This window comes from Lates calcarifer, linkage group LG8 (assembly GCF_001640805.2).
Source record: "Lates calcarifer isolate ASB-BC8 linkage group LG8, TLL_Latcal_v3, whole genome shotgun sequence".
Lineage (NCBI taxonomy): Eukaryota > Metazoa > Chordata > Actinopteri > Centropomidae > Lates > Lates calcarifer.
The window spans coordinates 25,660,406-25,731,458 of NC_066840.1; the positions used below are offsets into that span (position 1 = coordinate 25,660,406).

Here is a 71,053-nt window from a genome sequence, read left to right on the forward strand (position 1 = left end):
CCTATCCAGTTCTTTAATAACCACCAGCTCTGCCTGTTTTGTCCCATCTGGACCGACCGTCACATCCAGAGCGAAGTGTTGGTTGACAGATAGCGAGTAGGTCTGGAGGCTGTTGGGCCCCGCATCAGGATCCACCTGCCCTGTCCAGGGGGATTCGCATTCTGAGGCTGGCTGTCTCTGAGATCTCCACTTCATGTAGAGGACTGGGGAAGCTGGGACTGTGGTCGTTCAGGTCCATCACTTCCACACGAACCCTCAGGCAGTTCACAGCACCGCTTTTCCTGTAGAGGACGCTGAAGACCACCTCACAAAGGTCTGACCCCCGGCACAGCTCCTCCCTGTCCAGCCGGCCTTGGGTGGAGACGATCCCGTCTCGAGTGTTGACAGAGAAGGGAAGGGCTTTTCCATGTTCCACCACCTGGAAATCCTCCAGAGAACCACCTTCATCCCTCTGTCGGAGGTCGTCCACCAGCCGGCCAACCACGGTTCCTGGCAGCTGCTCCTCCCAAACCCGGTACTGGATAGTTATTGATGACGGCTCGGAGGAGCAAGCCTCAGAGGAGAGACTCAGAACCAGAAGCAGAGCCAGCAGCATAATGATGTGAAGTAAAAATAATCTCCTGTCTACTGGCTAAACTGACATTTCTAAAAGTCACTGCTCAGTACTATAAAGAAAAAGACAATTTTTAAACTTTAAAGATTAAGAATAACTTTTAAACTGTTTCTTTTGAAATCAAAATGAAAAATGTCAAGTCTGTTTGTTACAAACATCAGATAAAATGATGATCAAATCCAGTTTTTCTTCAAAATCATCTACAATTTCCTCTTACAAAACAAACAACCACAACCAAACTAGTGAAGAAAACTGTTTGTAAAGCAAATACCTAGAAGAAAAAAACCTAGAATTTGGTCAGGAGGCAATTATGGAAACCTACAATTAAGATATCATCCTCTCTCTCTTCATACTCTAGAAGCCTCTCTCTGCCTGTTGCTGTTACTCACTCATACAGCTGCTGGCGTCCTGCCTCTCACTTCATCCTCCTCTACTCAGGAAAGTTTTGCTCCGACTGAGAAAGTTTGGATGTGGGTTTCCACATGCTAGCGGAGCCCCAGCCAATCCGCAGGGAGGAGGAGGGCTGTATGCAAATAAATCCAGACTCAACACAAAGAAAATCCCTCCTGCCCTGAGGAAACTCTGTACAACTCTGGAGTGCTTTTAAAGAAATATGACACCACCTCTCTGTCACTGAAACCCCCCCCCTCCTCACACCCCTGATTTTGGACTGCATATACTCATCTTAACCTTCAGTCTGGGCCCTTAAATCGTTTGGAAAATTTGTGTTAAGTTAAATCCCAGTGGGACTAAAGGCCATGGCAAGACTGAACTCCATCTCAATGACGTACGGTCTGGGGTCCTGACAGCCACAACACAAACACAGATATGAAGATAAGCTGTCATCATAAATATGGCGTCAGCTTCAGAGCTGTCAGTCGTCAGTAACACTAAATTCTCTGTGTAAGCAGACAGACCTTTTGTTCAAAGTGCTGAAAGTAAATTATTACTGTGTGTTCTTTAAATCCAAAAGTCATCCAACACAATAACAGCTTTCCTCGCTTTGAACCGCCAGTTGTTTTTGTTGCGTGTCCTTGGAAATGAACGAGATGATACGGTTGTTTTTAGGAGGGAACAGCAATCCTTGAAGATTCAACCAGCTATGACGTGAATGCTGAAAATTCAGAAGCCTGTCCTTAATGTGACAAAACCCACATTCCAGCGTTTTCCCCCAAACATAATTATGAAGAGTTAGAGCATTCGTCTTCAACCACAGGCCACAGAGGTCAAAACATTCCCAGTGGATCACAGCAGGAGCTCATTTCAGTCATTTCCCTGCAGGATCTGTGAGGGATTTAAAATCAAGTTTATGGATTCTGAATTTATTTGCTTTAAAAATTTACTCAAAATGTAAAATACTGTCAAAGTTCTGATGAAGACCATGTGAAACAAATACTATGATACAGTATTTCAGGTGCACACGCTGTAAACTGTGTACAGTATTTCAGCCTCTGTTTAGACACCAAGTTAAAACCATTGAAACCAGTTGGCACTCACAGCTGCAGATTCACTGACGAAAGCTAAACGTTTTCCCAGCATGCACGGGCTTATTTTTCATGTGGTCCCCAGAATATCCCGCAGGCTGAGAGAGAATCAGGCCGGAGAAGGTTCAAGCGTATCACTTTCCTCTCAGCTCAGAGGGGGGGAGGTCGGTTTAAAGCATAAAGATATCAGCGCATTGTCACCTGCCACTGAAAGACTTCGATCGGACAGAGAGATGGACGACTGAAGAGAAAAGAGCTTTTACAGTTTGTGATGATAGCAAAACATTAAGCTTGTTCACATGCTTGTAATATTTTCACCATGTGTCATCAGCAAGAGATAATATGATTAAAAAAAAATTAACAGAAAAAATCGAATAAAAAAGCAAAAAACAAACAGGAATGCGTGCGACGATAAAACAGAAAACTGATGTGAAACAGTTTCCAGAGCTGAGACCTGCAAATCACACATTATAACAAAATAAACTGCCTGTCAGTGCATTGAAAATACACATAAAACATCACAACAAGACAAAGCTTAAAGTCATTAAAACACTAGAGCTCAGCGTTCACTTTGAATCCACTTTACTGTAAGTTTGAGATGAGATGAAACAGAACTGTGAGGATTAAACCTGAAGATAAAAAACAAATTAGAAATATTTAAAATGACCTTTTGACTTTCTGTGAGGTCTGCGTTCATCTGCTCTGACCGGAGTTCATCCAGGCGGAGCAGAGGTCAGCCAATCAGATAAGATTATCACCAAAACAAACACCATCAACCTCCTGTCTGCAGCCAATCAACTGCCACCCTGTGTGTGTGTGTGTGTGTGTGTACGTACATTCCCAGTTGATTAAGCTGCAGGAGGAAAATGCTTTCACAGACACACACACGTCTGTTTCCAATTAATTTACCACCTGTATGAGAGTGTGTGTGGTCAGTCCTCCTCTCTACCTCCAGACTCAGTTACAGCTTTTAAACATTAACTCTTTCAGCGCTCTGTGAACTGAGACTGGAAATGTCTAGATGAGACATCACAGTGTCTCTGGTTGGACGGTTTTGACAGGAAGGAAAAACTAGTGAATAAAGAACATCTGTAACAGCTGGAGTGGTTTTTCACAGTGTAACCTGTGAGTGTTTTAAACTTTCTCCTCCAGCATGGCTGATAAGCAGCCGTGCAGACGACAGATCACAGCATGCCAACATATCACACACACACACTCATCTGAGTCCTCTGATAACTTTCATGTAGAGTTTCTGTCAGTGGTTCAGTTTTAAATGTTGCTTCAGTTGTTGTTGTGTGTGTGTGTGTGTGTGTGAAGAAGATTTTACTCTGCATCAGATTCACAGCTTCACCTGATTATACGTGTGTTTGTGTGTGAGCCCATTAGCAGCCATTAGTGGTACAGATAACAGAAAATTCACCTTTTGTTTGGCCTGAAGCCTCTGTGTGTGTGTGTGTGTGTGTGTGTGTGTGTGTGTGTGTGTGTGTGTGTGTGTGTGATGTTAAAAGCAGGATGTAGCTGATCCGCTGACCCACATGTTAGCCAGATAAGGATCAGAGTGGAAGAAGACAAATACCACTCTCCTGTGTGTGTGTGTGTGTGTGTGTGTGTGTGTGTGTGTGTGAGAGAGAGAGAGAGAGGAGAGAGAGAGAGAGATTCCACTCATTTTCTACATTAGCTTCATGCTCTGTGACCTGAATGAATGTTTTCATCAAATCTAATTTACAGAGTTCACAGCTGAGTTTGTTACAGTCAAAAGAAACTTCAGAAGAAAATATTTTCCTCAGCCGCTCGTTTCAGACTGGAGCTAAAAGTCTGGAGATAATCTAATTTCTGTCTGTGTATTTAAAGCCAGCTATATCTTACTCCTCAGTGACGCCATCCTGCTTCTACTCCAACACCAAATGTGGATTAATCTGCCACTGAAAAGCAAATAAAAGCACTGGTTCCTCCAGTTTGAGTAACACCTCATAGAAACTACACAGTGCAGTTGTTTCAGGACTCTGCTGAGGCTTTATTAAATAAAAATGAAACCTGCAGAGAAGTCAGGAACAGGGACAGTGCTGCTGTGGCCCACACAACCCTGACAAACCTCCAGCATGTCAGAACTGTTTGTATTTTCCTGTCTAATGAGACGTCTCCTACGTTCGCTCATGTCGACCAATAAGATGACAGAGCTCTCTGCCGTAAACATGACGCTAAAGTCTACGTTACCCTGTTCTCTATCATATACCTGGAGAGATGTTCAGGACAGACGTGTTAGATTGTGATGCATATTAAAGAATGTGTTGGTAAAATTGATGAAAATTGATCAACTGCTGGACAGAGCATCAGTCATTAGGATTCATCTTCTTACTGACCAGATTTCATGAGAATCCACCTGATAGAAGTCAAGACTAAAAAACTATTTATACATGAGTAGAAATATAAAACCTTCACTACTGACCGTCAGAGCTGTCATTTGATTGGTCGATCCCTCATGACAACAGGTGATGACACGGGTCTGTTGACATCCAATCAGTGACCAAGCTGAACCCGTTCACCTCCACTTCTGTTGTCCCACTGAACTGCTGATTTGTTTGTTTACATGTCGACCTCTGACCTCGCTGCTCCTTCCTTCCCTCCTCCTCCTTCTCATCACCTCCTCTTTGTCTGCCTCCTCCACCCTTCTGTCTTTTCCTTAAACATTTCTGCAGACTTTCCTCCTCCTCACCTCCTCCTCTCCCTCCTGTCTCCTCCTCCCTCGCCTCCTCCTCTCCTCCATCTGGGAGCAAGTTTCCTGTCGCAGGAAACTTGCTGATGGTGGAGGCCAGAAACAGGATGTCCTGGAGAGGAGAGGAGAGGAGAGGAGAGGAGGACATGAGAGGAGGAAACAAGAGAGGAGAGGAGAGGAGAGGAGAGGAGAACAGAGAGGAGAGGAGAGGAGAGGAGAGGAGAGGAGAGGAGGACATGAGAGGAGGAAATAAGAAATATCCTGACCCTGGACTGGAAAGAGGATGAAGAGAAAATGAGATGAAATGCACCTTTACAATATGATATAATAATAATATAAAATCTCTGTGTTATTATTATCTCTCAGTCTGTTATTTCCTATGGGCAGTGAAGAGGTCATATTCTTCATTCACACACTTTGTTCATCCTGAGGTTTCTGACTGAACTGCTCATTGTTTGTGGCTCAGTGTCGTTCATCTGAATCTGATATTTCCAACAATGACAATAACACAAAAACAACTGGATGCAGAGCCACAACAGCAACTAATGACTTTGATGTTTCCTCACTTCAGCTCTCTTTTAAAAGAAATGGACACAACAATGAGATGATACACACTCACAGTATGTGTGTGTCTGTGATTGTTACATTAGTGGGCGATACACTGAACCACAAACAGAGGAAACACCAGCGTCATAACATGTGTATATCTGCAGGGTTAATTGTTTCTTCCTGTGATTGTGGATCTTCCTCCATCCTCGCCATGACCCACTGACCTCTGCACACACACACACAGAGCTTAACTTTACATAGATATACAGCACAGATAAACATAGATAAATTCATCTGTGTGAGCTGATGTACATCAGTAGAATATATGTATTTGTGGAGGAGGGTGTGAACATAAATCAGGATTTAAGATTCTGGTATTTCCCTGGAATTCCTGCCAAAATCTGCAGCCAGCAGTAAAAACCTCAGCTCCCACAGAGACAGTCACATGTATTAAAAGCGGCTGTAGGTGTGTATTTGTTACTATTACCAGAGATCCTTCACAAACTGTAACTGAAACTGTTACAGCTCGGCACCATGCAGCTGAAATAAATCAAAGCTAAATGCAAGTCATCATATGAAAATAACAGTAAATCTGCTTCATCTGCTCCTGTCTCCCTGTTCTAATTTAATTCTACTGTATCTTAATAAGCTGCACACATGGCTGTGAGTGAAGCATCCACATGAAACCAGTTTAAACTCTTCAAGCATCAGTGAACTCCAACACATTCAACTTTAATTCAATTCTGAAAATATGAAGAGGCTACAGAAAGAAACGAGTATGGAGCTGCAGTCGTATTAACACAGTGAGGTTCTTCCATGCAGACAGTGTGATGGTTTCATTACATGACATTTAATAAAAAGAGAAAATTACATTTACTACACTTCAAGTTTTCATCTCATGATCATGATTAATGTGTCGTTATTAGATTTACAAAGGAATTTCTCAGATCAGAGCAGTGTACCGCTAATATACTCAAATACTACTCAAATGTTACTCGATGCTCTCAGAGGTGCCTGAATTCAATGTGTTTTATTTTTTAGTGTTAGGCCTTGACTATTTAGAAAAGCTTTAAATCAGGTGCTGCCGTATTTACAGCAGAGATAAGCTTTGTCATTAGATTAATGAGCATTCAAACTGCTCAATAGAGGGCGCTATTAAAGTTTGTGAACTTGAAAGGTCACAGGTCATGAGGCCAATCCGCGCATGATCAGAGGTAACAGGTTCTCACAGGTAAACAAAGTGGAGGACTGCCGGGCACTGGAGCTGCTGGTCAACGGCCAAGAAAAGAGAAATGAGCAACAGAAGCAGATATTTGACATCGAGTTCTTCACGTTTTCACTTTTTCAAACAAACTATGGACGATGACTGACCATAACAACATGGCGGAGACTCGGTTAGCAGCTGAGCCGCCGGTGCTGCTGTCGGTGGGTGAGGAGGAGCGAACACTTCACCGACCGCTACAGAGATTAAAACTGATTCACGTGGACTCTAGCTGAGTTTGACCGCGTGCGATGGACTGTTTGAGATAAGATGTGCAGAGTGGTGCTTCCGGATCAGTTTCCATGGAGACGAAAAACGAAGGTGAGCGCCACAGTCTCTAGCTAAAGACGTTATAACTTAATCTTTTTGAAGTTGGTTTTGATCTAAAATGAATCGTTCATAAGAAACGTAAACATTGAGCCGAGTCGCAGCTAGCTAGCTAAAGACGCTAACGTTAGCTAAAGTTAGTTTTCAGTTGAAAATGCTAAAGTTGCCCGGCAGATGATCCTTACAGTTGGGACCAGGGCTACGGACATCAGGGGGACACCGGGTCAATTGTCCCGGGCCCTGGACAAGAGGCAAGGGGCAGAGAGAGAGAATTTGTCGAAAATATTTGTACGAACTTTAATGTGAGTCACATAAAAGCTTGTTATTTTTATCTTCCTAATCTCTCTTGACATAGTGGTCGAAAACAATTCTATTCCCCCCCATAATGTAAAAAAATGGTTTCGTCTGTCACGCAGTAGCGCGTCCATACATTTTTAGTTGGGACGTAAGATGTTGCCAGACCAGGGGTCAACTTCTCAAAAACATGAATCTCTGAATAGACGTTGTTCAAGTTGCTGAATCAGCCGATGGGAAAGTGGAGAGATCTGCTCTGGTGTTATTTAGTTTGAGGAGCTGATTATTGATTATTGATCATGTCTGTAAAGAATCTGGAATCTGTTTGGTGTCATATTTGTATATATGCACTCATGAAATGTCCGTTTATTGTCTCATACATGCTTTAGACTGTTTGCGTTATGTATGTTCACACCTTTGTGTGTTGTTGCTATAGTAACCTACATTAAAATGATGGCCGGGGCACCTTGTACCATTCCTCTGGTAAACTGAGCTTGTTTTGGTCTGCCAGTGGTCGACATGGCTGATTTCAGAGAACAAATAAGAACGACACATTTAAATAAAATGAGTCGGTGAATTTCCATTTATTTCCATGACTCTGATGTGTTTTTTTATTTTAGTGTGCGCTGCAGCTGCTCGCATACAGATCCATTTTTCTATGTTAATTCCTGGTTGTCGTTGTATTTGGAGATGACTTGGTTGCACTGGTAAATATTCCATCACTCTTTCTTCTGAGAAGATTATAAAGTGTTGTGAATATAAAGAGACCTGTTCAGAGGAGGCAGCGGGTCGTCATTCATCACAAGTCGTTGGTTCATCGCCTGCTTTGATTCACGCCAGCGTGGCCTTGAGCAGTGTGTTGAAACTCAAACTGTTTCTGATAAGACAGTTGGTGTATGTGTGTGTGTGTGTGTGTGTGTGTGTGTGAGACACTGGTTCAAACACAATCGTCCCTCTGCAAATAAACATGAAACTGTTCACTGTTTTCAGTGAATGCAGTGTGAAGTGTGTGGTTGTGTTCTCATTATGCGCAGTGAGTTCAGTCCTTGATGATGTCTCTAGTTTTCCAGTGATCTGATTGGTCAGTAGTTTCACATTTAAGAAGAATTTATTTAATTCTACTGAATCTTCATGAACTTCTCACAGAGCTGAGAGAGAAACATCCAGATCAAACCAGTTTAAAGCTGCTCGTGCTTTAAGAATTTTGGAAGTGAAATACTGTTATTCTTTCCCCTGGCCCCTAGTGGCCAAAGTGACACGCTGCAGGTATAAGGAATTAAAATGATCAAGTGTGGTCTTATTGTTAATGCAGCACATGTGTGTCTGGTGTGCACATGCTGTGGTCGCTCTGTAAGTGAAACCACGTTAAAACCACGTTAGCCTCTCTGTGCTGCACTTCCTGTCTGAAGTGAACAAGTGGTCTGCATCTGTCTCCTCACACACACACACATTAAGGTGCTTTGATGGGAGTTTTAACCACACACACATTGCAGTAATTGGGAGGAAACTCAGACACTGAGCTCTGATCCTCTGAAACACAACGAGTGAAGAAATAAAAATGTAAAAATGAGATGTAGCAGCAGTTCGTCTGTGACATGTCCGTCCTCCCTTTCTTTACCGTGTTCCTCCAGACATTTCTGAGCAGGTTTTGTGGTGTGGTGGGAGCTCTGTCCTGCTGGGGGAGGCCCCTGACATCAGGGAGTGTTGTTGCCAACATTCATTCACTTCACCTGTCAGTGGTTTTAATCAGTGTGTGTGTTGTTGAGTTGCGTTCTTACATTATCTGAAATGTTTGCAGCAGTTGTTGTCAGAAGTGTCATAACTGGTGTTTTTAAGATATAAACCTTTTAGATCCTTTGGTTTTTAACTGTTTTCAGCAGTTGAAGGATTTTATTCATGCAGATGTCTGGATCTGAAGTTATCAGAGAAACAAGCTGAGCAAACGTTAGCAGGTTGGAAACACTGATTTTTAACTGTTTTAATCACCTGGTCTGTTTGTTTTGGAGGAGGTGGTGACACAGGACCCCTCCCTTCGTGTTCATACAGTAGCTTTTATTTCAAATTATTATTATTTTTACTATATTTCCTTCCTCTTGCATGTACAGCTGTCATAACCAGGACTCATGATCTGAATTAAAAGCCACATGTTGCAGCTGCAGCTTCAGATTCTGGCTTTGTTACAGTTCGATGTCGATGTTGGAGGGAAAAGGTCGAGGTCATTAGTTTTTAAGATCTGTCAGTCGGAGACAGAAGCGATCAGCGGTTCATTCGCTCTGCTGTTCATCAGTCGCTCTTTCATCTCTGATGAAACCACAAAGAACCAGTTAATGAACGTTTCCAGACTCTGGAGCTGATTTTCATCAGCAGCAAACCGACTTCAAAGTCAGAGACACAGGAGGCTGAAAACACGTGGCAGCAGAGGTTGTTGTTTTTCTATCATCTGTGGAACCAAAGATCAGGATTCTGTAATTCATATTTCTGTGTTTCAGGACACATTTGTTCAGGTTATAAAGTTGTGTTCAGAGTCAGAATCATTAAATCAGGAGTTCTCACAGTCGATCAGCTGGAAACTCTCTTCAGTCTCATTGTGAGAGTTCACTTCATGTTGCCTTTGTTTTCTCCTTTATGGGTAATTCCTCTCTTTCCTCCTTTTGTTTCCTCTTTTCTTTGCTGCTTCCTGTTAATATTCACTGCTGTGACCTCCCAACACCTGACTTTACACTCGGCTGTCTTTGTCAGAATAAAGAAACCAGGGCATATTGTTTTTATCATTATTATTATTATCATTATTATATGGTCTCATGTAGTGTAGTAGTGATAGTACTTGTAGGTGCAGTAACAGCAGTAGAAGTATTCGTACTGTTACATGTCTCATGTTGTAAACTCTGAGCACCAGATCTGCATAGGGAATGCTGCCACCTTGTGGTGAAACAGAAAACTGCGCCTACACTGTGGTAAAGGCTGTTTCTGTTTCTGATCACATATTGATCACAGAATTAATGAACAGTCTGTTTATTATCAGATCTTAATGTTAAATAAATCTGTCAACACATTCTGACCTGACTTCTCTCAACATATAGTTAATATTACAGTATTTAAGTTCTGCTTCACTTCCTGTTTGTTTCTGTGTTTGTTGAAACACAAACTGCTGTTCTGAGGTCTGCTGACGGTTTCCATGTCTGTATATTACAGATCTTTGTATCAATAATTATTAATCAAACCAAACTGAATCATAGTTACTGGACACATCTGAACTGATCTGTATCTTAATCTAAAGTACAGAGTACTCTCCTTCATTCACTGACCTTAGTCACTAAATAAACACGTGTTAACTGAAGTTAGTAAAAAATAAAAACAGTTCATAGGATAAAGTTTATTACAAACTGTACACTGTGTGAAATCAATGACAAACCTGACTTCAGCATTTGTCTCGGTAGAAAACAGATTAAACCTTTCAGGCAAATTAAAATCAGACTTAATCAACATCAAACATCAGCTCTCTCTGTTTAATCTGTCGTTCATTTCACTGCACTTGTAAATATTTCTCTGATCAGGCACTCAGTAAAACATAACCAGAAAAAAATCACAATCAAATTCATCAAAGAAAAAGTAACAAAAATGATTAAGTAATAATTCCCAGCAAGAAAAACCCTTTTCCCATTAAAACAAATGTAATTGATCCAGTGATTGAGGCAAAGATACAAAACAACAAAATAACATATGAAGGCTGTTATTATATAAAAAACAATTAAAGGAGCATTTCATCACAAAATGACAGAAGATGCTACATTTGTTTTTCCATCAGATTAGATGGACAATAAAGTTTACAAATTTAAATTCTTTGACACGTGTGACGTCTGATCTGAAGCTTCATCAGGTTTATTCTGCCAATAATCTGAAACACTGAGACAGATATTAAGAGCAGAAGGCACTGCAGCAGCTCTGCCTCGTCTTACTGTTCAATATTTCAACTTAAAGGGAAGAAACCTTCAACAAAGACAAAAATAAACTGTTCAACAGGCAACGTGTGAAGGCTACTGGAGAACACACTTAAAATCTTTACATATAAATGTCCTGGAAATGTTTGATTGTGTATCTCAGCTGAATTAGACAGCAAGAAAAAAGAAAAGATGATGGAGCTGTTCACTGTGGAGAAGTAAAAAAAAATCTGTTTCAGATCTGAAGCTGCTCGACTCAGCATGTGAACAGCTCCTTCCTCTTTATTCTCTGCACCAGTTTCATTTTCTCTTTAGTTTTCTGAGCTGCTGATTGTTTTTAATCTTTAATATTTACTGAGTTTAATTCTAGTTTTAGAAGAAAGAATAATCAAAACAAATACGTACCAGGCATTCGTGAGATTTGGGTCCAACAGGCTCCCATACCTCTTCAGAAACTAAATTAAGACTAGAAAGTTGTCAGATAAAATCTGTGGTCTAAAGATGTTTAAAAAAAATAAGTAAACCAAACAGGAAACTGTTTCAGGGCTTTCGCTTCTTCTTGGTTGTTAACGTTTTAAAAAAATATCCAAATCATACCTGGATAATACTCAAATCAGGCTGCATATATTAAAGTGTACGTACTGTACAGTCAGAAGTCTGAGAGGAGAGAAGACTCTCTCAGAAATATGAGATGTTTCCTGGAGAAATAAAATTAAACTAAGGTGCGGTAACTCCGGATCAATAACTATTTGTTTTGAAGCGTTTCTGTCAGACTTCTTATCAGACTGATTGTTGACGAACTCTGGAGTCTCTTATTCCTCATTAAAACTTTTCCCAGACCCCTGTGAGCTTTATCAGTCCCAGGACTTTGTGCAACTTCTGCTTTTGTTTCCCAATTTTCAATCATGTTTACGTGCAAATAAACAAAAAGCTGAAACCTCCTGACCGTTTAGTCGGAGTGAATGGACAGAGCCAGTTTGAGGCAGCCCAGCTCTTTGCCCTGGCCGCCCAGGACGCCCTGGACCCGGTAGTTCCCGTTAGTCAGCCAGTACGGCAGATCCATGTCGGGCAGGTAGAAGTCGGACTGAGGGAGAGAGTACGAGCCCTGAGGAGAGAGAGGAGGGTTCAGGTCAGACGGGAAATCACCGACACGACCGAGTCAGCAGTTTGGAAACAGACTCACAGCTTTGAAGGGGCAGTGGCAGGGCAGGCCGTAGGTGTGCAGCGGTTCAGGACAGTCCTGACCCGGCGGGATCAGCTGGTTCAGAATATCACAGGCGTCCCGATAGTGACAGCTGCCCAGCTCCTCCACACAGGGAACCTTCACCCAGAAACCTGCCACCTCCTTCTCCAGGGTCACGTTCACCTGTGGAGGAGAAACGACAGAGACACGGTCTGAGGTTCAGGTGGACGGATCAAGGAAACCTTCATCCTGCAACATCCAATCAGATTCATGAAGAAAGACACAACAGGAAGTATGTTTCACAGATCTGTGTGATGAATCCACATCCTGTTACTTCAGGTTTGCCTCAGTTAGGAAAGACAGGGTGACTAAAATCTAACCTACAGTCTCTGAAGAAGAGCAGTGAGTATCTCCTGCTCCACCTTAGAAAATAAAAACCAAGGTGCAGTAAACAGAAGTCAGCAGGACTGTAAACACAGTAAAATCCTCCTCCTCATGTGACTTCCTCAGAGTTTTACTGACGGTGGTTACAGCACTGATTAGTCTTCACACACCAGGTCCTGGTGATCAGGAAGCTTCAGTCTGACTTCACTGTTAAAACCATCAGACTGATTCAATCAGAGACTGAGAGGACGACTGTGTTTGTTCTCACACTCATCCACTCATTCAGTTTCTCATCAGTTTCATCCTTTAACTTGTCAAAAAGCAAAGTCTGCTGCTGTTTTTACAAAGTGTCTCACATGGCGAATGGAAAGTCAAACCACGAGTTCCTTCTCATTTTATCATCTCCATCATACGAGACGCTGAAGAGAAAGCATCTGTATCATTAGAGGGTGAAACAAGGTGTGTTACAGAACGTCTGAAGGCGTCACAGTGATCAGAGATCAGTGAGTTAAAGCCTCATCAGACCTGTTTGTATTTACAGCGTTTAAACATGTGACTGCAGTGAGCTGCTGTGTGTAGTCAGATAACAGACAGAGCTGTGTGCTGATCAGTTAATGTGTTATCTGGGTTCATCAGACATTAACTTTGTTATCTGTTGTCTCTGCAGGTCAGAGCAAAGAAACACAAGAGTGGAAGCCACACAGCATTATGTCAGACAAACAGTATCAGTGAGTGAAGGACTGAGACAGAGCTGCTCCGTCCATCTGTGGACGCCTCAATCATTTCAAATGACAATCATCTAAAACCCTGAACTCGCAGTAAATCATATTTCTGAAGCACCGTGAACACATCTGAATCTCTGGCAGTGGTGGAGCTGCATTGTGGGTAATGTAGGAGCCAGGTTTTGACAGAGAAGTAGACGACATCTTTGGTTGTACACTGATAAATCAGTGAAGACTCATAAAGTCAGCGCCCTGTTCACATGTCCGAGGCCTCAGAGGATTTATTTCCTTTTTGTTGTCATATGATTGAAAACCTGCTGAGTCCTGAAGTTTCTTATCCCTGCTGTTTCACACACATCATCCACTTACTGTGTCGAAAACCGATTCCTGCTCCCTTAAAAACCAGCTGTTGTTTCTGAGTGTCGTTGCTTTGTGCTCAGCTGTGGAGCAGAAAATAAACCTGATTTATCAGAGGACAGATTTCAACTCTGCCACACGAGATGAATGAGACGTCTAAAACTGAATCAAAGACATGAAGCTGTTTGTTAACTCAGTTTAGAAGGAGCTCTGGACAGGTCGAGACTTTCAGAGACGCTGTTTATTCACACTTATTTATTTTTGTCTTTTCTCTTACAGAACAGTTTGTCAGCCTGTGAGGTTGGACCAGGATCAGGATCAGGTCCAGACTCGCCCAGATTCACAGACGAGACGTTACACAAGACCGAAACTAGTCTTTGGTGGGAGTGTTTTTATCTGCAGTGAACAGACGGCGTGGTGTTGGTGTGTGTCGTACTCACAGACAGAGGGGCAGACAGCTCCACAGATGTGGATCCAGAGGCCGAGGCCGTCAGGTCTCCTGGGATGGCGATGGGGTCTGGAGACAGAGTCAGAGTTTTCAGCACAGCTGGAGCATCTGGCTTCCCACAGTTCTTCCAGTCAAAACCCAGAACCTGTAGCGAACACACAGCGAACAGGTCAGACTACACAACGAGACAGGACAGAGTTCAGATCAGTCCGGACTCTGGACCTGGACTCTGCAGTCAACAAAATAAAATAAAACCAGACGTGACGTTAAGTCTCTCTCTACAAGCTTTTTAAACACAAGTTGTCTTCATTTCATTTGAACTTGAACTTATTTCTTCCTGTAAATCATTTTAATCAGAGCTTTCGACCACATCTCACTGTCTTCTTCAGCAGATGAGTTAATAATGTCACTTTAACAGTAACTGGATTATAATGTAGCTTTAAAAACTAAGAATCAACTTATTGATCAGTTGATCGGCAGTTGCTGAAGGACTTCTTCCTCTTTAATTCTAACTGATATTTTTATTTACGCTGCTCTAAATCATTTTAAACACATTTATCATCTTACATCAACAGATTGTTCCGGTAATGTTCCGGGTTTATTCCGGGTTTATTGTGCTGTTGTCGGTGTGTTGACTCACCTGTGCCTTAGGTGACTCTCCTGCAGCTCACCTGAGTCACAGCAGCAGCGATGATCAGACCGATCGTTACCAACATGAACCGTGTATCCATGTTTCCTCTGTCCGCGCGGACACCGACTCAGACCGAAGGAGCGCGAACTGCGAGCCGTTAGAAACTGACAGTTAACGAAACCCGGAGAGGACAGACTGTTTCTTTCCGCTGCAGACACTTCCGTATTTACCACCTCACCGGCCCAGCCTGTCACGTGACTGCTGGGTCACATGTCTGACTGTCCTCAGTGTTTCCACTGTGGTTTCTATTCATTTATTTACAGTGGGTCTAAAAGCAGTCAGGGCTCAAACACGAGCACATTTCCATGTTCGAAATATGAAGAAATAAACCGACGAATCATTTACACCATTTTATTTAACATGAGTAGCATGTGGTTTCCTAAAGACCACTGTTGTTGTTGTTGTTGTTGTTATCATTTAAAATTAGCACCGTGTGGAAAATGGTTGAGTCTCCTGTAGTGTCAGATCAGGGCCTGTAGATGTCGCTGCAGTTCAGTTAAACTGTAGAATTAAACAGTTAAACTGACTGATGTTTAAATCAGGCTCTAATGTGTTTGTTGTTAGAATTCAAATGATGATGATGGGGGGATTAAAAGACAAACAAACAAACAAAAAACATAAACTGATCTAAAAAGAATAAGTTTATGACTGTGATTAGCTTCGTTACAACAAAACTGAACTTGAATGCAACACTCCGGCCGTAAAGCGCCAAAAACAGTTTAGTGACGTTATAATATCAGAACTGAAATCAGAACAGAGGAAAATGAATTGTTAAAATGTGGAGGAACGTTTTTCTCCAGCAGCAGAGTCACTGCTCAAATGGTTCAGTCCGACTCTGCCTGCAGCAGCGAGGGAGGGGGGAGGGTTCAGGGGAGCCAGATGATGCTGACAGTGAAAGGAGGAGGAGGAGCAGCGCACCGAGCCGCTCTCCATCCCATGTGTTCGGAAGAAGAAGAAGAAAAACCGATGATGGGCTCCGATCCAAACATGCGCTGCTGAATCCACAGCTTCTTTTCTTTAAAGTGCTTTTTAAAAAGAGGTGAAGATGCTTCCCTGCTCATCTTCGGCGCAGATGGAGGGATGTGAGGAGGAGAGGGACGCTCACATGCAAACAGAGGTAAACCGAAAAAAAAACCAGAAACCGCTCATCAGTTTGATCCTGATTCAGTTCATTGTGAATGTAAATCTCCGGTAGATGAGGAGGACAGGTAGCGTTCCTGCGGGTTTCCCGGTGCAGATGGGTCGTTTTGCAGGATAATGTGAGCCGCTGTAATTCGCCGGCCGGCTTCTCCTGGAGGTTATTGTAGACATGAAAGAGCCGGACCCCTCCCTAAATCTGTCCTCCTCTCGCCATTTCACCGGAGACACGAAAACGACTCAGTGATTTTACATCACAGCTGCATTTTCTGTCGCTCTCATGGTGAAGTTACAGGATTTCTGATTCTTTCGTTGTTTTTCCTTCTTTTTTGTTGGGGAGGGAGAGAAATGCGCTGAGTGTACAGAGGCTGTCATCTTTATTCTGGGCTGTGACTTCATGTTATCAGACAGAAAAAGCCTCGCCTCAGGTTTGAGCTGATATTTAACAGAAACAGTTTCCTGCTGCTTCATCCATCCATCCGACCTGAGTCCCACCCTCCTGCTTCACATCTGCCATTTCCTGGAGGGTTTTTACTCTGAACGCCTCATTACAAAGAGAGGACAGGGTGGGAAGTGAACCTCAGACCCCCTCCAGTAGCAGTGCCTTGCTTTAGTGAGTCTGGCTGCACAGGGCATTGAACGCACCATCCAGTCAGTGGCTCCACCCTTTGACCTCCAAAATCAAACCTCTACAACCTGCAGTCTGTAGTGCCTTGCTTCATTCCTTGGGTTCAGTGGGGAACTGAACCCTCAACCTTCACAGGGTTTGTTAGTGCCTTGCTTCCTCCATTGACCGACAGAGGGAATGGAACGTGCAACCCTGCCTTGCTCTACTTATGGGGTTAAATAGAGAGAAAACAAGTCAGTGTTGGTCTAGGCACATTGATACTGGGAGTTGAACCCCCAACCTTGGAGGTGTGTTAGTGCTTTGCTCCACCCACTGACCTACATTTACCAATATAGATTCTTTGCATTGGGAATTTAACTCCCAACCTTTTAATGCCTTGCTCCATTAATTTACACATTAAGTCGACTGGGGATTTGAACCCTCAACCATTACAGTGTTGTAGTGCCTTGCTCTCCTCATTGACCTACAAAGAGGGAATAGAACCAGCAACCCTGCCTCTCTCTCTTCATCTACCCACTGAGTTGCTAAGAATCAAACTCACAACCGTAGCAGTGTGTTAGTGCCTTGCTCTGCCCAGTGACTCTTGGGGAATTAAACCCCTAAGCTCTTAATGCCTGGCTCTAACCACTAAATATCATGGAATAATTCCTGTTTTGACCTTTGATGAACATTTAAGCAGCAACACTTGGCTTTCAACTACATTTCATGGTCTTCTCTCAGTAAATTGACCTGCCTCAGGTGGGGCGTCACATGACACCTGACACCTATTATCACATGATCAAAGGTCCAACACTGAAGTCAGGTGAGGAGACACCTGAGTCAATCCTTTTTTACAAAATGAAGACCATGAAGAGCAGTTGAAAGCTTGTAAGTGGACTTTTGTTCTGGACCAAACAGTTTGAAGTTATCACCACATGCTTTAGGAAACAGTTAATTCATTTATCTAGGACATTCTGTCAGATTTGTTAAAAATAGAAAAAGTAGCCATTTAGCCGCTAACGGCTAATGGAGTTTAAAATGGAGACGAGTCTTCAGCTCTCTGCATCCTGCCATGATGAGGGCACGTCCACGTCCCAGTGATTAAATAATTAAAATAATGTGCCTGCTCCAACATTTTTATTTAAAACGCAGCTGGTGTAAAAAAAATCACAAGAAAGGAAGAGAAAACTATTTAATCTAAACAGCTAGCATAAAACAGAGCAGCTAACCTAGCTTAAGCAAAAAATGCTGCCTGTTTTTTTTACCACTGTTGCTGACATTTTGTAACTCACATGCCAAAGTGTCAGTCATCATTTTGTTCTAAATCTTTTTCTGTATTTAAGTTCTATGTTGTTGTTGAACTGGCTGCAGAACAAAGAAGGAAAAGACGACCTGCTAGCTGTGTTAAAAAGCTGCTGAGCCGACCACACTTTAATTTTTCAGCAGCGTCTGCCTCGACAGGACAGGTCTGACGAGTTGGTGAGGAATTATGTTTTTTTTTTTATTTTATTTAAGAGAAATGTGTAACGCTGCCTCCTCGTACTCACTGAGCAGCACAGGGAATTGAACCGCCCACCCCGGTAGCGTCACTGCCTCGCTGTCCGCCGGTGACCCCCGCTGCCCTCGCTGCGTTCCTCAGGGAAATCTGAGCTGACAGTGTGTGAGACTGCAGGTAGAGCTGGGAGAAAGTGGGCCAAGTGCTTCCTGCTGCTGGAGGAGGGACAGAGCTGGATGCTGAGCGTCCTCTTTGTCCTTTTTATCTGTGAATATCCGCTCAGGCTTTGTCGCAGTTACGCCCTCTGAGAGACTCAAAGTTTAACCCTTAATATCGACGTCCCTGTCAGGTGGTAAAATAACGTCTTGTTCAGGCTGAGATTCTTTTAATTCTGATCTGAATTCATTGTTCAGCTTGGTCTGATGTCTTTACCAGCGACTGATGACCACCTGAACACCTGGTAAATACAGTTGGTCACTCTGGGATTTACAAAGGTCCCCTGAATGCATCATTAACCATCGACGGACCTGCATTGAGGGATACTTAAAGCCACAAAGGTCAGATCAGACACATGAGGCAAAACGCTGCATTGGGGTGGGATGGTCATGGTGAGGTTTGCACTGTTGCCTCACAGCAAGAAGGTTCTGGGTTTGAACCCTGGTTTGGCCAGGAGGGGTTTCCTCCCACATGCAGGTTGATTGGTGATTGGTCTCTATAGACTGGCGACCTGTTCAGAGTGTACCCACCTCAAAGGATTGGCAGTGTAGCGTCTTCCCTCTTTGTCCAAACTGGGTGGAGACACATGCATCAACTCTGCCTCAGAGTTTAAAAACACGTTGTTTATCCTGATAAATTACTGTAATTTACCAACCTAGGACACTGTAACAGAAAGTCCAACTATAAATCTTACATTTCTTAAATACCTCGCGAGAAGTAAAAGTCAATTTTGTCCAAAACTCGGAGTAATGGAGCGTTTTGTTGTTGTTTTCTCATATTTAACATCACTGCACTGACCTGATGGAAGAGACACAATCAAGATAAATATTTTAAACATTAAGAGACAGTGACTGATGCATTATCAGGCTGATTGTGATGAACCATCAGGTTGAAGCATCTTGTTACCAACTGGATCTTGGTCTGTATCGTTTACAGATGACTTTGCTTAGTTTTCTTCTCTGCATCACTCCAGAATAACTAAGATAACATGGAGATATTCATTCTATACGTAATGGCTGATGGTACATACTCTTGTCTGGAGCCAAAGGGACAGTTTCCTTCATCTGTTTACTGCTGTTCTGCTCCACAGGAGGTCACTGAATGCTTTACGAGTTCCAATTACCATTTTAAATGAAGTGTATGCAGACCACAGCAGTGCAGATAGATACTCCATTACTGACTGTGTCCACTCAGACGGACACTGCATCTCTGTCCCATAAAGAAAAGAGCAGTAACTTCAGGTCTGGTCTCGTTAACTTGAGAGTAGATGGGAGAGGAAAAGAGGACGACTGGGTTACGAAGGATTCACCAGAAAGAGTTACTCTGGTTCAGCGGAGAACGCAAATAATTTAATATTTTCTCTCTCTGAGAGTGAGCACAGACATGCAGTAAATTCGAGGGAATGTTGGGGATTAACTGAAAGATTAACGGCCCCTCAACAAAACATGAAGCTATGCAGCTTTTCTACTGACTGAAAACATACATTTAATATTTTTAGCCTTCAGGAAATAAGAGTCAGTGGTATGGTGATGTACCCACACCTTTTATCGACCTACTGATGTTTAGTTTTAGGCTTTGGGAGTAATAACAACATAGTTTACTCAGTCTGGATAGTCAAGACATATTTTTCACCAGCCTCAAAGTGCAGGAACTCAGCAGGTGAGGCTTTAAAGTGTAAAGATGGCCAAGTTTGTCTGACTGAGTTCTGAGCTGTGATTGGTGCATTGAGGGAAGACTTCTGTTGTAGTGGGCAAGTCGCCTTTCTGTCAGTCTGTGATGGGGATACCACTGATTCTTCTCCAGTTTCTCCAACTGACGAAGCTGTTTGTCTTCTATCCATACAGCTTGTTCCTCCTTTAGACTTATTGTGTTGGACAGTTAACCTTTGCTGTGATTTTCCCAGATTATCTTGCAACATTCATCTTTGGTTTGTCAAAATCCAAGATAGCGATATCTGAAAAACAATCAAACAAAAGCATTGCAAACAAGAAGTAACTGAACTTTGTTGAAGTAAAAATAAACTTCAAGGTCTCTGTGATGGATTTTTCCACTAAATGCACCATGGAGTCAGTCCAGAACCCTGGACACCCAAGATATAAACCTGGGTCACTGATTATGATGAAAGACGAAATGAAGTTCATGTTTTCAGGTGACCACCGCCTGATTTACTGTCCAGACTTTGATCCAAACTGTGTTCTTTCCTCCCAGAAAGAGTCAAAATGAAGTTTGTCCTTGACGGCTTTGCACTTGTTAACCTCAGTGACGTCTGCAGCTGCTGCTGTCACCCGAGTTTCATCCCTCCAACATCCAACCCAGGCTTCTCCACAGCTGCTCATCCTAAATATAGCACAACAAGGAATACTTACATCTCATCCTGTGGATGTGAAAATGAGTAGTTACGGCCTTTCTGTCGTTTTGTAGGGCAGCCGTCAAATCAGCAGAAGCAGAGAGAGTCGGTCTGTTATCAGAAGTGAAGGGCTGTCTGTGTTATTAGGAAGGCCAGGCAACATTTTGAGACGATGGAGAAGGGCAGGGCTGTTTCCAGGAGGGAGGGGCATCAGGCAGAGTGAATGTTGATCTGAAGAAGATGATGAACAGGAAATCCACTCGTACTGCACTTTGTCTGGTCTCCTGAGACACCTGTCTCCATCCTCCTGTCACTGGAGCATTTGAAGATGTCAGAGGAGACAGACAGAGGCTGCTTTCAGTGCAGATGCTCTGATGATGCATTCACAGCCTGCATGTTAATTTGAGCACTTGCGTTCTTCTACACTGTTAGGTTTGCTAAAAAAGCAAATTAAGACCCTGGGGAAAGTCTTTGTATTGTTGACCTTTTTGACCATTTTCTTCAGGTTGTGTAGTTGCACTGTGACATCACTGTGTGTTTACAGGTAATGGTCAGAGCTGAAACAGACTTTTAAGAGGGCAGTAAAACTTATCAGATCACATTTTTGAAGGCAGTCTACTGGATTTTCTAGCTTGTTGGTCATTACCATGAAAATCTGGGAACTCTTTATTTCAGCTTCAGCCAGTCAATGCCTTTCCACAGTTCAGTTTTCCAAATAAGCACATCGGCATTCAAACTGTGGTGGTGGAACCAAAGACAAACACTCAAATGAGTCTGTTTTGAATATGGAAGGAAACTGATGAGGATCCTCATGCTTGAAAAGAGAAGAGGAGCTAAATCTGGTGTGAACTGCTGCTCTGTTTCAGTAACATCTTCCTGTTCTTAGCTGGAATCCAGAAAAGATAAATTACTCCATGAAGATATGATCTCCAAGCTATTCTCACTCTGAGGAAACATCACTACTGCCCCGGCAGGTCATTCCTACGAGTTATTAATTCATACCACCGAGTTAATAATTCACTGTGGTGCCCGTCATCCACAAGGTTAAGTGTAGGGGTTTGTTGAAGGACAGGTGTTGGCAGACTGAAGTAGAGTCAGACTCTCATATTAACCAGACTCTGACAGATGCAGTTGTCTGTAGGTTTTTAAATATTGACCATTCTTGTCTCTCTGAGTTGTATTTATTTAAAGTTCTTTGGAACCTGTTGTCTGAACTCAGCCTGTGGTTGTGTGAGACTCCCTCCCTCTCAGTGTGTTGGTGTAACTGTACTCTGCTCATATCAGTGACCTGTATAATCAGCCTGTTGTGGAACGTGATCTAATGACCTGTTGTTGGCTCCTCGCAGTGCAACAGACTGACGGAGGAGAGAGACGAGGCCGAGAGACAACTCAAACACATCAAGAGAGGTGAGTCCTGCTTCCCTCCACCTCCTCACACCCCTCCATCATCACACACAGCAAACACAGCTTTATTTCAGAACACAGCCCAGACATCGACTTTACCCCGCAGCGATGAACTAAAAACAGCTCAATTAAACTTAGATAAGCCGTTTTATAAAGGTTACATAAAGTCATGTCTTTACATCTGAAGTATCAACATTTACCAGAATATTTTCTGCAGATATTCGTGGTTAGCAGAAAATGTGTCCTCTGAACTTTTCTACAAGCATCACTTTTAGAATTTTGGAGTAAAATGTCCCAACAACGTGCACTGTCCCCACAGAATGGACTGTAATATCTGGTGACCCTCTGACTTTTCATCTAGCGCCACCATCAGGTCAGATTTTAATTGGTTTCATGACCAAACACCTGGCAGAACTAACGGCATTCACATTCTGTGTTTAGTGAGCAAATGTTAGCATGCTAACATACAATGGTGGCCAGGATAAACAACTTTTAAATTTTAGGTTAGGTTAGGGCATGTTCACTTTGTCAGTGTGAGCATGTTAGCTTGCTGATGTTAGCATTTAGCTGAGAGGACCACTGTGCCTTTAAACAAACCTGTTTCCCTCACATGGTGTGAACACTGGCGATGAAACATCTAGCTGAGTAGATTTTAGAGGATGCTGTCAACAGCATCTACTGTGTGTCTGTCCATCCTGAAGGAGGGCTCTGTCCTCTTCTTACTTTTCCTGAGGCGTCTTACTTTTTTAGGAAAGAGTAAAATAAAAACAACTACACATCCACAGAAGAGTATATTTGAAGGATTAATGGAGTGTTAGTCGCCACTTTCTTGGATCCCAGCTAACTCCGTCAGAACAATGAAAATACCAGAACTGTTCTTTAAGACGTTAAAGTTCTTGACATTAACTCCTCAGTCCAGGTTTCATGTTTCTGAGACTGCTACAACCAGACAGCTGACACCTCCACTTCCTCCCCCGTCACCCTTCACACCTTTCCTCCTCACCTGTGTTGACGTGACATCACTGACACCTCATCCTCTGAATGGGTGTACCTAACAGGGGGAGGGCAGGGTGTCCCCGTTTCCATGACGACTGTCGGGGGTTATTAAGTCGAGCGTAGGAGAGTTTAACCTCTGACTGTTCCCAGTTTAACTGTTAGAGACGAGGCTGAGCAGCTCCTGGCTTCTGTCATGACCATTCACAGAGGTAAGCTTCTTTACACATCATTACTCATCAGTTATCAGTTATTATTGAGACCCTTTCTGTTACAGGAGCTTTAATTTAGACAAAACAGGCCTATTCTTTTTATTTATTGGTTTATTTACCAGGGACAGAGTAAATTAATGTGCAGACTGTTCAGCAAAAGACTAACTTTCTGTGGTTCTGAAACATGCAGAGCAATAAAAGGAAATGTTAATGCTCTGTTCTTAGCAGGAAATATCATGATTGAAATGTCAGGAAATAGATATTGTGCCGGGCAATAATTTTATAACACAACAGGTCCTAATAGTGCATGTGTATATATATTTAACACCCATCTACTTTCCAAACGTGTGATGGATTTTCACTCTGATTAAAAATGAAGGTTCTACACAGGAAGGTGAAGGCTGCTGTGTTCAGTTTAGAGGCTGTAGATTGTGGTTCTGTTGGTTTGGGGACCGGGCTGCCTCCACCTGCAGCTTCACATCAGTCTGTCGTTCCAGGTTTTGACGGTTTAAATTAAACAGGAAGAAGTGAAGACAAGTGTCTGAAGTGGAGGGGGAGGGTGTTGCGTCAGGTACAGGTGAGACAATGAAATACGATCCAGAGGAAACAGATCCATCAGTTTGATGTCCTGTTAGACACAGACTTTTCTCTTGCAGCTCATAAAACCTTTTCTGTTGAGGCAGAATTTTATTGACAGAGGGTCTGCCTATCTGACCTGTAGTGGTGAGAGGGTTGAGTGGTATTCTGTCTCTGTATTAACGCGGGGGTGGAGCTCTAAATGTAAAGGCAGAAGTTAGTTCATTTGTGTCCAGCAGTAATTCAACCCCAGCTGGGTACAGGTGCAGCACAGAGAAAACCCTGATGTCTGGTTGATAAAAGATCTCAGTGGTCAAAGTGTTTCTTCATTAACATTCGAGAGCTTTCAATACTCAGCTTTTTTTGTGTCCTCTGCACTGTCCACTGTTAGGACGTAGTCAGAGCTCAGGAAAGACAAACCAACTGATGCTGTGTGTCCAGCTGACGTTTAGTTTTGTCTTCATTAATGGAGGAAGTGTTGCCTAAAAAAAGTTGGATGCAAATTGTTGAAAGGTTCTTTTCTGCGTCTGAGCCGACCAAAGATGATGTGTCAGATTGTTCGGATGTCCTCCGTCGTTCTGCAGAGATGGTTGTCTAGAGCTTCGGTTGTTGAGGAATAAATAAACATGACGAGCCTTTTAGTCGGACTCCAACCCTGAACTCAGTGTCAGAATAACATCAGAAACTTGTCTGCAACAGCAAAACTGGACCTAAAATCTTCAGTCAGCACAAACTCTGGTCCCTTATTTAATTTCAGACTTGGTCACTGAAGTCTTTCTTTCATTCACTCATTTATTCATTCACTGCCTCTCCCCAGAGAAGACAGCAGTCGCTCTTGTCATGTTATTCCCATGAATTATTAAAACCTCCTGCCATGAATTATTCAGCAGCAGAAAATGGGGGAAGGATGAGTGTGTGTGTGTGTGTGTGTGTGGGAAAGGGGCACCACTCCTGCCTGACTCTTTATCCGTTGTGGTCCTTCAGAAGGCCGTTCTACCTGCTCCTCCATATTTGATGGCCACATTTTAATAGATTTAATCAGAGAGACTTGGCTCGCAGGTGGGTGCTTGATTTCAGCCTCGTTTGAATCTCAAAGGCCAGACTGAGTGGGTTCACCACAGATTAACTGACAATAAACCAGTGAAAACACGACCTGACCTGAGAGCAGCTGGGAGATAATAAACTCTCCTCGATGATGGACGACCGCGCTCCGGATCAGGAGTTTAATCTGTGATGATTCTGTGGAGGAGACTGAGGTTGGTCCAGAGTGAAATAACTAAACGAGTGTTGGATGGATTTCTCTGAAAGTTGGTGCAGACAGTCATGGTCCCCAGAGGACGAATCCTACTGACTCTGATGATTCTCATTTTCATGGTTCTTCCTCTGTCCCCTTCTCACAAAAATGATAACTCGGTAACGTCTCAAGGGAATAGAGTCCTGCAGGACTGATCCTAAAACCAGGAAGTCAGTTAGCATGTTAGCATGTTAGCACTTCCTGTTGTCAGTGTGTTTCTGGTTAAATGTCTGAAATAAGGTCTGTGGTTTTAACACAAGCTCAAGACATTTTCAGATTTTATTCTCCGACATAAAATGGGTCAGTAAATCCCCCACTCCTGATGTTTGAAGCTTTTACGTGTCTTAAAAAAGGCGGTTGCTAACGAGTGTCTAAATGAGACTACAGAGGTTGTCGGGGACGTTAACATGAAAACCCATCTACTCACCAGTCCACCTTTACAGCCTCGTTGTGTTTCTACTCACGCTCTTTCAAACTCTCACTAACTTTCTAAGAAGAAAGGCTTTTGTAGAAGAGCTCAGGAGATTGAAGAATGTATTTCCTGTAACATGACGTGCAGAACTAATCCAGTTTATTCCATTAATTCTAGTTTTCTCTTTCAAATGTTGCATCTGCAAACACTAATGACTTTTGCTCAGTTTGTAAGCTGATGATGAGGTGGGGTGTTTCTAATGTAAAATTAAATTACTAGTCAACTAGTCTAAAGTAAGAAATCAGCACATCGACAGATAAATGATGTCGTATTGGTTTGTCAAGTGTGGCTAATATTAGCAGTGCTAGCACCAGCAGTCTTTCCTTGGTTAACGAAGATGGTTAAGTTGGTAAACAGCTGATGGACAAACAGATCTCAGCTACTGTCCTCTAATCTATTCTGTCTCTGTGGTGTGCCCAGTGTTGAGCCAGATTTTTGTGATGGTTTGTGTTGTTGTGATTTGTAATAACGTTATTCAACCAACCATCATTCTTAAATATGGATGATTGCTTGATTGATTGACAAAGGTAGCAGCAGTAAGAAGAAGTAGTAGAGAAACTTAGTGTGTGTCTGCACGTCCCTGATCTTTTCAGCTGGTAGGAAGCAGGCGGAGCTGGTGTCTCACAGTCTGTAATTTCTTCTTTGTATTGAGGCAGAGCAGCAGAACGAGCCGCTCACACAGGAGCTGAGTGTCAAACAAACCTCTCAGAAGACAAAATCTCAGAGTTTCAAATCAGATGCAGAGAGAGAAATAAGTTGAGGGTGAGTTATTTTCATACATTCATGATAAGGAACTGGAGAGATGTTTAAAAATGTATGCGTATGCAAAAAGGAAACTCCAGAACGAAACAGACAAAAATATCTTTCCTCAAAAACCAGAGGAAGGAGAGAATAGAAATGAAATCCAGAAGAAGCAGGTAGAAAAACTCAGTGAGAGGATTTTTAAAAAGATGAAGTATTGCTTGTTACCCAGTGAAGCGACTCTATCCTCCGTCAGTGCTGGAAGCTAACTGTGAAACCACTCAGCTTTACTGGTCGCCTGTAGCGCTGTTAGCTTACGCAGCCTAGTTATTCAGTGTTCTGTGCTCAGACAAAAGCCTGTGGCAGCACTTTCCCTGCCTTCAAGTGCTGTTGGAAACACTGTAATTACGAACTGAGAGCACATGAAGCATCAACAAGCTGCTGACATGTGGCCAGGACAGAGTCATTTTCTCTGACAGAGACTCAGAGATGATGTTTGGAGCAGAAGGAAAATAAGTGTCAGTGACTAATTATAATGAATTTATCATCGTGTTTTTGACTGGGTTATTAATCAGTTTGCATTTTTTTTGATTTTATAGAGTCATATATTGTTTCTGATGAGTAAAGGCAGGGTTGAATATTATTCTGCCGCTGTGGCACAAAGCACATCGGTAACTGATTGATTGTGACTGACTTTAAATCAATCAATCAGAGACACTGAGTGGAGAGAGCACAGCATCAAAGACCCTGAGGAAACTGAATAACAGAACAAAAACAAAGACTGTCGGACAGTTTTCTTTTCTGTTTGGACTGTGTGGATTTCTTCATGATTTGGAAGGCCTTATGTTGGTGTGATATATAACTCGTCATTTCATTTAGGTTCTTTAGGTTCTGAGGACGAAGCTTTTTTTTACATGAAGAAATCACAAATTTAATTTGCTCCTGAAGAAGAAATAACGTCTCTTCATGTAGATATTGATAGTACCTCTACATCAGGGTTCAGTTTGTCAGATTATATTTACAGCTTCCAGTCTCTGAAGTAGAGGCTTATGAGAAGCACTTGAAGGCAGCATTAGCCTCCTATTGTTCACAGCTTAGCTCTGTGGTTAGTGTTACAGCTTATACACCACTGGTATTAACACTCATGCTTCTCTCTGTCCTAAATCCTTCACAGGCCGAGCAGAGAGTGACTTTAACAGTCACTGACTCGTTTTTAAGTTCACCAGAATTCATCATTTTACATGTGAACTGCTGAACACCAGCTCACATGAAGAGAGAGAGGGACGTAGATTCTCTGTAGCACTTCCTCGTGTTAATTCCCTGTCCAGGTTTTTAACCGTTTTAACTCTCTGCGGTGGGATTTCACCATTACTCACAGATGAATGTGCTTACCGTTGGTTAATCCTCCAAATCATCTGTTAATAACACACATCGTCACTAAAGAGGCTTTCACCAGCGTCGGCTCAGCGGTGAAAAACAAAAGCAGCAGCTCTGTATTTTCGCCTGTTGGATCATTACAGGGTTTAATGTCACAAAATAAAAGGATAAAAAACGTTAAAACAATTCAATCCACTAAGCTTTGTGGAGACCACGAACAGCTGAATTTCATCATGATCTCAAATCCTAAAGATGCTGAAACATCTCGCTTAAGACGACAAAGGTTGTCCACACGGTGTCGCTAGAAGAAAAGTAAGTGGATCATCAAAGTCTGTGGAGTTTATCCTGTGGGGACCATGAACGTTTGTATGAACGTTTACAGGAATGAATCTAATAATTGTTGAGATATTTGGAACACAGTGTTTTACCCTGACAGTCAGAGGTGAATGACCGATCCAATCTGACAGCATCATCTACAAAGAAACACTCCATCATCCAAAAATATCGAAAAAGAGTCGTCATGTCTGAGCGGTACAAAGATCTCCTCCATGTTTGTTCCTCCAGCTGAGAAAATCTCCATCAATCAGCACAATATGAATCACTGAACAAAAACCAAAAGATATGTGCAACGGGTCAAAGGTCAGGAACCAGGAGAGTTCATTGGTTCATCAGTTAATTTTCATCTGTATTCACTGCATCACATCATGTTCATCCCACACGTCATCACAGAACGCTGCTGAGGGAAATTCATCAGTCATAAGGTTATACAGTGTTCAGGTGCAAGCATTTGTCAATTAATTGATTATTTGAAAGAAATTTAATCTGGAACTGTTTTATGATGAATTAATACATTTAAATCAAAAAGCCCAAAGATTAGCTCCCTCCAGGTTCTCTCTGTGAAGATCTGATGCTTTTCTTTGCTGTACATGACAAAACAACTGAACAGATCAGTAATGAAAACATACAGTATCTGTACAGTCTATACCTCTGTGTTATCTCAGGTAACGTGCAGCCGTCAGTAGAATAAAGGAAGAGAAGAGCTGATGTAATAATCTTCTCACTGCACACGATGAACCAACAGACCGTTCTCTGGTGTTTCCCCAGTGATGCCACCAGCTGTCGGTTTCTCCAGAAAAGCCGAGTAGAATAAAAATAGAGCTATAAATAGCAGGTTATGACCCGCCGTCTCTGCCCCCCCCCCCCACACACACACACATTACGTCTGACCCACAGAGCTGCAGCTGAACCGCGGTGCAGCCGAGCGGAGGGCGATCGGCCATGGCATGTGACTGAGAGAGAGAGACAGAGGAGGGAACCACAGCACCACAGCTCGTTCAGGCTTTAAACACTGAACCAGGGATTAAAATAGATCCCTGTTAGATTCCCTGTCCACTCAGATAAACGTCTCATGCAGCTAATGAACATCAGACTAAATGATCCTTTGGTTTAAAGAGGTCAGTCGGTGTCGTCACCTCTGTATCTGCTGCTAAAACAAACCTCAGTGCAGATCTGTGAATCAGGGAACACGTCGCCTTCGTCGTCGCCTGATCCTCAGCTTCCTCTAAATGGACTCCTGACCATGGAAAGGCGGAAAACACCTTTCATTGACAGGAATATAATTCTTTCTGGAGTAGGAAGCTGTTGTTGCATTTGTTTACCTGCTTGTTTAAATGAATCAGTGGATGTGGAGCAGTTTTCTGGTCAGATCAGTAGATGAGCAGACTGCTGCTGTAGCTGAGCTGTATCTGCACACTGTGAGGAGAAAACCCTTCACCTGAGATTCACCTGAGGTGGAATCAGGGTGTGATGGGCTCAGCAGCCTGAAGGCCTCACTGACACACATACAGCTCGTGGTTTCATTGTGACTTTCCTGTTGGAGCTCTCAGGTACCTACAGGTTCGTAGTTTCATTAGAAGGACGTCCCCTCAGTTTCCCAGTCTACCCAGAGACTGACCATCGGACACGTCGCTCAGATTTGTTCCCTTCGTTCAGACTCTTTAAATTCCATTAAATCACTTTAGAGAGTGGAACTTTGGGACGATGCTCTTGATGATCTGCGGCAGAATTGTGCAGCACACAGACGAAATCTACAGCTCCGGACTGATCAAATATATAATTATTATTTTTTATATTTTGGTTTCTGTCTTTGGTTTTGTTTCGTTTTCTACTGCCTAACCCTCACTTTATCCTTATTGTGTTGATCATTGTGTGTGTGTGGATTAAAAAGCAGCAGGTCTGAGTGATAAACTCTGACATGAGGGTCGTGTAGTTTTCTTGAAGGACGATCTCCTCTCAGTCTTTGATATCAGGTGTCATGTGCTGATTATTTCTGTGATAAGGTCTCTGTGCCTCCACTGTGGCAGGATATAACACTGCTGTGATGTGTTATCAGTTACAGCAGCCTGTCATTAACGGCTCAACTGATGTTTGTCATGTGACCGCACTGAGCTGCTGTCAGCAAATCTTCCACTGCACATGCAGAACGCTGAGACCTGATGACTGTGTTTGAATAGCTGGTTATTACAGTGTATTACAGGATGAGGTTAACAGGAGCTGTTTGAGAGTCTTCCCTGTGGCCTCAGCTGTGTGAGCGAGCAGGATAATCAGATCTGAAGCTTGTACATCGACCAGGAAGGACTCTGTTAATGGATCAGGAGCTTCCTGTCGGCTGTAAGACGATCCAGCCTCAGCAGACTGAAGGAGTCCGGGACCGACCGACCATGTCACTGCAGAGATCAGTGAAGACAGAGGCAGCAAGACGACGACCGCTGCAGATTTCTCTGGATTTCAGTTGGAATTTCTCATCATTTCATCCGAGACGAAGCACCAGATAAATAAATAATCTGAACTATCAGACAGTCATCTGACTGATTTTCCACAGAATGCAGCAGAAGTGAATCTTTATCTTGACTTCATCTCACGGAGTTTCTCCTCTCGGTCTTGATTTTCCCAAACTCTCCATATCTGGGTCGATTTAAAATAACCGAGGACGAGCTGAGCTCTGGTGGCACGTTGGACAGCTGCGAGCGTCTCACCACCTCAGGCTCTCTATAAACCAATCAGTGTCAGGTACAGGGAGAAATAAACTCTGTCTGTATCCTGTCATCATGTTGTCAGACACTGAGAAGAACAATCGGAGTCTGTCAGAGACAAAAACGAGTGGACGGACTTTGACGTGGACGATCGTCCATTGGATTACATTACAGCAGCTGTTCATTCGTTCACTGTTCTTGATCAATACTGAACTGATTCCAAAGATTTGTGTCCCAATCAATCATTTACACCCAAACACATGGAAAATAAAGTCCAGGTTCAAAAACAAATATCAGTTCAAATATCAGCGTCAGCCTTTTCAAATCAGGGTTCCATGTTCACTCCTCATATATAAATATATTTCTATGTTGTATATACGTATATACTGATGAGCAACTGTGTGTGTGTGTGTGTGTGGTGTGTGTGTGGTGTGTGTGTGTGTCAGTGTCTCAGATGGTGATCGAGGAGGTGAGCGTTCTGCAGACTCAGCTGGAGATCGAGAAGTCGTGCCGGGAGAATGCAGAGGCCCTGGCCACAAAGGTCACACACACACACACACACAATGATCAATGCTATGAGATTAGCATCAGTATTAGCATTAGCAGGTGAGTCAGGATGCCTCAGCACAGACAACATTATCTTTGTGTCTCTGCAGCAGAAACTCTGAGCCTCAGTTAAAGAAGCAGATACAGGTTCATCTGTTGTTTCTTGCTCAGCTGACCTCTGTAACCTTTGACCTCCAGCTCAACTGTGAGAACAGGAAGCTGAAGTACCTGAGCCTGTCGTCTCGGCCGTGTTTGGACGAGCTGCTGCCGAGCATCTCGGACTGCATCGCCCTGGAGACGGACGCAGACGCAGACGCCGACGCAGACGCTGCAGACAGCGGCGCGGACACCTTCACACAGTATCAGCAGCAGGTTAAAGGTACGACACGCCGCGGTGTCACCGTCAGTGTGAATTCACTTCACTTCCCCGTGTTCACCTCTGTTCTTTCCTCAGAGCTGAGGGAGACGGTGAACGGCTTGTTGGAGGAGAAGAAGAATTTTGTTTGTCAGATTCATGACCAGCAGAGACGGATAGAGGAGCTGACTGTACAGGTGAGGAGGGGAGAGGACGGACACTCACCTGTGCAGAGCAGAGCACAGAGCACACCTGTGACTCTGACTGCAGTTGAGAAGTTTTGTAAACAGAGAAAAGATCTTTCTCCTTCTGTCTCTGATTGTGTTGAATCGTCTCTCAGTCAGAGAAAGATCAGGCGGAGATGAAGGAGCTTCGTCAAACTGTGGAGCAGCAAAACAAAACCATCAAGAGATTCAACAGAGGTGAGTGACAGCCTCAGGTAAAGTTAACGCCTCAGAACAGTCTACATGTTAAATACAGTGTGTTCAGACTGAACTCACAGTGGGTCACAGATGTTCCTCTTTGATTTCATTTCATTTAAATAAACCTCCATAAACATCCAACCTTTGCAACACAACAAACATCACATGCATTATGTTGCATGTCAGATCCCAAACATGAAATGTATGTTAACATGCTAATATTAGCTTGTCTCTGTGTGTGTGCAGTTTCCATGATGGCGGCTCAGGAGTACGAGGGGATGAAGGAGCAGCTGGACCTGGAGCAGAGCCTCAGAGTCAAAGCTGAGACTTACGCTCACGAGGTAAAGACACAGAAACACAGCATCACATCCAGCTCATGTTTGTTTCCATCTGATCAATAAAACTCTTCATTTACTGAATCATATCAGAGGAACTTTGTCCACAGTCCCTCTCCATGTGCAGAGAGGCTGCCGTTAGCTGCACTGATAAACACTGACCTGTGTTGCTGTGTTGCTTATTGATGTGTGTTAATAACCCAGTGCCTGATTAATGAAATGTCCTGAATCTGCTGTTTACTGACCTGAAAAGTGAAGAGCCTGCAGGATTAAAACAGACTGTGATGGACAAACTGGAACAATATGAGGAAGAGAAGGCTTCATCTTTCTCCTCCTCCTCCTCCTCTGTGCTGCAGATGCTGGTGAAGCAGAAGGAGGCTAACAGGCAGAGCATGCTGCTGCTGCAGAGTGCTGAGCCCAGCATCCAGCTGCTCAAAGCTCTGGAGGACGTCGCCGCCTGTCACCAAAACCCTGGAGGAGGAGCGTCTGCAGCATCAGCAGAAGGTGAAGCATGAAAGCATCAGGAAGGTGGTGACACGTCAGGTCTTCATCCAGTTTGACTGACAGATGGATGGAGTGATGGTGAAGGACTGAGTCATCCTCAGGTTTTATTGTAGGAGATAGTTTCATGGTGATGTTGTGATTACAGCAGCTAAATACCTGGTTCCATTGAACATTGAACATTGAACCTGCAGCTCAACATAAAGAACAAGTCTGTTCTGTTAAAAACCAAACACAACAAAACAAGCAGTCATTTCATCATGGAGGAGGAACAGCTCCTACTGACCGACCTCAGTAGGTCTGATCCTGACTCTCTTCAGCTCCTCTGAGGAAAATATTCTGCCTCTCTGTTCTGTACAGACTTTATTCACAAACTGCTGCAGTCGTTCAGTCAGTCAGTCAGTCAGTCAGTCTGTCTGTCTGTCTGTCTGTCTGTCTGTCTGTCTGTCTGCAGTGGACTGAGGCTTTTCCCAGCTGTTCCTCTGAAAACAGCTGCAGCTCTGAGAACAATGAGACTGAATCTGAATCAAGAATCAAGAATTCTTTATTGTCATTATACATTATATATAAACATGATGATATTTAGTTTGGTAGCTTGCAGCATAAGAAAAAGACACTGTACTTTAAAATATACAGACAGAAAAAACAGCCATAGACACACATACATATGTACCTGAAAAGATAAGAATAAACAGTAAGAGTGAGCAGATAAACACTGAGCTGGATGGATGAAGCTGAGTGCAGCTGCAGATTCAGATGATACCTCTCTGCAGCCTCATCACTCTTCTTCCTGCTTTAACGTTTGTTCAGATTCTTTGGGACAAACACAGTCAGGTCACATGTGAGTAACATCTTTACTCTCTGCTACAACACACTACACCTGAAGGCAGAATATCAAACCATCTGGAGCGAGAGGAGCAGACAGGTTATCCATTAAGACTCTGAGTCAGTCAGGTGATCACACATCTGACTGGGACTCTCTGACATCTGATGCTACAGGAGGATTACTGAGGTCACGTAGTCCCGACAGGAGGAGGAGAAACTGATCATTACCAACACTGAGAGTAAAACTGAGAACAAGCTGAGGTGTGTTATTGTGCAGCCATGTTGTGAGTCAGACAGTGTGTGTGTGTGTGTGTGTGTAGGTGCAGAGTCTGGAGGCCCAGCTGCAGCAGAGCTGTGTGAAGCAGCAGCTGGAGGATCTGCAGAGGCAGCTGGAGCTGCTGGAGGTGGAGAAGAAGGAGGTGGAGGGACGACTGGAGCGGGAGGAGAAGAAGAACGAGGAGCTGGAGAACAGAGGTGGGTGGAGGAGGAGGAGACGCACACACACACACACACACACACACACACACCGCAGGTGGAGTCAGTGGAAGGAGAAGGAAACAGACCCGACAGAATCAGATGAAGCCACACATCTGCAGTACTCACAGTACTCACAGTACTACTCACAGTACTCACAGTACTCACAGTACTCACAGTACTACAGTCACAGTACTCACAGTACTCACAGTACTCACAGTACTACAGTACTACAGTACTACAGTACACAGTACTACACAGTACTCACAGTACTACTCACAGTACTCACAGTACTCACAGTACTACTCACAGTACTCACAGTAGTAACAGTAACAGTATTAACAGTAACAGTATTAACAGTAACAGTATAACAGTAACAGTATTAACAGTATTAACAGTATTAACAGTATTAACAGTATTAACAGTATATACAGTATTAACAGTATTAACAGTATTAACAGTATTAACAGTAACAGTATTAACAGTAACAGTATTAACAGTATTAACAGTATTAACAGTATTAACAGTATTAACAGTAACAGTATTAACAGCAGTAACAGTATTAACAGCAGTAACAGTATTAACAGTATTAACAGTATTAACAGCAGTAACAGTATTAACAGTATTAACAGTATTAACAGTATTAACAGTATTAACAGCAGTAACAGTATTAACAGTATTAACAGCAGTAACAGTATTAACAGTATTAACAGTATTAACAGTATTAACAGCAGTAACAGTATTAACAGTATTAACAGCAGTAACAGTATTAACAGTATTAACAGCAGTAACAGTATTAACAGTATTAACAGCAGTAACAGTATTAACAGTATTAACAGTATTAACAGTATTAACAGTATTAACAGTATTAACAGTATTAACAGTATTAACAGCAGTATTAACAGTATTAACAGTATTAACAGCAGTAACAGTATTAACAGTATTAACAGCAGTAACAGTATTAACAGCAGTAACAGTATTAACAGTATTAACAGTCAGTTAACAGTATTAACAGTATTAACAGTATTAACAGTATTAACAGTAACAGTATTAACAGTATTAACAGTATTAACAGCAGTAACAGTATTAACAGTATTAACAGCAGTAACAGTATTAACAGTATTAACAGTATTAACAGTATTAACAGCAGTAACAGTATTAACAGTATTAACAGTATTAACAGTATTAACAGCAGTAACAGTATTAACAGTATTAACAGCAGTAACAGTATTAACAGTATTAACAGTATTAACAGTATTAACAGTATTAACAGTAGCCGTCAGTGGTTTTATCTGTTTCCATTGTTTTCCTTCCTTCACAGTCCACGAGCTCCAGGAGACCCAGAAAAAGATCGCCATGACGACCAGCACGGAGCCCCCTCCCCCTGAACCTGGGGTGGCCCCGCCTCCCGCCCCTCCCCCACAGCCCCCTCCTCCCCCTCCTCCTCCCCCTCCACCGCCTCCTCCACCTCCACCATCCAGATGCAACCCCCTCAGGTGAGGACGAGTCGTCCAAGCAGGAAGTGTGTGATCAGTCTGAGCTGCAGAGCTTCATTCACTCAGAGACAGTAAAACATGAACAAAGGTTTCAACAGAGAATAGAACCAGCTGCAGGAATTTACTGAAGAAGATGAATGTGACTCTGAGTTTGTCTGTTTCAGCTCTCTGATCGCCATCATGAGGAAGTCCTCAAAAGGCTCGAAGGCCTCAGTGAAGGCAGAGCAGCCTCCAGGTGAATCACACCTGTTACTGTCCCATGAGTCTGTGTGAAGCACAGAGAGGAGGAGGGTTGAGTGTGAAAGTGTGGGAGCAGGTTAATCAGTGTGAGCTAACGCAGCGTCTCTTCCTCCTGCTCTCCAGCTGCTGAGGGTGTGGACGACGTGAAGGTGAAGGCGGTGAATGAGATGATGGAGAGGATCAAACACGGCGTCGTCCTGCGGCCCGTCAAGAGTCAGGACAGCAAGGTGAGGACGAGACGGACGGACAGACGGACTGTTTTCATACACGTTAACATCACAGACACAGAATGAGCCCACTGATGTTTGAGAGTTCTCCCCAGAGTTCTCCTGCCGGCAGCCCTCGTTATTTTTGTCCCCACATTCAGCAGGAGTCAAAGGTCAAAGGTCACATTGTCCTGACAACAGACCAGCTGAAATATTCACTGTGACTCCCTGTAAACATCAGCAGGTCGTTTGGCTTCATGTTTGTCATCTGAGTTCACTCTGGCTGATTACTCTCCTCTCTCCCTCTCTCCCTCTCTCCTCTCTCTCCCTCCCTCTCTCCTCCCTCTCTCACCCCCCCTCCCTCCATGCCCCTCCTTGGTGCTGTCACAGAGAGTAGCAGTAAAAGTGAGTATATTGACATCTGCATCAATCTTGTGATGCGATGCCTCGGTCTCTCCCTGAGGAACAAAGACACCCCCCCCCTCACACACACACACACACACACCCCGTCCAGTTTTAATCAGTTAAACACACTTCAGATGACTTCCTGTGTGGCACGGCAGCTGCTGGACTCTGGTGAGTTTTCTGCAGAAATCCAGGGTCCTGTGAAGCTGATCTCTGATCAGAGGAAGTCTGAACCTCCTGGTTGGTAACTGTGTGATTTCCAGTGTCTCAGTGATTCCCAGCCAGCAGGACGTTTACCTCAGATGATGAACTAAACTCTGTGGTTTGATTAAAAACCACAGCCACATGTTTTAATGAAGAAACATCTGGAACATGATGTGGAGGAATCACTGCTCTAACTGTGTGTGTGTGTGTTGCAGCAGCCTCCAGTGTGTGAGGAGAAACAACAGGAGAGCGCCATGGACGAACTGAAAGGCATCCTGGTAAAAACAGCCTGATTTAATCTCTTTAAAAGCACGAGAGGTCTCAGGAATCTGAGTTATGAATGTTTGTTCCTGTGAATACTGTTTGAATTTGGAATAATCCTGTTTCTGTCCAGGACACGGTGAAGAGGAGCCCCAGCAGAGGCTCTCAGGAGTCGGGGCCGTCTCCTCCGGGGAAGAAGGACAGCGAGCTGGAGGTGATCCTGAGACGCAGACGCAACAAGGCCGGAGAGGCCGGATCTGCAGGTAAACACACCTGAGGAGGAGAAGCAGCAGTCTGATGGTGACTGTGGAGAACACCACCTTCTCCTCCCTGAACACAAAACTTTAAGCCTTTAAATATGATGATACATGCTGATGTTCAGAGAGGAGGTCAAACTGTATCTCAGGGTTCATGAAGTCACGTTGTTAAATCTTGTTGCTGAATCAGTCACTGCAGAGGTCAGAGGTCAACTCCTGCTGAGACTGCAGTGTGTGTGTGTGTGTGCAATGCAAGAGAAAGAACACACTCTGTGTAACGAGGTCAGATCTCTGCTGGTGTGGATTTATCTGCTTTTCCATGATCGACTGACCTCGTTAATCACAGCTGATTTAAAGCCACTAAAATAATATTTGATCCCAATAGATGAGTCCGACTCAGGACGAACAGATCTCAATAAAATAAAAAGAGTCAAAGAGACCAAACTGGATGAAGCAGTGTGAGCTGGAGGAGAAGCTGTTTATACATCAGACCAGATCTTTGTTTCACGTCTCTCAAACAAAAACTATCAACTAAAAACCCCAAATGCTAAAATCTGATTTAAAAGCAGGACACACTCATTTTTCATTTTGTTCCTCCTCAGACGAGCGGGAGGGCCAGATGATCCACGTCTCCTCCTCCGACAGCCTGAACGGGAGGCGCACCAGCAGCGACTCGGGCAAAGATCTGAGCGTCCCCTCCGACCCGGCTGGGCCCAGGGTCAGCCTGGAGAGACGGGGGTCGGGGCCTGGACCCATCGTGGCCAGGAGGAAGAGCTCTGACACAGGGGGCAGAGAGCCCAGAGTGGGCTCCTGGCAGGAGAGGAGGTCCTGCAGCTCCCTGTCGGAGAAGGAGACGGCCGAGTCTCCGGTCAGCAACGGCTGCATCGACAGGTGGAGCATCACTGCATCAGACAGAATCCAGAGATATTCTGTTTACAGTCATTTAACCCAAAGATGGATGGCATTATGAACAGGATTCTACAGAGCTTTTAGTTCAACCAGAAACATCACTATATTTACATACCAGACTCCACTGACAAAAACAGGGATTTAACAGGAGCTGCTGGAATGGATGGAGGCAGTGGTATTCCAGCAGCTCCTGTTAAATCCCTGTTTTTGTCAGTGGAGTCTGGTATGTAAATATAGTGATGTTTCTGGTTGAACTAAAGAGATTTTAATAAAAAGGTCAAACACTGGGAAAATAAGACAGTGTTTTTCCTGTTTAGTTTTCTGGTGTGTAACAGCACGTACTGCAGCCACATTTAGAGACTGATAAGAAGCCGGGTTAGTGGGAGAAATCAGATTAAGACAGGAAACAGGAGAAGATGTTTTCATGCAGCTTCTCCAGTAAAATGATTTTCAACCATTGCTTTCATATTCTGAGTGCATTAATGATACAAGACACTGCAGAGCAAACAGCTGCCAGTTTCTTTTGTTGTACAGCTCCAATAACAATCTGCAGGAACCAGCTTCTGTTACTCAGGTGTTTGGTTTGGATGACTCTGTTTTTTGTCTCTGGTTTGAACAGCGTTCTGGAGGATGATCAAAATGTGACGGAGAAGTGTGTCCAGTCAAACGGAGTCGACCACGCTGAACCCGGTGAGGACGCACACGCCGCCGTCTGCGCCAGCAGCAGTGACGCCGAGTGCTAAGATGGACTCTGAGGATCCCGGGTTTTGTTTCTGTGTGATCAGATTCAGGGTGCGATCACACTTTGTTTTCTAGGTCAGAAACCATCTGTATTTATTTTTACTGATTTACAATAACTACAGGAGGTGCTGTAAGGAAAAGTCACATGACTAACATGGAGCTGTTTTGTTGGACAGGTTTGGTCCAAGCATTTCCTGTAAAACCAACACATGATGAAAAGTGGATGAGTGTAAATCCAGAGGTGAAATGTTGCTCGGTGTGAACACACCCTGACCTGTGCAGCCGCTGTAGAAACAAACACACACTGCAACTGTCGCTCAGCAATGATTAATTATTAACACATGAAAACTGTTCTTTCAGTTTAACAATTAGAATACAGGAGACTATGAATATCTTATTCTGTAGTTTCAATATTCATATCCACACCTCACAGTAAGTTAAACCATTTGTAGATGAGGTTTTCAATAAAACACCCAGAACAGAGTGTGGATGATCATCTCTTAAAAACTGAAGGTAACCCCTCAGAGGACACGAGATGACGTGTAGTTTACCTCTGCACATCTCTAAAACTGAAAAACATGAAACAGTGGTGACAGTGGATTAATGCAACACCGTCCTTATGTGTGCCTTCAGTTTTCAGGACACGTTTTCGACTAAAAGCGCCCTGAGTAAACCTGAGAGTGGTGATGTTGATGATTATTCTTCACAGTAAAATCCAGCGACGGTTGAGTCCATGTGGAGTTTTCTACAGCGGCTGATGCTCTGAGTTGTTGTCCGGTATCAACCTGCGGAGCATCGGTTCTTTTCTCTGTCGGTTTCTTTAAACAAACCTGTGGATCCTTGAGTCTCAGACTGACCTGAACTGAACGAGGGAAGCTGCACTTTTTTGCACAGAGCCTCAGTTTTCTTCAAACACTTTGACTTGTGCGACAACTGCGAAGCTTTAGGTTTAAAGTTTGTTTCTTTTGTTTTTCTATTTGATGCACAAAAGATGTGTTCAGTATCACTTTGTGTCATCAGAAGGAATGCACTGTACTGTACTGTTTAGAATCCAGCTCTCCAACTTCTTCTGCTTCTCCTCCACCTTCTTTATTCCCAGGTGTCGTGAGGGCTGCACATTGATTTATCTATGATCATATTACAATCAGCTTCATCAGCAGCAACACTGAAACACACTTTACTTTGTTACAGGTAAAGAAAAACTACATTAAAATGGGAATTTCTGAATTGATGTTTTAGCTCCTGTCAGAGCCTCCAGGCTTATTTAAGTAAACTGGTTCATCCTCTGGGGAGCAGATATATAACTTCTGCCATTTAGATATTAATATTTAAGATGTAAAAGGCCCAAACAAACTGTGTCCACTAATGAAGGCCATGAGATGTGGCTGAGAGCTCCAGAAAAACAACGTTCTCATTGTGCAGCCCTGACCGTCGTATCCGGGTTATTTAGAGGATCTCACTCTGTTTAATCCGACCTCTTCCTGAGTGGAAACGGAGGCTGAGTGAAAACACCCAGGAACAGTTTTTACAACCAGGGTTTGAATAACTGTCCAGGAAGCAGCTCATGTGGAGAGATGCTTTTCCTTCCTGCTGCCGAGGCTCCTGTCCAGGTTTCAGCGTGTCGACTATCAGTGTGTCGTTAGGCTTTGAGGTGGAAATCTGACAAAATGTGACCGATACTTCAGGTTTTAGAGGAAAAGAACAAGAGGTTTCTCCAACGACAGCAGAGACAGAAGGTGGGTTTCCATCCATCCTCCAAACTGTGGAGGGGACACAGAGGAAATTCATTTAGAATCTGCTTCACATCTGGATGGAAACCCACCTCCTAGTAGCAGAAACAGTTCCAACCAAATCACAGCTAACAGAAATGTTCTCAGGGTCCATGGGACAAAATTTCACCAAACCCACTTCGGGGCCTTGAGGAGAAACAAACCGAAGCCATTTTTTAAACTAGTGGTGAAATAAGGAAATGGTTAGAACAGCTTTAGAGGAATGTGGTGCTTGTGTATTTTGTCTACCTCTCCACAGACACCTGCCTCTAATGTCTTCGTGGTGTTAAATCTCATGAGATTCTGTCATCGTCCCTCCACCAGCAGATAAAATGTCTTCCACATGCCTTCCTCCGCTGAATCAGAGTCCAGAGTCCTGGATTGTTTCTGTGCTCGGTCAACGCGCTCACCACCACATCTCACCGTGCATTCCTTGACTTTTATTTTGTAGGGCCTGCTGTCTATAGCTTTCCTGACACATGATGCAACATTAAGAACAATTTTGAAGAGTATGCAATTACATAAGGCACATTTGTATGATGCTTTCTCACCCTGTCATTCTTTCTTAAAACACAGATTCACATTTAGAAGTGCATTTCGTTCTGTCCTTTAGGTGTATTTTATTCTAATGCAGAGGACCGTGATGTTGAGGAGTTAATCAACTGTTAGGCTGCACATTAAACAACCCATCAGAGCCACTGAGCTATTATGCATATCTGGAGACGGCTGTAGGTGCGGCCTGAGCTGGGTGATGTTTTAGGTCCTTGTACTGATTGCATAGTTGTCAACCAAGTGGCTACTTAACAAGGGATTTACTGTATCTGACAGAGTTTGGGTGACTATAGATATTGTGTGTGTTTGGGATATAAATGGAGTGTTAAAAGTTTTTTAAAACATGGATTTTCATTTTAGCATCACTTGAAATAAATTGCAATTCAAACTAAAAGAAGCGTTGTTTGTCTTTATTAGTAAAAACAACCGATGAATATGATATTTTACTACAAAAACAGCTGCGAACAGGTTAAGAAGCTTGAAAGGCAGGAATGTCTTTGATTTATTCAAACAAACTGGATTTAAAGTAGAGTTTTTGGTCCGTACACTCCTGAGCACAAGATGGCGGTGTGCTGATTCACCGCTGCTTCCCACCCGCTGCTGAATTATTACGTAGACATTCAAGATGGCGTCGCAGTACTACCAAGACATGCAGGAGAGCTTCAAAAATAACAGCAAGAGCCGAGAGTTCCCGGCTCACACCGCTAAAGTCCACTCGGTGGCCTGGAGCTGCGACGGCAGGAGACTCGCCTCCGGATCTTTTGACAAAACCGCCAGCGTTTTCATCCTGGAGAAAGACCGGCTGGTGAGTCGCTCCGCTGCTTTCGACTAGCATGCTAGCGTTAGCCTGGTTTCAGTGAATGAATGGACGCTCGGGGATTAACTTGTACGTTAGCTAGTGAACTCTAACAAACAAAATCATATAATACGGACTATTATATGTTACAACCGTGTGGGTCTCTCTCCTTATCTCACTACAAACACTTCGGCATACTAATCGTCGTTAGCTGTTGACACGAAATTTACCATCGGCACGACAATGTAAAATATTAAACCAGACTCCACTGACAAAAGTCCAAATTTTTGTGGAAGCTAACAGTCACACTGCTTCAATAATGTCCGAGGACGGTGTGTAAACTGTAAAACACAGAGAAAGAAACGCTGAACAGTTAATGTTCCCATAAATATCTGTTTATAAATATTTAAGCTTCCTATCGTCCTAAATTAGCTCTTTGGATAATTGCTTTACGTATATACATTTATATGTAATTAATTCTGACTTTAAACTCACAACAGATAATGTGTAGCTCTGTTTTAAACAGTTGAACTGTATTAGTGTGAATTTGGGATTTTATTTACATTACCCAGATTTTGTGATGGTGGCTTTTTCATGCATCATGTTTATCTTATTTAGTCTGTAAGGGTTATTGTACCTGGGCCGGTGAACACCTGTTAAATCTGACTTTGTGTCTGTCCCCAGGTGAAAGAAAACAACTACAGAGGTCATGGAGACAGCGTGGATCAGCTCTGCTGGCACCCAACCAACCCAGACCTGTTTGTCACAGCATCTGGAGACAAGACCATTCGCATATGGGACGTCCGCACCACCAAGTGCATCGCCACCGTCAATACAAAAGGTGGGACATGTGTTCATAGCATCAGTACTATATAGTAGTACATATCAGTTCTGTTTACTATGAATGCTCACAGGTAAAGCAGTAGTGTGTGTGAGCTTCTCTGGAAGTTACAGCTGCAAACTTGCAGCCAGAAGCTGAACAGCAGGACTCCAGACGCCTGTTTTCCACAGTAACACGTCCTGAATTACAGCTCATACGACTGAAGTGAGGAGACACCCTGCTTCCTCCGCTGCTGCTCCGCTTCCCTCCGTCCATTTAATTTATAAACTGCACAACCTGTATTGATTTTATGGAAACATTTCATTTCATTGTGTGAGGGAGGAAAAGAACTAAAAAAAAAACAGATCTCAGATAAACCTTTGTCCGTGAGAGAGATTTATTTAACAATCTCAAATGTTTTTTAGGAGAAAACATCAACATCTGCTGGAGTCCTGATGGTCAGACCATCGCTGTCGGCAACAAAGACGACGTTGTGACCTTCATCGACGCCAAGACTCATCGCTCCAAGGCCGAGGAACAGTTCAAGTTCGAGGTGAATGAGATCTCCTGGAACAACGACAACGACATGTTCTTCCTCACAAACGGCAACGGCTGCATCAACATTCTGAGGTAAGAACCGGACTCAACCGAACAGGGAAGGTAGGCAGAGAAACTACTTCTAAATTAGTATTTTTATTCATGAGAAGCTGAGTGCTCAGCTGTCGGTTTCCACACACTGACACGTGCCAGCTGCTGCTATCAGCTGAAGGTGTGATGGTGGATACTGGTGTTTGATTCTCCTGCAGGAAACAGTCTGTGTAGATTTTTCAGATTCAGACCATAGGCAGGAAATGGAAAGAGCTGTTTCCCCGGTTTCATCAGGGCGTCACACAGGCCTGGTTCTGGTTTCTTTAGATCTCACAGGATATGATATAAAGAAACTTAAACCAGACTGTGGTAAAGACAGAAGTCACATGACTCTCTAGCAGCTCGTTTAATGTCGTCTGCTCTGTTTGCTTTGTAAGAAGAGTGTCTGTTTTCACCTGTGAACATGTTCAGCTGCAGTGTGCGTTTGTTTCGTTTGACTGGTGTTCGCTGCTGTAACTCTGTAGCTCGGGTTTTCATATGAACCAACCTTCATTTTATTCTGCTCCACTTTTCAAACGAGGAAATGCTCCTTCTACATAAACTTGCGTCGTGCAGCAGGTTGTGTTTTTAACACTTCTACATTTTCTGATGCCGTGAAAGAAAAACGAAATCTGAATCAGATGTGACACATCGTCTTCACGCACCTCGACCTTATTTTATTTCTGACCCGTCTCCAACGCAACATGGAGGTTCCCAGAGGAAAACCCTCCCAGGTAAACAGAGCTCCTCTCATCATTCTTGGGTTTTATCTGAGTTAAAAGTCAGAGGCACAGTAATCAGCTGCAAACACACCTGGTGAAAACATCGTGTAGATCAGCTGCTGTGAAATAACCGCTCTGTCTGTTTGCAGTTATCCAGAGCTGAAGCCCATTCAGTCCATCAACGCTCACCCGTCCAACTGCATCTGCATCAAGTTCGACCCCACGGGAAAATACTTTGCCACAGGAAGTGCCGACGCCCTCGTCAGCCTGTGGGACGTGGAGGAGCTGGTGTGTGTTCGCTGCTTCTCCAGGTACGTCTGAGTGTGTGTGTGTGTTTATTAAATATTAATAAATATGTGTTTATCATTATCGACTCCTGCATCTCTTTTTGCCACAGGTTAGACTGGCCGGTGAGGACTCTGAGTTTCAGCCACGATGGGAAGATGTTGGCCTCAGCCTCAGAGGATCATTTCATCGACATCGCTGAGGTGGAGACAGGTCGGTTTGTCTGCTGCTGTTTATCTGAGACAAGACATGGGTTGATTTATCAAACATGACTGAGGCAGCAGCTCGGTGTCAGTTAGTCTCTGTTACTGGTTCCTGGAGGTTGTTGCAGGTCCTCCTGTAATTTCACAAAAAGTCCTTGAACATTACTGAAAGACATCTAAACCTGAAAGATACAGTCGATTCCTTTTAGAAAATCACTGCTCAGTTTTTCAGGAATAAACTTCCATCCAAAATATGAAATGGTTGAAGAAATGTAATGAATGTGATCGTGCTTTAAATATTGACAGATTTACTTCATCATGTTGTGTTTTCAGGAGAGAAGCTGTGGGAGGTGCAGTGTGACTCTCCAACCTTCACTGTCGCCTGGCACCCGAAGAGGCCGCTGCTCGCCTTCGCCTGCGACGACAAGGAGGGCAAGTACGACAACAACCGGGAGGCGGGCACCGTCAAACTGTTCGGCCTCCCCAACGACTCCTGAGAAACAGCTGCTGACTCCAGCTCAGTGTCGTCTGTCAGGATTTGAGGAAGGTAAAGGAAACATCCCGAGGAGGCAGGAAGAGAGAGTTTCCAGCTGCTGCTCCTGAAGCTGCAGTAACGTTAAGTCACCAGCAGGTGGTGCTGCTTACCTTCCTCTAACAGCTGGCTTCATTCCCTGTTTTAACAGATAAAAACACAACTCCCTCTGCTGTAATATATTGTTTTTATGTAAGATAGGCGTCGTTTTTGATATTAAAGTTGGTCTCTTTGTAATTCTCATGTGTCTTCAGCCGTGACTGTTTTGAATTATTACACGTGATATTCTGCTGAAACGTGTTTTCAGACGTTTCGATCAGAGTGAAGCAGGTTTAAGGTTTATATTCCTGCTCTCTGCAGAAAGCAGCTCGGTCTGTTTTTCTGTTAAAGCATGGAGCTGAGAGTCTGAACAGGAAACACTTATTTAATTACTCTGGACCTTGAACCATCCGAGCGCCTGCAGTGTGTGTGTGTGTGTGTGTGTGTGGTGTGGTGGTGTGTGTGGTGTGTGTGTGTGTGTGTGTGTGTGTGTGTGTGTGTGTGTTAGGTGATAAAAGCAGGAGATGAAATAAACATATGCACTCACCCAACAAACTGTCCACACAAACCCCCGCAGCCTGTCGTCCAGAAAACACTCCCACCTCTGCGTCTGCAGCCAAAACACACAACACAATGTTAAATACTGTCCACTGTTTTTACCACAGTGACCAAAACATGGTTCAGGTGGTGCTTTGAATCCTGAAATGAAAATCAGATGACCTCTGAAAAGGTCTGGCTGTTGATGTAAAGAAAAACTTGAGGGTCATATCTTCAAATAAAGTGAGAGTCTAATGATTGTAGCATCATCATCTGTTTAACCTGAGAGAAGTTTTACCATCATCATTCTTCATCTTCCTTCACATCAAGGTTATTAGTTTGAAATATTGCTTCAAACTCTTGTTCATCTGCAGCTTTAAGAGGTGAATATTAGTGTTTCAGTCTGTCCGTCTCTCAGTGTGAGCTCAGAGTGAAGGCGTGCTGTCCGGGCTGATGGCAGCTGGTCACTCCCTCCCTCCTCCCCACCCTGAGCCTCGGAGCAGCAGGCCGCAGGATGTTTTCACCTCGTGGTTTCCTGTCGTCTTCAGGCACCCGACTGTCCCCACTTCATTTTAATTCAGTTTGACTCCACGTGAGAACGGAGCCGTTCCAAGAAAACCTGAAGTGTCCAAAACCTTCTGTGGAGTGACGACTCTGCTGACTCACCACATTCAGTCTGACAGAGAAAAGACAGATAATTCCTCCACCTTAAAGAAGAGGAGTGGAAAGCAAAGGAAGATGACGAGTTAATTTTTTTTTCTCAGTTCTTTGGAGAGTTCATATGGTACCTAAACCAGTACACAACCAGTCTGTGTGTTTATGGATCATTTTGAAGCGAACATGCAGATCCAGCACCTGGTTCTGACTCCAGCGTCTCCTCCTGGACGTTGTGAAGAAGTCGCTCAGTATCCATGGATGTGATTGCCAGCGAGCATCATGGGATAATAAATCAAAGCAGCAGGAGGGTCCATCTGATCTGACCTTTAACGGTCTGATCTACATGGAGCAGCTTCACCGTCCCATTTAAAGCTCAGTGGGGAGGAAACAGCTTTAAACATGTGAAACATTCAGAAGGTGAAACAGTGTCAGAAATGAGCTTGAAGCCTCAATCAGGTTTCATGTGGATCAATACTCTCATTCACTGAACAGCAGCGTTTCCCAAGGTGATCGTCCTCTGTTTCATCAGATGTGCTGATCAATCCATTCAGACAAGGTGTGTGTGTGTGTGTGTGTGTGTGTTAAGGAAGGGCAGCTGTGTGCAGAGAGATAATCAGACCCACCCGTCCATTTGCTTCAGTCAAAACGAATTAGTCTCTGGATCTGTTAAAGGGCACTTCCGCTGTTCTGGATAATTGCTGCGCTGCATTGACCGGAGGCTTCCTGATTGACTTTTGGAGTTTTGGTGAGATGAGAATCTTTGATGCTCGCTCACACACTCTCTCTGTTTTCCTGATTGCTGACCAAACATGCTCTCATCAAATGTAGGTGCAAGAGACAGATTAATACCTGCATGTTCATCACAAACAAAAAGGATTTACATGTCTCCAGAACTAGGTTCAGCATCAAACCAAAAAATGTTCTAATATTCCATCATTTTCTCTGTCAACAGAAATTAAAAAGGTCAAATCAAATCAAGTTCATTTTATTTATATAGCACCAAATCACAACAGAAATTACCTCAGGTCACTTTTCACATAGAGCAGGTCTAGACTGTACTCTTTATATTTTTATATTTACAGAGAGAAACCCAACAGTTCCTCCATGAGCAGCACTAGGAGACAGAGGAGAAGAAAAACCTCCTTTAAGAGGCAGAAACCTGGAGCAGAACCGGACTCAGGGTGGACGGCCATCGGCCTCGACCGGGGACAGGGTGAGGAGAACGTAGCATAAAGGAGATTCCACACAGAGATGTCAAGTATAATGATAATTAAAACAGTGCCAATAAGACTGGAAGACTAAGTATTGTAAATATAACAGCAGGTGTTGAGTGGAGTTGTAGGAGCAGCAGGAGACTTGTCATCACAGATCAGACTCTACAGCTCCAGAGGCAGAAATACCTGCAGAAAGAGACAGAGGAGGAGACAGAGACAGTTTGACTTTCTGTCAGGTTTTATTATTCAGGGGAACCAGCCAGGTCTCTGTCCTGGCATTTAAGATTAGATCAGTCAGGTTTACTTTTTTAAATGTCTCATCAAACTGCACACAGCTGCATCATAATGAACATGTTCAACCCACCACAAGAACACAACCATAAAATCATAAGGAAGAATCGAAACATTTGTGTATTTATTTCACCTCAAACATACCAAACCCCACAGTCCCCAAATCCACATTCAGAACAAACGAAAATATGATTCAAGACCCAGAGAAGATGTCAAGTTAGTGCCATGCATTTATAAGATGAGTATGTACAGATAGAGAGAGAGAGAGGAGCTCAGTGCATCATGGGAAATCCCCTGGTTAGAGCAATATTCCTGTCATACACATTCCCCCAAAAACTTTGACGTCTAATATCATTCTAACCACATTCAGTTTCCAAAATCTCCTCCACAAAGCTTCACAGTAAAATGTTACTGAGACCAACAAACCAGTGCTGACCAGGACTTTTCTCCACTCATTCTTTTTGTCATGTGTTGATGTTTATTCCTTCGTCTGCTCTGAGTGTTTCTTTAAGTTTGTATTTCAGCATCAGAGCGAGTGTGTGCAGCATCACATCATTAACCATAATGAAAGAATATTGGTTGGTAAATTCCATCGTCGGCTTTATCTGATTTAATAGCTACTTAGATAATTGATTAGCTCATTCATGGCTGAAGATACAGAGGCATGAGGCTGAAACCAGATCTGAACGACCTCGTCTAAATTTCACACAGGCCTCGTGAGGGAATTACTCGTCGCAGATTTAATTGTTGTCTCCAGATTAAAATGATTGATTTTGTAGAAATGGATCTGAGGTGAGTCACCGTGTGCAGAGATGCAGAGACGGAGGTTCTTCAGTTCAACCTTTTCCTTTCTCTGCCCGCTGTCTTCTCTCCTGTGGATCCATCTGAGAACCTCAACCTTGAGTTTTTATAAACTGAAGGACATTTACATCTACTCGTGTGTCAGTCACTTTTATCCAAAGAGACTTAAAAGTGAAGAAGACTAAAGCCTCAGAGATACAGGAGACACTGAAGGAAGAACTGAATCTGTTCAGCAGCAGATGAATGACAGACGTGGACAGTCAGTGTTAGTTGGTCTTGTCAGGGTGTTCGAGGCGTTAGGAGGAGATGAGTCTTCAGAGGTTGTTGAAGACGCTCCTGCTCTGATCTGGGAGCTGGTTCCACCATCAGGGAACCACAGACCAGAACAGTCTGGACTGAGAGGACCTTGTGTGCAGGGATGGGGATCCTTGGAGGAACACAGTGTCTCCGAGGTGTCTCTGTAGGCACTGACAGGCTGAGCAGGTCCAGGCCTCTCTCCCAGCTCCTCCTGAGGAATCCAAGGTGTTCCCAGGTCAGAAGAGATGTATTATCCCTCCACTGAGCTCTTGTGTTCTTGGTCTACTCTGAGGTCTCTGACCCTCATCCCGACTGCCTCACATTTGAACTGCAAAAAGCAGAGATGTAATCCTGAGGTCCCCAAACCGGACACACTCCTCACCTCGCCTGCAAGCATCCACATAAAGCTGATTAATATCAGAAGTGACTCTGTGAAGACCTGCAGAGACCTGCAGAGACCTGTGAAGACCCATGAAGACTCTGTGGAGACTAAATGTCGTAGAAACGGTGAGCGATGGCTCAGGAGTCAGTCCAGATTTCCCTGGAAAATGCAGGTAAAGAGGAGATGAAGAGTTTAGAAAGCAGCATGTGTGAGCTCAGCAAACCTTCCCTGGATAAATAAAAGCTTCATCTGCACATTCACCCGACTGAGTTTAACAGACAACAATACAAGATGTTCAGGCTTCTCATTTGTGTTCTTGACCTCGGGGGAAAAAGCAGCGAGGACGCTGATTACTGCTTTAAGTAGAAGTGCAGGAGTCAGGACTTTTCTTTGTGGAGAGGCAGTGAACTGCTGACAGCGGCAACGCTCGGCCGCCTGAACCAAACACTCCGGATAAGGACGAGGAGCACGATGACACACACACATTAACACACACACAAACAGAGGAGAGAGCTGTGGACAGCAGCATCCATCTTACAGACAGCACACGTTTATTTCTTCCTCCTGATCTCGAACAGATAACTCTGTTACTGTGTGACCTACAGTTCATCTCAGAGTTACTGGACTGTCCCATCAAGACTCCTTTTTCTTGCACTTCTCCCAAGCTGCCAGTACAGAACTCCTTAAATAAACTGCATTACCCAGGGGGCACAGCGTGACGCTCACCTGCTCCAGCTCTCACCTGCCTGAGGTGAGAGCGTCACGCCTGCTTTTCCTTGTTCCAGATTTAAGATGAATCAACAGGCGGTTCCTTCTTTCACCAGCAGACTCTTTATCATCTTTCCTTTCATACTCAACATATTAAACAAGCTGCTCAGTGCGACCGCTGCCCTTCCTCCTGTCTCCTCCTCCTGCTGTTCCTCCTCCTCCTCCTCCTCCTCCCTCCTCCTCCTGCTGTTCCTCCTCCTCCTGTTCCTCCTCCTCCTCCTGCTGTTCCTCCTCCTCCTGCTCCTCCTCCTGCTGTTCCTCCTCCTCCTCCTCCTCCTCCTGCTCCTGCTGCTGTAATGAGGAAGAAATGCTGTAGCAATTAATCTTATGTTTTTCAAATGAAGCGACTAACAACAGTGATGGATGGTTTACTGGAGCCGGAGCGATGGCTTGTTCACCGATGATAAACTGGACTCCTCTCTGTGACTAATGGACTAATCAGAGCTGTAACACAGCACAGCAGAGGAGGAGGAGGAGGAGGAGGAGGAGGAAACAGACCTAACATAGTGAGAACAGATAGTGAACAGCTGCTCAGAGAAAACTGATTTTGGGGTTTTAATGCAGATTGAGATGACTTCTTTGAATCCTCGTCCTCGCTCTGTGTCGTCTCTGATGAAGAGTTGTAATTATTTATCAGGAGTTTATTTTTCCTCCCTGCTGCTGATTTCCTGGGATCTGCTGTAAAACTCTTAGACTGAGGCTTAATCCATCAGACAGATTCACTGTTTAACTTTAGTGCTTTTACTGCAGCGGGGCGGAGAAGAAAGGAAGGAGTTATAAAGGAGAGGAGGAGCAGGGAAGAGAGGAGGGAAATAAAGGTAGACAGGGAAGAGGTCAGAGAAAGCAGCCGTCCTCACAGTTAAAGCAGATGTGCTGATTTCACAGATGGAGCACGAACACATGAGAAAACATACACGCCTACTTCTGAATGAATTATTCACTGGGTTTTCTTTCTGAGCGACATCTGGTCCACACTGCTGCTGCTGACGACGACGACGACGACGATGTTGTATGAACATGATCCCACACATCGAGCCTTTTAATCAGACCTGCCACCATGTTTCTCCACAGAGGAGGTGGGAGTGACCTCCCCGACCTCACAAAGACGTGACCTCAGAGAGCCAGAATGACCTCTGACCCTGAGAGAAAACCTTTTATCACCAGGTGTTGCTCAGCGAGGACTTCTTCCTGCCTCATGCTGTGATTCTGGGTTTGATGCACTTTTCTACTCGACTCTTTAGTTTCTGTCCCAGTTTTCATGAGTTCAAATAAAAGATCGAAGAGTTTCTCCTGAGCACAGAACACACTGCTGTCTCTCAGATCATGTGACAGGAGAACGTTAGGCTTTTCACAATAAAAGGCCAGTGTAAAATGTGCGGTTTTATTTTGAAAAGCGACCTATATTAGGCACTGAGCTGTGGGTTTCACAGATATGATCAGTTTGAAATCAGAAATCATAAGATTTTCTGGGGTTGCTTCACCTTCCTGTAATTAATCTGAGCTGTCTGAACATCCACTTTATCTGAGTTCAGTCTGATGTTACAGGAAACACTGGGATGGAAACTCTGTGTTTCCCTCAGCAGCAGAACATGAGCTTGTTGTCGTCCTGTTTGCTTTAGTGCAGCTGGTTCGGCCATGTTGTTAGCGTGACATGTCTGTGAGCAGCAGACAGCACCTGTCCTGTGTGTGTGTGTGTGTTTGCTCAGTGATAAATGAGGCTGGTAATGACACTTTAACAATGGGTGCATTAGTGTCACACCAGGCGTCACATCAGCAGCGGAGCTCTGAGAGCTGACGACACCTGAACGCAGCAGAGTCTGTTTCTCCCTCAGTTTTTAGAAAGTTATTATTTTCTTCTTTTCTTTTTTTTCTTCTACAACAACTACAGCTCCCATGAGGCTTTGAGGGCATGGTAAAGGCCCAGGTGTGTGTCCACCTGATCCATGTTTGTTTACCATCAGAAGCTCACTGGTCTTAATCAGAGTGGGTGACGGACTTCCTGCTTCTCTTCACCTGCAGACAGGAGACGAACTAAAGCAGCAGTTCAGAGTTTACAGGAAGCAGAAGGAAACATGAACCGTCTCTGAGTCCTTCAGACATCTCTGACCAACAGGCTTTAAAAAGAAGTTCAGCTTTTAATTTCCACAGCTGGTGACATGACCTGTGGCCTGCTGTAGAGACGTCACTCACCTGTACTAACGGTCAGTGTTTCCACAGGTATTGTTCCTGCAGGAGCTGAAAGCAGCTCTCCATCAGGGCCGGGCTGAATTCATTTAAATCATGAAATCTTTTGCTGCTGGGAATGAAAGAGGAGGTAGTTATGAGAAGCTGAAGCTGCTGCGTCGACCTCCTCCTGTTTCTGTTCAGGTTCTTTGTTCCTGTTTGTCTGCAGAGGATCAGTTCTGCAGCAGCTGAAGAAAGAACTGACCCTCTGTAATAATCTACATGTCAACACTCATCCAGGGTCAGCATCTCATTAAAATCCCTTCATCAGTTTTTCCTCCTGTTAGAAGGAGTTTGCTCCTGATGTTTGTTTTTCACCTTTTTCACCTTCACTCAGCTTCTGTTGTTTCTCTGGTTCAACACTGAGGCTTCTTCTGTCTCCTCCTCCTCCTCCTCCTCCTGTCTCCTCCTCCTCCTCTCTCCTCCTCCTCTCTCCTCCTCTCCTCCTCTCTCCTCCTCTCTCCTCCTCCTCTCTCCTCCTCTCTCCTCTCCTCCTCCTCCTCTCTCCTCCTCTCCTCCTCTCTCCTCTCCTCCTCCTCCTCTCTCCTCTCTCCTCCTCCTCCTCTCTCCTCCTCCTCCTCCTCTCCTCCTCCTCCTCCTCTCTCCTCCTCCTCTCCTCCTCCTCTCTCCTCCTCTCTCCTCCTCTCTCCTCCTCCTCTCCTCCTCCTCCTCCTCCTCTCTCCTCCTCCTCTCTCCTCCTCCTCTCCTCCTCTCCTCTCCTCCTCCTCTCTCCTCCTCCTCCTCTCTCCTCCTCCTCCTCCTCCTCCTCCTCCTCCTCCTCCTCCTCCTCTCCTCCTCCTCCTCCTCCTCCTCCTCCTCCTCCTCCTCCTCCTCCTGTCTCCTCCTCCTCCTCCTCCTCCTCTCCTCCTCCTCCTCTCTCCTCCAGTCTTAGACGAACAGAGGAGGCTGTGAGGTAATAGTGCGCAGGAGGGGGTGGAGGTGGAGAGACAAAGAGGAGGAGGAGAGAGAGAGGGAGGGAGAGGGAGGGAGAGGGAGGGAGGCATCAGACGGAGCTCTGGCTGCAGACTGGTCCGGATCCCTTTCGCCGCCTCGGTCGCTTCAGACGCATCAGGTTAGTAAAAACACAAACGCACCGCGCGGCGCCAAAATATCAGAGAGCGCGTGACGGGGAAGTGACGCTCGGTTGTTTATTCAGTGGTGTTTGTTTGTTTGTTTGTTTCTCTGAGGAGCTGGGTTACGTTAGTGATGCGGCTCGGAAGGTGTCAGCGGCGCGAGGATGGAGCTGAGGAGCGAGAGGGTGCGCGCAGATTTTTAGGCGTGAACAGCTGCTGTGTGTGTGTGTGTGTGTGTGTGCAGGCTGCAGGTATCAGTCAGCTTCACCTGGCAGGATGCTTTAATGCAACATGCGGAAACGGCGCGGAGGGCGCGCGCTCTCTGCAAAAATCCCCGGTTTTATATTTCAGTTTTTGGCACGCGGGTGCTAAACATCAAGGCGGATGATACGTCCCCCCCTCCCCTCCCCCTCCTCCTCCGGCTCGGTGTTATCCGTCTTTTCAGCCAGGTGAAAGCTTTCAGCGCCATATCGCGCCTGTAGGTGCGAATGATGAGACAGGGAGGAGGAGGAGGAGGAGGAGGAGGAGGCCGGCTCCGGTCCTCCGCAGTGCCGTCACCAGCAGCAGCAGCAGCAGCAGCAGCAGCTGGTGGTGGATGGTGGAGAGTCTGAATTATTTATAGCTGCCAGTGCATTGATTAGCTTTATGTAATGCACCGTGAGCTGAGCAGAGCTGTGCGCGTGCGCGTGTGAATGAGAGAGAGGGTCTGTCATGGTGGAGGGCGGCGTGCATCGAGGAAACAGTTTGAGACTAAATGAGCGTGTGCACGCTTATATACACGTGCACACGCTCGTTAGACGGTGTGTGTGTGTGTGTGTGTGTGTGTGTGAGCTGAGCCGTTGTAACCTATAGAACAGACTGATTCAGTTAAAGGAAACAGCTGTGTCCAGATGTTTCCAGGTGAAGTGTGTGTCACACACCTGACAGGTGAATAACCTGCATCCTGTCCTGAAACATGATGCGTCTGCAGTGACTCCAGGTCAGGGTGGATCTCTCCTCCCTCTGTGAGCAGTGTTTGGTTCTGTGTGTAGATTTCCCTCCTGGAGACTGAAGGATGATTCTATCTGATGAACCAGTTTCCTCTCTCAGCTCCTGGTTCAGGTTCAGACAAAGATCCTGGTTTAATACAAAGTTCATGAGACCTGATTTATTTACGTTTAACCAGCGCCGTCGTCTTTCCCTCCACTTTCATCTAACGCTGTCGTTTCCTTGTTTTTGGTGTCAGGCTGATCTCGATGCAGAACCTCCACATCGTCTCTGTTATTAAACCAGAACATGTGGAACTGTGGAGCCTAAATGAAAGAAAAAAGATCTCAGTTCATGATCTGTTTGGATTCAGTTCAGTTTGATTCCTGAGGATTCACTTTTATTATAGATGAATATCAGCACTGTACAAGTGTAAAAGATCGTCTCATTTAAGATGAGAGCGCTGTGATTCAAAATAAACTACAGCTTTTATAATCAATAATCAAACTAAAGGGACCCAGATTAAAAAAAACACAACGTGGGATTTGAATCTCTGTTGGATTTTCAACCATAGATTTGAAAAATCCAGTTCACTGACTCATTTTTAGCTGCAGATAAGAAGTAATACCTGAGAGAATGACTGATGTTAAGGCTCCTGCTCTGCTCTGAGTCCTGGCAGCAGCAGGTTCAGTTCAGGTGTAGTTCCTGTTTCAACACCTTCTGCTGTACAGTCTCCATCATCAGCTCTGCATCATCTCTCTGTCGATCGGCCGATGAATGAACCTCGGTTGGTTGGATCTGTGTGTTTGTGAGAGGTTTGACTGACAGGAGGGTTCGTGAGGACTGCTGAGGATCGTGGTCTGTCTGTGTGTCGGCCTGCTGCTGCCATAAACAGACTCTGATCCACCATCAGCTCCTGTTAGTCATCCGGCTGTATGAGCTGCAGGCTGAGAGGAAACTCCCTGATTCATCTGTTCATGCTCAGACTGAATGGAGACGCTGTGTGTCTACTGCCTGTCACAGGTTTCTGATGGAACCTGTCTGTGATCGGCTGAGTCCGTCATCAGTTGGTATTTTTATTCTCTAGAACCTGAACCTGAAGCTCGATTCAGAGCGTTCTTATTGCACTGAGATCTGTCTTCAGTGGTTTCTGTGCGATCGATCGGAGCCGAATCATAAATCATATTTGTGCAGCCTGATGATTTAATAGCAGGTGTTATCTCCACCTGTTTGTTCAGTTGGACGCTGCAGACGGAGGCGTCTTTCACCCGACGCCATCAGACTCCTCAGCTGCTCAGTCTGTCTTCACCTGCGTGAATATAATGACAGTCCCTGGTTGTTGGAGGGACGGTGTCTGTGTGGTCACATCTTTATCAGTTATGGAGCCAGACGTTCCTGATTTACTGAAAAGAGGCAGAGGTGAGGAGAGATGTCTGACTGTAACAGGCAGAGACATCTGTCAATCAAACTAAATCAACCCCAGCCTCAAAGGCCCGGTCGCTGTTTGTTTTGACCAATTCATTTTCCTTCATAGATCAGACTGTATTGTCTTGTTTGGTAGCTCACAGAGACCAGCAGCAATAAAAAAATTATAAAAAGAGTAAACAGGTGTTTCACAGTAAAAACAGTAACAGCTACACTGCACAAAAGTCAGCAGTAGTTTAGTTGGTTTTACATGAACAGACGTTTCGTGTTCTGATCTAAATTCCAAATGTTTATGTATTTATATTAAGTTAATATAAATCACAGCCAGGGAGATTTCACCACATCAAACAGGAGCAGACGGAGCCGGTCGTTAGAAAAACTGCTCCAAACTGCTGCAAAACGTTTTCTCATTGAACATCCCTGATGCTCTGAAGCTGAATATTTACATACTGATAATATCAAACTGTGTGTGTGTGTGTGTGTGTGTGTGTGATGGAGAGTATTTCGTCATGTTGTCACTCTGCTAGAGCCTCGCCACAGGAGCGACTGTACGTCAGAGGGAATTCATAAAAGATGCATTATTTATAACCGACTGCACAGAAATACCTTCAATTAGTCTTTAGCCTGGAGCTCTTTATTTAGAATGAATCTCAGTTTTCACGCTGTGAGACCTCTCACTACTCTCTCAGTCTCTACGTTCAGGTGACTCCAATTCGAAAGGTTCAGTGTGAAGAAAGAAAACACACGAGGACAGATTTACTCTTTTATTTATTCATTGCCTTTCTGTCTCGCAGTCTGCGCATGGCGACATGAAAAATTTAAGATCTCATCTATAATCTACAAATTATGACGCGAGGACAGCCAGGATGAGGGGAGTCGCTCAGGAAAATGCTAAGCCTCATGGGAAACAGAGTCTTAGAACTGGAGACAGGCTTCAGGCTTCAGTGTTTCTCTGCTGGTTTTTTGGGGTTGATTAGTTTCTGCTGATGAGGGTCGCTCAGGTTAACAAAGCTCACACAGACAGATGGAAAAGATCAGATACAATGACAGGAAGAACAATTCAACTACAAACTGACTGTGGAGGAAAAGGTGCTGCTGGTTATAAAACATCACTCAGCTAGCTGACCCTCTGCCACATCTTTGTTGTTAGAACGGTCTACAGTCTGATATTGAGAGGATATCATCAGGGTGTCAAACTGATTAAGCAGCAAAAACATGTTAAAAAGATAAAGACAGAAGCTAAAGCTACAGTAAACTCGGTTTGTTTACACCGCCATGTTGGCAGGAAAAGCCTAAAAAATTAATGGCACCAGCGTCGTTTTCAAACTGTCACAGTTCACACTTTAAATCCACAAAAAATGAACAATATATTGTAAAATTTGATAGAATAAACATTACTGACTCTGACCCGCCCCCCTTCACTTATCCCTGACTATTCTGCAGCTTCCACCATGTTCACTTTTTATAAATCCAGCAGCAAAGAGACAAGTTAGCTGCTAGCAGTGGTAATTGAACAACGCACTTCCTGCAATATGAGTGTTTCATTTCAACTGTTGCATGCTGGATTGCATGAAGTCAACTAACGAGCTCTATGAAATTAAGAGCAACACTGTTTATGTACAGCAGGTAGTTCTCTATTCATTGTAAAATATAAAAAGCAGAAGCAGCAGTGTATACATTCAGTAGCTAGCATAGCATAGCAGTGCTAGCTGTAATTAATGTGCTTGATGTGATTTTGGGGAAGAAACGTTTATACCCTCCTTCAACCTCTCACTGTTACACAACATTTAACTGCGACCAGCTCCAAATCCACAAAACAAATAATGAACGTCCAAAATGACTGCATGAGAGTCTGTCTCACAGCCACAGGAAATAATAATAAAAAACATAACTTCACAGACTTATTTACTTTAAACTGCTGCCAAACCATCGATCAGCAAACTGGAAACAGAATCAGGAAACTTTATTAAAATAATAACTGGTTGCAGCTAAATATGAGAGGTTTGTGTTTGTTGTCCATGAAGCTGCAGTCTGCAGCTGCTGTTTTGGTTTGATGGCATTTATGTTCAGTTTGACCTGGACACCCTGACAGATCCAAAACCCATCAGAGCCGTCGAACCGGTCTCGACCACTGAGGCTGTAACTTAATCCAGCAGCGGTGTTGTCAGAGGAGGCTGATAGCAGCTGGATGGAGTGTTTAATCGTGTTGAAATGTTATGCAGATAAAGCGGTGCGAGCCTCACGCTGTGCTCTGAGGAGGCTCAGCCGCCGCCTTATCTTCCCGCCACAGCCCGACGTCGGCCAGAGCGAGTCTGAACAAGCAGGAGAAGAGCGGAGATGAGCTTAACCTCAGACAAAGTCACATGATCTGAACGCATCATGAGTGTAAATATATATCTGGGCAGGGTTAGAAGTTCAGCACAGAGTCCACTTTGTTTCCCTGTTGTGGGACTTTGGGTCTTATCATCAGACTGAGTTTAGAGGACGTTTTATTTGACTTTGAGATGGTGCGTCCACATCTCTCATTCACATTCACTTTCTTTCTTCTGTCTTTAAACCTCCTTTTGTTCCTTATTGGTTTCATTCGTTGGCGTTCCAGTAGTTTTGTTGTGCTGTTTTGTAGAGATGTAACTAACATCTGCTGGTTATTTTAATTAATCAGCTGATCAAACTGCATGGTGTGTTTGTCTTTCATGAATGGTCATCATGCCAGATTAGCCAATCATAGAGCTATTCGGACGCGTTGGACGTAGTGTTCCGTCCCAGATGCCACATCGCTGTTTTTCCATTATGTCTCAGTACAAGGCCCATTCATCCTTCCTGATGTTCATATTCAGGCTCCATGTTGGAAGTTTGTCTGCCATCGACAACATCACGTCCTAATCAGGCTCAATTTGTGTCTGAACTGGGCCTTAAGGTCTTTTCACACCGACAGTGTTTTGTTTGTGTGTGATTAATTCAGACATCGGTTTTGTTGTAAGTTCACAGAATGTGAATATTACACAGCGAAATGTGATTTTTCAGACTTTTCTCAGCACAAGTAAAGGCATCACAGTCACACAGACGGTCAGAGGCTCTGGGTCAAAGGATCTGGTCGCTGGTCGTCTGCCTCCCATCATCTCTAGCAGAACCTCAAACCTCCCACTGACATCCTAAAAATATGTCTGCAGCCGGTCGTGATGGAGCTTCAGCTCCTGAATATTCACAGGCAAGTTTTGCACTTTTACTTTCTGTATCTGCGTCACTGTGCGTGAAAAGTCTTTTAGTCTATAAATCGTGAGAAAAAGTTTTCTAGGCCTGATGTTGGATGTCTTCAGAGACCTCAGAGACCTAAATCCAAAGATATTCAGTTTCTAATGATAAACATCCAGTGTCTCTTTCCCATCTTCACTGACATATTCCACTCACCAGCCCTGGACAGTAACCTCAGTCTAGTTCTAAGTCTTAACCCTGAGACAGTCTGTACGAGGGTTAAAGGCTGAACAAAACGTCCTCACTGGCAAACTCCAGCCATGTCCTCACAAAGATAGAAAGACAAGAGCACAAACACGCTCTGGAGTACAAACAGTCACAATCAGACTCGAGTGTGGAAACAGTTTAGCCTCAAAACTCTCGATTACTGTTTGCAGAGTGAGTCAACAGCTCATATTCAGGCTGCAGGCCACACACACACACACACACACACTGCCAGGCGTCATGGATGAAGCTCTGCAGTTGTGACAGAAGCTAATTAGGAGGAGGAGGAGGAGGAGGATGAAGGGTGGAGGAGGGGTGTCCTGACCTGCAGCTGCTTCATAGTTAAGGGCTAAAAACAGGTCACGGTTCACGGCTGAAACCAAACCAGAGCTGTCCCCTAAAAGTCCAGAAGACCCTGAGTCGACTCCCATATTTCATTCTTTACCCATCCACCTGTCTGTCCACCTGTCTGTCCACCTGTCTGTCTGTCTCCTCCCTGCTCTGGTTCACAGCTGATGAAGTGTTTTGGTTGTGAATTGATGACTCATCCTAAAACAGAAACCGTCTGAGTCACTGACGCCTCTCCGTCTCGTCCTGTGTCTCGCACCTGTGACAGATTTCACTTTTGTTTCCCATTAGATGAGTCACGGTAAAATATTTTGACATTTATTGCTTTTTAATGACCACTCAGACGTTTAATGGACTCTGGTGGGCTGAAGGTCAGAGCGTAACGTCGACCTCTTCCTCTTCCTGCTCAAACACTTTTGTTCTCTTAACAACAGTTTTAATTTGAGCAGTTCTGACTGGTCTTTGTCTGGGTTCTCCTGGTCGACTGTTCAGTGGATCTGAAGGAGAATGAAGGTTCAACTTCTGTGGGAATCCTTGTATAACTGGCTGAGCTCCAAATCCATAGAGATTTCTCCTCTTTCAGATGTCTTTATGTTCCCTGTGTAAAGCATCTTCTCTTTAGAGCTGATCTGTGACCTACTGAATTATAGCCTGTAAAAGGGAGTTTGTCACCGTGCACGCCCTCCGTGAGTTATAAATAAAGTTGGTTTAAAAGACAAACACCTAGAGTCAGTGCAGTCGGATTATCTTTTCATATTTCCTTCACATCTTTCCTTCACCTCATGACATTTTCCATCGAGGTCGAGGAGATTCGACCGCAGCTCAAATCCAACGCCGTCTCTTAATACTTCCCCCTTCTCTGTCTGTGGCTCTCAGCTCATTGGTTCCTACTGAACATGTAAATGTTTCAGTGGTTTCATTTTATCAAATAAACAGGCGACAACAGTGACTTTGTTGTCAGTAATAAAAATACAGACACGTCCTTTAGTCGTCTCCTCCTCAGTGAAGTAAAAATCAGAGCAGTCAAACCTTCCTCCTCCTCCTCCTCCTCCTCCTCCTCCTCTCTCTCCCTGCTGCTGCACAACCTGCTCTCTCTCCCGAGTCAGTCAGAACGTCAGCGACTGGCAAACGCTAACACGGTGATCCACGGCAACAGGTGCCAAAGGGTCGTTGCCGGGGCAACAGTGGCACTTTGCATCAGCTACAGGACAGCATTAAAGAGAGGAAGAGGCTGACAAGTTCAGCTGAGTTTAGGAAGCAGAGACAGTGAGAGCAGGGAAACCACGAATGATTTTACTGCTGTTACTGCCAATAAATCAGTTTCTGATTGTGCTGTAGTTATTGATAAAGCACTTCCCCTAAAAATGCCCCAAAAATAATCTTCAAATCTGTTTAAACCAAACGTGTCAGGCTCATTCAGCTCTAAGTGAAGGAGAGGCCGTAATTAGCTTCATCCATACATCAAAATAACCACAGTCTTATTAAGAAATGCAAGAAAATAATCTTTTCTTTGCATTTTTTAAAAGGATTATTCCTTTAGATGTATTTTCAGTGCAGTTAAATGATGTATGTGTTGGAGTGGAGACAGCTGAGGGTTCGTCTCCAGAGTGTGAAACTCTGATCTCGTTAAACAATAATTTCAGATATTTTCTCCATTTAATTCAGAGCCACATCAGAGTTCAGTGTTTCCAGGTCTCTTTGGACAAAGCTCCGTCTCCGAGCTTCGACCTCAGCCCCTCGTGTCACCCCTCAGAAAACACACGGATTTATTGCTCAATCAGCCGTGTAATGAATCCTACCATCCAGAATCCCCAGCTAATTAACTGCACAGCAGGTTCCACCGCTAAGTTAAATAACTTGTGGCCGGCCCACACTGTAGCCGCCTTGGAGCAGAGCCAGTTCACTTAATTCCAAATAAATACCTTCAGCATATTCAGAGGAAACCAGAGAGACAAAGGCTGAAACGCTGCGCTGAGTTTTTCATTTACAGTGTTAACTGTCTTCACTTTGATGCTGCGCTCTCTCTCTCTCTCTCTCTCTCTCTCTGTGTTGTGTATGACGTTGTGTATTCGTGCTTTACGCTGGTTTGGCGAGCTGCCACTGCACCGCGGCCCTGAAGTCCTGTTGAACACCCGGCTGTCACTGCGTTTATCATGGAGCCCCTCACTCTGTCAGTCAGTGACAGGAAATGGGGCGAATCTTGGCCCCGCTTCGCTGTTGAGCACAATGTTGGCAGCGTGACAGCGGTGTCTCACTTCACTGTACAAGGCCTGAGACAGAAACAGGTCATGAATTAGAATTAGAATCATATCGAGGCTATATATGGACAGGACAATGGAGGAGTTACAGATGGAGAACAATGGAGAGGTTCCCAGTTTTACTGGATCTGCACAGTTAGACAGGTCTGAGCTGTAAGTCACTACAGCTCCTGTTAGTCGGTTGGATTATCGGTTATTTTATTTGGTGATATTGGTGGCACATCTCTAACTTTTATTTAGGTGGCGAGATTGTATGTATGTGATTCAGCTGTTAATAGAGACATTCGGACTGTCATAACATGGGTGACTGTTGTCAAACAGTAGATGCCATACTAGTATCGACTTCATGAAATTGGCCTCGATTCGATACTTAACTTCAAGAAGGAATTAAAATCCTGGAAACACACTCTTTATTCACATGCTCTTCGTAGGAGCCAATCAACCATCTTTTTTCCACATGCAGAGGTTTGTAGTGGGAATGTCTTCAGCATCAGAAACTTGTTGGAGAAAGCACAATCAGTCCAAACAGCTACATGACGTCCCCTGTTTAGAGGACGTGAGGTTTACAGCGAAGCTACAACTGCACAGATTCAGTGTTATTTAACAGCTCTTTAAAGTCACCACAGCACCAACAAACAATCTCCAGGTAAACAGAAGAACTTCAGGATATAAATCCAGCTTTAAAATAGTAAAACCGTCGCTGCACTGCCAGTCTCCAACACACAGGTCGATGACGGGAACTACGTCCTGTTTATTTAGAAAAATAAATAGATTCAGATCCACCACATCAGACCACCAGACCTCCTGCACAATTGTCTAATTTCCTCTCTTTAAACACAGGTATTCTCCCAGACAGCAGCCTGTGATCTCAGTATATTTAAACCCTGCAGATCCTCCTGTCGCCGTGTTGCAGCGAGCGACCCACGGCGAGCTCCACAGCTCTGTGTTTAATGCTAATCATCCATTGTTTCTGCTGTCACATCCACTTTGTCGAGGAGGAAGAGCTATATTGAGCGTAACTTGATTATACTGTATACTCCCTCCACCCACAGCAACCCCCGCTGCCCCTCCACCCGGACACTCACAGAAACACTCCTTTTAGAGTTGGATAATGTTCAGCCTTCACAGCAGTAATGTTACCAACAATGAAGGGTCAAAGGTCGACGTCTCTGTTTTTATAATGAGCCTCATCATGAAACGACAATTAATTAACTGTTTGACAGAAACTTCATCAATAACAATCTTAAATCAGTTAAATGTTATTTATCAAGACAAAAAGCCAAATTAGAAATATTCCTGCTTTTCAATCATTATTTAAATATTTTTAGATTTTAGGAAACTTTCTGTATTTTGTACTGTTTTCTGGCACTAGATTAATCAACCATCCGTTAATTGATAAAAGAGTCTATAAATTTAATGATAATGAATATTAGTTGCAGTCGTACTGACGATAAATAAAGAGGTTAAAAAAGGTAACCATGTTTTTTCCTTTGTTGTTTTCATGTTTTTTTCTTTGTTTTTTTTTCTCTCCATCTCTCGGCAACATTCATCACTGTACTCGAGCAGTTGGCAGGCGTAGCAAACTTCCCACCCACACATCATCGCCACCCACCCTCCCAGCATGCTCCTGGCCACTTACCACAGCCCTCTTAACCCTGATGGAGTAGAAAACGGGGGGAGTGGGGTAGAGGGCCTGAGTGAGCAAACACAGGGGAAAAAAATAGCTGAAGAAAGAAACAAACAGTTTATATTCAGCAGTAATATTTCACATTTACAAACCAGTGAATCTGAGTCTTCCATGTTTCTGATCAGCTCATGTTCTGATCCAGGACTTCTCCAAAAATACAAACAAATCAAAAACTAAATCTGGATCTTAAATCGAGGCCATTTCCTCATGATATTTTCTAAATGTCTGTTTTTCACACCACTGTTCACTGATAGCTTGTTTCAGTGTTGCTCTGCTTCTTTAGTCATTTAACGTTGCGCTGATGTTGTGTTACAGCCTTTGTCTTTGTCCTTTGACCTGAACAAACGTACCGTGTTGTTTGTCCCGACCTTCAGAAAGATCCTACTCAATCACTCGTCATCCGGCCCAACCTTCTCTTAACTCAGACTTCATCATCATACTAAACCATCTGACTTCCTCTTTCACTCCTGTCATGATTCCTACGGCCACTGGACTGTGGATCGTAACAAGCTGCTTGACGACAGTCTCTCTGGACACAGCTGCGATTCATGTGAACGTGTGATGGGAGGGGGAAAGAAACCACCAGTTCTCTCAGCCCTGGTCTCGTTCTCAGAACTTAATTATCAGGTAGATATAACTGATGTATTTTGGTCCCTTGGCAGCAAACAGACACAGAGTCCTACCATATTATTATAGACACAGAGCAACGTTATCATCCTGTTGTTGTTGCGTTTGTGGTCAATTGATCATACACCCAGTCTTCTTTCACCTTTTAGCTCTGGTTTGGTCTCCACCAAAACAATGAGCTCAAAGAGGCTCAGTTCTTCACTGTGACCGTCTCCTGATTCAGAGAGAATAATAAAACCTTTGCTAGTATTTCGTCTGTGACACATCCATCACTTTTCTGCTCCATGACTGTTGGTGCTTGAACTCCTCCGTCCTCCAGCAGAGATGATGTATGCAGCGCTGCGAGCCGACACCATCCTCAGCCCTGAGAACAGCTGTTTGGCCTCGGGGGTTTTCTCACGCTGGCCGGGGAAGTGAAGGTGCTTTTTGCAGTTGTTAGCAGGTGACTTGTAGCTACAGGTAGAATTAGCACCTGTGGGGCCATCAAACTGTCAGAATACCCTCCAGTGAGTCACCAGCTCAGAAAGTGAAACAGGAGTTTAGCTCCGTCGCTGCTCATCATGTGGTTTGACATCTGTGATGGCCGTTCTCCGAGTGAATGGTTTTTATATAAATAAATGCTGAGTGACAACGAAACAACAGCCATCAGGTGATTAAAGGGTCAGTTCACCTCTAGTGGTATCTAGCGTCTGCAGATAGTTTCATCTTTCCAATATCCACAGCTTTACTGTCCTGGTTCACTCTCTCCACTCTCATAGCGTCGATTCTTTGGAGTCGTCGATTCACTCTCACTCCTCTACCTTTCTCTCCCTCTCTCTTAAATCAGTTTCTTATCATCTATCATTTTCTTTCCTCCCACTCTCTGTTGTCTACAACATTTTTCCATCCATCGCCAAGTTTTCTCTTTTCTCTTCCACATCCTCCCTTCTTCCATCCCCCATCTCGTCTTGTCTGTCGCCTTTTCACATTTTTTCACCATTCATCTTCCGCCTCTCTCTATCCTTTCTTCCTACCCTCCTCCCCCTTCCTCTGTCCCCATTTCTCTTCGTTATCTTCCCTCTCTTTTTACGTCTACCATTGAAACCCCCCCACCCCCACCCCATCCTCTCCATCTTCTCTTCCTTCAGCCACCCAACCGCAAGACAAATGGACGAATGCCTCATTGGTGATATATAGCCTCCTTCCTCCCCCTCCATCCTGCATCGCCTGAGGGGAGGAGGAAGTGGGGGGGGTGTTCTGCAGCTACATATATAGGATCGGGCTGTTAAAGTAGCCAGAGTCATTGAGTATGTACATGTGACATTATTGGCTCCTTTTCTCCGCTTCAGCTCTGAGAGTTTCAGTGGCTGTAGATTCTGCTGTCGGATCATTTTGTCTCTGGATTCATTGTCCTCAATTAAATCATCCATTAATTTGCTTAAAATAAGCTTTCTAATTTCACATGACACATATATTCCTTTAACACTTAGGCCTAAAAAGAGCGTTTACAGGCACAAATCAGATAAAAAAGTGAACTGATGATTAAAGAAAGTGTGGACTGAGGATGGATGAGGAAAAAGGCCGACTGATTATAAATAAAGTTTGTGGTGGTTGGAGAAGGACCTGGAAAATGTTGAAGTAGATGAATAAACTGGTTGGTGGATGGATTGGATGGAGGGATGGACCACAGACTGGCTGATAGATGGATGAATGAATGGGTAGATGGAGGTGGAGGTGGATGGACCAAAACTGAATAACACTGGTTGAAAAAAGGATGGATGGATGTACTGAGTGGTTGATGAAAGATGAACTGGGATTATGATGTATCAGTTGGTGACCGGATAGATGGATGAAATGGTGAATGGATAGTTGGATGGATGAAATGGTGAATGGATGGATAAATGATAGATGGGTGAACTGAGTGGTTGATCAAAGATCAACCAGGATTATGATGCATCACTTGGTCACTGGATGGATGGATGAACTGGTGGATGGATGGATGGATGGATGGATGGATGAACTGGTTGATGGATGGATGATAACAATATAAATTGGCAGAGATGGATGATTGATTGAGGGATTGAATGATTAAGTAGCTAATAAATGGATGAATGAATAAATTAATGATGTGATGTGCAAAAACAGCCAGATGGATGGATGAATAAATGGATGGATGGATGGAAGATTAAATGACACCACATGCTAATTGCAGAGATACAGTAGATGGTTACGTGGTGGATGGGCTGATGGAGGCTGAACGATGGGGATAAATGAATGGAGTGATGGATGGATGAATAGATGGATGATGACATTCTGGATCAATGCAAATAGTAAAATATCAGCAGATAATTAAATGTCAACAAATGAGCGGCCTCTCTCCGTCTCTGTCAGAGGTGAACGTGTCGGCAGCGTTGGAGGATCTTTTGTCTTTTTGATTCTTTTGTCTTCAGGCTGAATGAGTTCGGTCTGAAAATGTCACCGGCTGTTTGACTCCACTCCATCACCAGCTGCCTTTTCTCCGCCTGGTTTTGTTCTCCCGACGCCTGTTTGTTTGTTTATGTGTTTGACTTTTTAGCTTTTACATGTTTCATGCAAATTACACTTCTTCATGCTCATTCATCTGCTCTGAAACACTCCGCATGAGTTATTTTGTACCGAAGAAGTTTTTTTACTTCTGGAGATGATTCGTGTTTTCCTGTATTCTTTCTACATTCTGCCTTTTTCAGAACTGGACTGTGGCTCTTATTTTAATCTGTATGATTCTGGCTCTTCAGTAAAAAACATTCATCTGTGGTTTCTGGAAATATCCGTAGCTGCATCAACAGCATTCGTTGGTTCAGTCAGTCATTCAGTCATTACACTGTTGAATAGACGTGTACAGTCTGAGAGATCGTAGTCTGATTGATTGGCAATGCCTGCTTCATGTTAAACTGAAAAAATGTCAACCACATTCATCATCTCTGTCTTAAAATGTGATCTGTGTCCAGGTATGTTATCCAGATAATAATCAATCCGATCTTTCCTTTGCTCCCGGTGTTTTTAACATGTTCTCCTCACTGAGATCAGATCTCCTGTCGTCGGGAGGAAAAACCTGTGCATGAGTAATTTGAGGTGTCAGCAAATCAAAGACAGCTCTGTTAGTCAGGTCATGTTTACTCCAGCCTGAGTTCAGCTGTTAAAATGACACCTTCATGTCGCCTTAATGTGACTCTAATCCAACAATTAGCTCAAAGTCAAACAGTGAATTTGAAGCAGGATCAGGTGACAGAGCTGACGAGTAAATACCTGATATCTGTTGTGTTTCAGGGACTCCTCAGATTGACTGTGAGTGGTTTGTCTAATGGCTGACAGCCTGAACGGTGGCTGAGCTTTGGGACTCGGCACCATATCGATTTCGTTGTTTGTCATCTGAACAGATGGCTGAGTGAACGCTCCGTACTGTAGCAGCTAATTGCACCATTAATTACATAATATTCAACACACTCTGCTTCCAGTGGGTTTCAGTTCTGACTCAGTTTCTCTTTTCCTCTTCTCACCTTCACAGTCACCTACAAACCAGAAACGTTACATTTGTATTAATGTGTTTTTCCTGGATTCAGATCCTGAACGAGGTCCCAGCCTCAGACCAGAATTACCCAAACAATGGGAGTGAGATCAGTGTGGGCAGTGGTGAAGCAGATGGAGAGAAGACAACAACAGAGAGTGTGAATCAACATGAGCTCAGTTTTCATTCATATCTGAGTGTAAACCTCCACAGGCCTCTTACTACACAAGGTGAATCAATAATCAAACCTTAGATGGATTGATCACCATTCACAGAGAGCACAGATGAAAAACTGACGACCACAGGACGGAGAGCTGGGAGTTTATCCGGTGGCTTTGTCTCAGTTTCTGTCGTTGTTGGCTGCAGCTCTCATTGACTTTAAATGAAGCTTACTTATTTTAAATCTGACAAACATGGCTGTGGTAGCACTAAAGGAGACATGATACTAACGACGAAATGATGAAATGTTGATACTGAATGAATCAGTAAAATATTCACAACTAAAATCTGACTCCAGCTTTATGAACCAGTTTCCTGGTTCTGTTCAGACTCTCACAGCTCCTGGTTCAGGTTCAGAGAAAGTCTGGTTTAATCCAGAAACAGTTCACAGTGACTCAGACACAATCTGTTTATTTACACTGAACTTAAACCATCAACTGTACATTTCAGAAGATCTTTTTTTTGTGTGTTTAATTCCTGAAAAACAAACATTAGAACAGCAGCTTCACCGAGTAAAAACAGACACATTACCAGTTCAATAAAACACCAAAAGGCAAAACAACACGTCAGAGAAACAGACAACCTGAGAAATGAGCAGAGACCAGACACAGACTGGATAAATCTGAAAATGTAATTCAGTTACAAACAGTTGTTCTGACTGAATATAAAGTAACTGAAAACTAAATCACATCCAAACTGACAACAGAGCAACTGGAAGGAAGTCAGCGCTGTAATAAACCATCTGAACTATTATTAAAGTATAAAATATTCAGGTTAAAATTAGCTTTCCTCAATGTGACGTCGTTTCACTGAAGCTCCTTTAATGTCTGAGGAGGTTCGGTCACTTTTAAAGCAAAAAAATTAAATGCAGTCATGTATCCCTCCTCTGCCTTCCAGCCTGTGCTGAGGGAATCATTATCACCATGAAGTCTCATGAATAAATAACGTCGTCAGATCTGAGAGCCAGGCCCCAGCAGCTTGTTATTAATTCATTTACCCACGTCTCCCAAATTTATTTTCTGTCTTTGGTGACTTTTGCATCATGAATGTGTCATTTTTTACAGCGGACTGCAGTATTTATAGTCAGGAGAAACAAAGTGAAGAATGTGTGTTGTGTTTGCTGAAAGTGTGTGTGTGTGTGTGTGTGTGAGACTTTATTTATTTACTGTTGTTCTGTCACAGTGAGATGTGAAGGAGGGATCAGACTTCCTGAGGTGGAGCTGGTACTGAAAGTAAAATGAGTATGTGGCCAAACAGAGAAGGAGTAATCATAACTGTAAGACCCAATCAGGAAGTGACACCCAAGTCACTTCCGTTCTAAAAGTCTCAGTTTCTAAATGAAATTAAAAGAATTTATTCAGAAATATAAAGCAGCACGTTGGCATGAAGGATGTCGTACCATGGTTAGTGTCTGACAGATGAAGACGGAGTGCTGTGGAGGAGTCGTGCTAACCTGGTGTGGAAACAGCTCCTGTCAGGGATCCATCTTGGTTCATTCGTCCAGCTCGCTGTATCGACTTTCCCATTCAGGTCTGACCGAGCGTCCCCAGGGTCAGCTCGCCAAACACAGGGTGAAAGACTCCCTGAGGGCAGAGTGTGTGAGTGACTCCTGCTTTTTAACATCGGTCCTTGAAAACTGGTTAAAGGGGACAGGAGCATTTTACCTGTGATTTATCTTCGGTGACTGATTCTGCACAGGAAGACTTTCTCTGAGTGCGTTAGACTCTCAGCATCTGTTTTATAAAGCTTCATTTTGATCTTTGAGACAAAGTTTGCTGGAATCAAAATGAATCCAGACAGTAAAGTTCAGAGGGAACCGCTGATGCAGGATAGATGTGGTCGGTCAAACACTGATGGGAATGTTACACTAATGCAGCTAATGCTGTGGGAAGGTTTACAACCACTGTTACCACGGGATGAACGTTCACTCTGCAGGTGAAAACCTCGTATCTGCAGCTCTTTGTTTCCTCCCATTTCTCACATGACTTCATCTTCTCTGTCCAACCTGGAGAATCCACCTGTTCAGTCCTGACGTCATGACCGATGTAAATCCTGTTTCCTGGACCAACGACTCCGAATCTCTCCTGCTTTCAAGATGCTGCAGTGCTGAGTCCCGTGTTTTAGAAAATGACTGAGCCTTTTTCAAACGTGAGTGTTTCCTGTATTTATGTGGAGAGTTTATGTAGTTGGAACTGAGCACCGTAAACAGGGAAAGGACGTCAGAAAATATTAAAAGACGGACGAACATGTTGTTGGTTTTGTTCTTTGGAGCTAAAAAATGAAAATCAGCAGAATTGCAGTGATGAGTTTTTGGATGACAACAGCAACATGGAACCAGAACATGTTGCTCTCTCTGCAGTGGCTGTAACTCCTGTAATGGACCTGTCATCTTTGAACTGAAACCACACGTATTTAAAGCTTTTCTCTCTTTTTTTTCTTCCTTTCTTTCCCTCGAACACGTTTCCTTCGCCTGTCAACATGCTACATTGACAGACTCATGTTCGCCTTCCCGAGCTGCTCCCCGTCCCCGTCTCCGGCCGTGAAACTCGGAAACAACTTCCAATTAACTGGATAGGATCAGTCCGCTGTCCTGCCTGGCCCTGATAACATTATCCCACATCACGCAGCGCTGCCAGCGCCTGGATTATGAAATTAAAAAACGAAAGAGAAGAAGAAGGAGGAGAAGAAAGCGTGGTGGAGGATGGAAGGAGAATGGCTGGGTGCTGGGGGATGGGAGAGGAGGATGGGGGGAGGTTGCCCTTGGGTGCTGTCGTTCGTCAGTGATTGTATGGTATATTTGGCCCTGTGTGAAAGGGAGGGTTATGTAAGATTTTAAAGCTCCTCCACTATCACCAGAACAGAGAAGTTCAGTCTGCTGGAGAGCTGCTTCAGCTTCCAGTCCAACGCTAACC

The 71,053-nt window shown here is 43.9% G+C and overlaps 5 protein-coding genes across 5 annotated transcripts in view; 3 read left to right on the top strand and 2 right to left on the bottom strand.

Moving 5' to 3' along the window:
- pcdh12 (protocadherin 12) overlaps nucleotides 1-1,084 on the bottom strand; it is a 16,002-nt gene extending 14,918 nt beyond the window's left edge. Inside the window, 2 exon segments of the mRNA XM_018663100.2 lie at nucleotides 1-135; nucleotides 137-1,084. The exon segment at nucleotides 1-135 is cut by the window's left edge and continues 2,271 nt beyond it. Of these exon segments, the coding sequence (XP_018518616.1) occupies nucleotides 1-135; nucleotides 137-595 (594 nt within the window). The 5' untranslated portion in view covers nucleotides 596-1,084.
- Nucleotides 1,085-10,599: 9,515 nt separating this feature from the next.
- gm2a (ganglioside GM2 activator) lies at nucleotides 10,600-15,004 on the bottom strand. The gene is made up of 4 exons (XM_018663096.1): nucleotides 14,945-15,004; nucleotides 14,266-14,448; nucleotides 12,363-12,545; nucleotides 10,600-12,284 (listed from the first exon to the last, which is right to left on the bottom strand). Exons 1-4 carry the CDS (start codon nucleotides 15,002-15,004, stop codon nucleotides 12,129-12,131), a joined length of 582 nt encoding a protein of 193 aa, XP_018518612.1. The 3' UTR covers nucleotides 10,600-12,128.
- Nucleotides 15,005-15,559: 555 nt separating this feature from the next.
- On the top strand, nucleotides 15,560-41,762 carry shtn3 (shootin 3). Its single transcript, XM_018663097.2, is given in 18 exon segments — nucleotides 15,560-16,081; nucleotides 22,113-22,173; nucleotides 31,314-31,408; nucleotides 31,612-31,792; nucleotides 31,868-31,965; nucleotides 32,109-32,190; nucleotides 32,437-32,531; nucleotides 32,882-32,983; nucleotides 32,985-33,029; nucleotides 34,172-34,325; nucleotides 35,647-35,821; nucleotides 35,986-36,056; nucleotides 36,185-36,288; nucleotides 36,658-36,672; nucleotides 37,092-37,154; nucleotides 37,271-37,400; nucleotides 37,997-38,285; nucleotides 38,923-41,762. Coding segments are annotated over 18 exon segments (1,956 nt in total). The 5' UTR covers nucleotides 15,560-16,009; the 3' UTR covers nucleotides 39,047-41,762.
- Nucleotides 41,763-41,963: 201 nt separating this feature from the next.
- thoc3 (THO complex 3) lies at nucleotides 41,964-45,593 on the top strand. Its single transcript, XM_018663098.2, has 6 exons — nucleotides 41,964-42,170; nucleotides 42,846-43,002; nucleotides 43,407-43,611; nucleotides 44,480-44,641; nucleotides 44,728-44,828; nucleotides 45,152-45,593. Exons 1-6 carry the CDS (start codon nucleotides 41,991-41,993, stop codon nucleotides 45,313-45,315), a joined length of 969 nt encoding a protein of 322 aa, XP_018518614.1. The 5' UTR covers nucleotides 41,964-41,990; the 3' UTR covers nucleotides 45,316-45,593.
- Nucleotides 45,594-53,519: 7,926 nt separating this feature from the next.
- Nucleotides 53,520-71,053, top strand: part of LOC108874588 (complexin-2) — a 36,346-nt gene continuing 18,812 nt past the window's right edge. Inside the window, exon 1 of the mRNA XM_018663099.2 lies at nucleotides 53,520-53,631. The gene's annotated coding sequence lies outside the window, so the exon portion shown is untranslated. The remainder of the gene's footprint in view (nucleotides 53,632-71,053) is intronic.

Bases quoted from the DNA above. Each gene is read 5' to 3' on its own strand.
- thoc3 (XM_018663098.2), top strand. From the start codon at position 41,991: ATGGCGTCGCAGTACTACCAAGACATGCAGGAGAGCTTCAAAAATAAC. The intron at 43,003-43,406 runs GTGGGACATGTG...AATGTTTTTTAG, and splicing joins CGCCACCGTCAATACAAAAG to GAGAAAACATCAACATCTGC. The intron at 44,829-45,151 runs GTCGGTTTGTCT...TTGTGTTTTCAG, and splicing joins CATCGCTGAGGTGGAGACAG to GAGAGAAGCTGTGGGAGGTG.
- gm2a (XM_018663096.1), bottom strand. From the start codon at position 15,004: ATGGATACACGGTTCATGTTGGTAACGATCGGTCTGATCATCGCTGCT. The intron at 14,449-14,944 runs GTGAGCTGCAGG...CTCGTTGTGTAG, and splicing joins TCGCTGCTGCTGTGACTCAG to TCTGACCTGTTCGCTGTGTG. The intron at 12,546-14,265 runs GTGAGTACGACA...TCTCCTCCACAG, and splicing joins AGCTGTCTGCCCCTCTGTCT to GTGAACGTGACCCTGGAGAA.